Source organism: Hevea brasiliensis, chromosome 10, assembly GCF_030052815.1.
Source record: "Hevea brasiliensis isolate MT/VB/25A 57/8 chromosome 10, ASM3005281v1, whole genome shotgun sequence".
NCBI lineage: Eukaryota > Viridiplantae > Streptophyta > Magnoliopsida > Malpighiales > Euphorbiaceae > Hevea > Hevea brasiliensis.
Window position 1 is genome coordinate 95,588,363 of NC_079502.1, and position 71,920 is coordinate 95,660,282.

Genomic DNA, 71,920 nt, shown 5'->3' on the forward strand with positions numbered 1-71,920 from the left:
TTGTATGGCTGTACGGTAAAATTTTCCTTTCAATTTATTGGGGATAAAGTGATTACTTTGGAACAGTACCACTCCATTCAAACTAACTTCTTCCCTATCACCAATTTGGCCTTCACTGAACTTGCAATGCATGTATTCTATCTTCGTTCTACTTAACTTAAAACCCTTTGACTCTAGAGTACTTCTCCAAAGTTCTAGCTTCCTATTGACTCCTTTTCGTGTCTCATCTATCAGAATAATATCATCCGCAAACATCATGCACCAAGGAATACTCTCTTGTATATGTTTCGTCAGTTCATCTAAAACTAATGTAAAAAGGTAAGGGCTTATGGCTGATCCTTGGTGTAATCTAATTGAGATCGGAAAATCTCTTGTGTCCCCTCCCACTGTGCGCACAATAGTAGTTGCTCCTTCATACATATCTTTCAATACTTGTATGTACCTAATAGATACCCTCTTTTGTTCTAACACATTCCATAAGACCTCTCTTGGAACATTATCATAAGCCTTCTCCAAATCAATAAAAACCATGTGTAGATCTTTCTTCACATCTCTATATTTCTCCATCAAGCTTCTAATGAGAAAGATTGCTTCCATAGTTGAACGACCGGGCATGAAACCAAATTGATTAAGAGAAATAGAAATATCATGACGTAGTCGATGCTCCACAACTCTCTCCCACAACTTCATAGTATGGCTCATGAGTTTAATTCCCCTATAGTTTGAGCAACTCTGTATGTCTCCCTTATTTTTAAAAATAGGTACTAAAATACTCTTCCTCCATTCATCAGGCATTTTCTTTGAGTTTAAAATCTTATTAAATAATTTAGTTAACCATGCCACTCCCATATCTCCCAAATACTTTCACCCTTCAATTGGTATTTCATCGGGTCCACAGGCTTTACCCACTTTCATTCTCTTAAGTGCTTCCTTTACTTCTAAAGATCGAATTCTTCTAGTGTAATTTACATTCTTTTCTATTGTTCTATAATCTATATTCACGCTATTACCATTTTGACTATTATTAAAGAGATCATTAAAATAATTTCTCCATCTTTTTTTAATGTCCTCATCTTTCACCAACACTTTTCCTTCTTTATCCTTAATGCACCTAACTTGATTGAGATCTTGACATTTCCTTTCTCTACTCCTTGCTAATCTATAAATATCTTTCTCCCCTTCTTTAGTTCCAAGTTTCTCATATAACTTTTCAAAGGCCTGTGCTCTTGCTTGACTAATTACCTTTTTTGCCTCTTTCTTTGCTATCTTGTACTGTTCATATGCCTCATTATTATCACATTTAGGTAATTTCTTATACCATTCCTTTTTTCTCTTCGCTGCCTTTTGTACTTCCTCATTCCACCACCATTTCTCTTTTGAGGGTGGTCCATGTCCTTTAGACTCTCCAAGTACTTTTCTAGCTACTTCTCTAATCTTTGATACCATCTGTATCCACATATCATTGGCCTCCATATCTAGCTTTCATACTTCGGACTCGAGAAGCTCATTTTTGAACTTCACTTGCTTTACTCATTTGAACTCCCACCACTTTGTTCGAGCTACACTATTTCTTCTGACCTTACTTGAATTGTTCCTAAACTTGACATCCAAGACCACCAACCTATGTTGACTTGTTAAAGCCTCTCCTGGAATGACCTTGCAATCTTTGCATAGAGCTCTATTTGTCTTCCTGGTTAAGAGGAAGTCGATTTGGCTTCTATGTTGCCCACTTTTGAAAGTAACTAAATGTGACTCTCTTTTTATAAAGTAGGTATTTGCTAGTATTAGATCGTATACCATAGCAAAATCCAGGATGCTTTTTTCCTCTTCATTTCGACTGCCAAAACCAAAACCTCCATGAACATTCTGATAACCTTGCCTATCACTTCCTACATGTCCATTCAAATCTCCACCAATAAAAACATTCTCTTCATTCGGTATGCTTTGCATTAAATCATCCATATCTTCCCAAAACCTTTGTTTACTCTCACTGTCTAGTCCTATTTGTGTGGCATAAGCACTAACTATATTTATTGTTTCTCCTTCTAGTACTAGCTTTACTAGTATAATTCTATCTCCTACTTTTTTCACAGCTACTACTGCGTCTTTCAATGTTCTGTCTATGATTATACCCACCCCGTTCTTGTTTCTCTCCTTTCCGGTAAACCACAGTTTGTACCCTGAATTACCCACTTCCTTACTTTTCTCTCCTACTCATTTAGTCTCCTGAATGCAAGCAATATTCACCCTTCTCCTTTCCAAGGTATCCACAAGCTCCATTAATTTTCCTGTAAGTGATCCAACATTCCAAGTACCAACCCTGATCCTCCTTCTATCCTGCTTCTTCCTAATTGGTCTCCTTCTATGACATCTTCTATTGTTTTCTATGTCTATCTTGTGTTCTGTTCCACTATTTGTTCTACTGTCTATCCTATGGACTAACTTCTTTACCCACACCCGTCTACGATGTGGGAACTCTTGCTCACTTAACACCATCCCGGGCGCCGGCATGGTGCGTCGCTTTCGGTGAACGCCCTACACCTTTGCATATTTATCACTACACCCGGGCTTCGATGTAGCGCGTCGTTAGTAGAGGACGCCCCAACGTTTATATCATTTGAATCCATATCATAGGGTATGACGAAATTTTCACGCTGGTTGTCACCTACCGCAACCCTCCTCCTTTATCCGGGCTTGGGACCGGCTAAGCGCAAACTACTTAGGCGGAGTTTATGCATGTCAACCCTAAATCTTGAAAATCAATTCTTTCCCAAAAATTTTGCTTTGAACATAGCCATTTAACTATTTTTGTTTGGCAAATAACTTAAAAAATTAAAATGTATGTATGACCAGTGGAGGTCGGCCATCATAATGTGCTATAATAGTTGCTTCATAAGTCAAAACTGATTGATGCATATTTGCCAGGTTTTGTGTATTTGTTTTAGATGCATGAAAAAGTTGGTAATGTTTCTGAAAATTCAACAGATCTGGGGAACTTTTATGAGATCATGTGAAACAAGGGGCAAGGAACTTTTGGATGTCGGTGCAATAACACTAGCTGATCTCAATGACTGTCTGAAGGCCAAGAATGCCAATGAAGGAACCATTATTGGTGTTGGCTTGCCTTGTTATTCATTGTTGCAGAATCTTATCGACTCCATTAAAGCTGGTTCAGATGGTTTTTTGATGGTTGATGGAGTTGAAATCACCCATCTAAACAGACCAAATGACAAATTGTTTGACTGGTTCTTTCACCCTCTGATGGTTGTAAAAGAACAAATTAGGGTCATCAAATTGGGAGAAGGTGAAGAAAGGTTCTTGCAGAAAATAGTTCTTTTTGGAAACGATATGAAACGGATGGAGGCTTGGGATAATGGCAGTTTAGGACCTCAAGAGGCTCTAAGAGCGGCTCAACTCCAGGGCATCAGTAGAAGGTATGAATTTTAACTGAAGCATACATTAAGTTTGGTTGTTAATCAGTTCTGTTTGATAGCAATAATATAATTGGACTCTGCAATTTGTTGTCAACTTTCCTTCTTTCTGCAATACTGCCTTAGAAAATAGTTATATACTGCCTTAGAAAATTGTCATCTTAAAATGAGTTTGCTGACAGGATGATTGGAATGGTGAGAAGTGCATCGAAATTTCCTACCTATAGAAGGAGATTTCGCCAAGTCGTGAAGGCGTTGGTAACATATTCTACAGACAAGGAGGGTGCTGTGGGATCAAATTCTTTGAAATCCAATTCCATTAGATCAGTTGCCTGCATTGGAAATGTGGCGTGAAGTTCAGCATTTTTACTTTCTGGAAGCATGGAAGTTCATAGCTTGTTTGTGAATTGCTCTGAGGCTATCCACTCATTAATTCCCTGTACAATTATGTGAACAAAAATGCTTCATTGAAGGATTATCAATTTCCAAGTTGCATCAGTTTATAATTTAGGCACTTGAATTGTTCTGATTTAAACCCCTGACCTCTTAATGCTGCAAGGCAGGCACTCAACTGCTGTCTGCTAGTCCAGTGGCTCCAAAATGAAGTTTATATTCATGTTTTGCCCCCACTTTTCTCTTAAGGGTGGGAATGGGCTAAACAAGGAAATGTAAATGGAGTTGAGTTTCTTAGCCTTATTTAGAGTTTATTTAGAGGGTGTTGCCTTAACTTATAAACTAACTTTACCCATTGCTCTCTCTTCCCTAACCCTTACCATCTTCAACCAGGGAAACGAGTGCTACAACAGATTGCATTAGTATGATAATAAAGGTGATAAAGTCTTTTAAAGTGTTTTTAATCGCTAATTATAGAGATTATTTTATAATTGAGTGTATCTAATATAAGTTCAAATTCATATGACAACGAGTTTAACAATCGTTAGATTAAATATTTATATTGAAATATGTATTGAATCAATTAAAGTGCATATCTAAATATAAAAATTTAATTTAATTATTGATAAAATCATTGTCATACGAGTTTGAACTCTTTATAGTTACATTCTTTATAATTTATTTTCTCCACCTCATTTTAAATGCTTTTTAAAGTTTCTTGTATAAGAATTACGAAAAATAATTAAATAATTTATTTTTATAAAAAATATTAATAATTGATTAAAATACATCTATATTTTAATTAAGATAGAAAAAAGATGATAAAAAAATAAATATGTTAGAATTAAAATAATAATAAATAAGGGTAAAATTGAAAAAATTTATTAATATATTTTTAATTGTTTTAGAAAAATAAATAAAATAAAAAAAAATAAAAAAAAATTTAAAAACACCTTCAACATTGAAAGGTCAACATTCTTGGGAAAGTGGGACCCAACTCCCATAGAAATAGAAATAACGACAGAAATGGAGAGGTTGTTGGGGCGGCAGATCCGAGAAGCATATACCAATGACTGCCACCCAGCGCCAATCTTTGCTTTGTCCAAGTCCAACTCTAATGCGTACACGTATTAAATGCCCTTTCTTATCTCAACTATTCCTAAATTTTAAAACTGAATATAATTAATTTTAAGATAAAATGACTTTTAAGTCATTGATAATTACGCATAGAATTAAATAAGTCTTTACTATTTTAATTAATTTATTTAAGATGTTAATAATATTTTTAAAATTAAATAAGTCTTTATTACATTTAAACTTTTTGACAATTACTATTACATTTAAATAAACTCTTATTAATTTGATTGATTCATTTAAATCCTTTAATAATTACTCTTAAATTAAAATTTTAAAAATTTGAGTTAAAGAGATCTAATCTCTATCACGTGATTTACATGTAATAGGTGAATATTTAGTTAATATCCATTTTTATTACATGACTTAAGAGCTAAACTATCTACTGTTTTCTCTCTCTTTCTATAACTTAATTCTATTATAGGGGACAAATAATTAAAAATTATGCATTGTTATTGTCATTCAGCATGCCTAATATTGAACGAGACATAGAAAATCAATGTGAGCTCCTACGTTGCAAGACGATGATTTCAAATTATAACAAAACCAATGAAATGAAACTAATATAGATTTATATGAGAAATAAGATTCAAGTTGGTCTTTTTCTTCTATGGATAAAGTGTCAAAAATGTTTAGGATAGAGTGTCAAAAATGTTCAAGATAAAGGAAAATGAAGTTTGAAGTGGTTGCATGCTATGAAAAATCAAAGGAACAGCATTTTGTACAAATGAGCTAGACTTTGTTGGAAACTTAACAAAGCTTGAAATATGAAGACATATATAGCTTGTTTTTCAATCTTTTCGAGAGTCATTCTTTTTTGTTTTTATGTCTAATGACTCTATTTCAAAAGCTCTTATACTTAACCACTTTTAAGTGATGGAAAGCCATTAATTTTAATCTATCCAAAACTTGAGAAAGCTAGTGTTCAGCTTTAATTGGCAAATCTTCTCTCATCTTTATTAGAATTTTCAATTAAGAGTTTGAGAGATACCGAAACAAAGGGAAAATTTTATTTTGATCGGCAAGTACAAAAATTAAATCTTAAAAAAAATTGCTAAGTAACTAAGTGACACTTTTGGCAAATTTTGATAATAGAAATTAAATGTTAGGTTAACGATTTCACTTTTTAAGAGTTAAAAGTTTGTAACATTTAACCCTAAATTTTTTAATCTTAATCGAATGATAGTTTATGTGCCTAGTCATTTGCTGGTTGATATGCTTATTATACTAAATCATGTTGATTTATTATAGCTTGAGTTGATAACATCAAAACTTTTATTACATTCTATTTTTGAGCTCCAAAACAGATAATGTATTGCATATTTGGTACTGTACTGTTTGATTTGTTTATTGACCTTTGTTGCACTTAAACGCTATTCAAACATTCACATAACTATTTAAAGCATAGGTTTTAGCTTGTAATGATATCTCCATATTCAAGAAAAAAAAAATTTGAAAATATATGCTCATTTTCACAAAAGTCAAAAAATTTTAAAGTATTTTCTATTCTATTTCTCATTAATTTCATAATATAATATAATACTGATTATAATTTTATATATTTTTAAAGCAAATAATTAAAGTGGAATACGATCATTTTTCTAAAAGAAATAATGAGGGGAAAATATGAGTTAGCGTAATATATATCAATTTTATTTTTTTAAATTGTGTGAAAGAATGAAAGTGACAATTTTTATGAGATAAATGGAATATATAAAAATGTAAATAATTAAAATGTAAAAAAGAGAGATTTGATCACATTGCGAATTCTTTACTTTCATCTTTTCATAAAAAGAAAATGAAGAACTAAAACAAGATCTCCCACAAGAATTCAAAAAAATTTTTTTAACGTATGTGAAGGATTATAGATGGCAGATCATTAATATAGAAATCAAATAGTGCATTAGACATTCATTAAAAAAAATAATTAAGCAACATTTAAAAAAATAAAAAAAAAAGTTATAGGAGATTATAGGATAGATGCGCGAACATAATAACTCAAAAAGTTAAATAACGATTGGTTAAAACCTGAAAGCAGTTTCACATGCATGGGGATAAGATCAGCTTTCCAATTATCAAAACGTGTACGTTCCTTGCACGGCATGGTGCGCGCACCTGCTATTCCTGCGCCTAGCAAATTCCACCTTCACCAACCTCTCGATCTCTCTCTCTCTCTCTCTAACAGATGTTTTTCCCCTTCTGATTTTTATTACGAAAAATTCCAGTACTCAATAAATGAAGAGATATCCAAAAGAATCCAAAAGAGAGAAAAATACAGGATTTTAAAGGAAAACGACGAGCAAAAAAGATTCCTGTTTTTTCTCTATGAAGAGAAAGGAAGCAAATGCAGATAAAATCGAAACTCTGATATGGTACAGAGTGAATCAAACAGAAGAAAATTGCAGAGAAAGATGCAGAAAATCGAGAGGGAGAGAGAGAGAGAGAGAGAGAGAGAGAGAGAAAAGAGGCATCGACATTAAAGTAAAAAAAAAAAAAGAATAGAAAGACAATAACTTTCGTTATTCAACTGTTTGGTCTTCACCAAATGGATTTTACAATTTTCGAAACTTTCCTCTCCGTTGCAGAAAGAAGCATTCTCTGTGTAAACCCCTACAAAAGAACAAACCGAAGCCTCAGCTTCTAATACACACACATCCACATATATATGTGTAGAAAGAGAGAGAGAGAGAGATGTACATTAAACCACAAAAAGGGGGAGAAACAATGGAAGAAGAATAGTAAAAACCTAGAGAAAGAGCTAGCTTGCTAGAAATTTAAATTAGAAGTAGCTGTACCTAAAGTGATGATAAAATTATCAGAGATGAGAAGCCATTAACTGTTTCTCTTCTACTTTTTTGTTGGGGCTTTTTTTTTTTTTTTTTTTGTTTCCATTACTGCTTTAATAGCACCCACTCGTACCGTCCTTGCAATGGTTTGTCCTTAACGATATCATAGTTATACCTGCCATAAGAAAAGAAATTTGAGTTTTATTCCACTTTTAGATTCTCGGTTGACGTGCTTCATTTTCTCGGAAAACAAACAGGCGCAGCAGAAAAGCTAAATTTAATGCTGAAGAGAAATGTGCATGCAAGAGTGATGATGAGTATTTGGTGATTTCCAAGTTTTATTTCCTTACTTGTCTGCAAATTGTTTTTGGATATTCTTCTCGGCTTCCGTGAAGAAATCATCCAGCTCAGACTCCGTTGGCATCCTCTCAGCCGTTGATCTGCAGCGAGAATTAGCCGCCGATGATGGTCTCGCTGTCGAATCCATTTCGTCTGATGATTCTGCTCGAAGTTGGCTTGACGGCGTGGTTTCTCTCCTGTGCGTAGAGAACACAAAGAATAAAGGCCAGTAGACGTATATAAGACTGGGAAATAGAAGTTAAAAACGGAAGAATTAAATGGATCGCTTATAGTTTGAATTTCGAAATTGAAGAGACGTGCGTCATAACGTCATTGAATTAAAAATTAGAAATTAAAAATAAAGAAAAAGTAAACCTTTCTCTACAGCTATAATACCCTGACGTTTCAACTTCAAAGCTCTCAGCCTGCAAAAAGAAGAAAAAAGGGATAAAGAAAAATTTCAGGGAACCGAATAGCAGTAATTGAAATGAACGGAAGCAATTAAAGCGGAACAAACCGAAAATTCTAGTGGAATTCATAAAGGCAGAATTGAATTGAATTATATAATCCGATATTTCAAATTTCACCTCCAGATCTGCGAATTTATTAATTCTATGATCACTTGATCCATTACTCGAGCAGCAAGAAGCTGAGGCGTGATGCGAGCTAGGGCTAGAGCATCTGTCTTGAATTAAAGTCCGGTGACCTGGATTTATTTCCGGTGAAACTGAAACTGAAACTGATTTCTCAGGCGTAATTATGACCCGTCTTCTGGACGTACTCCTGAGTTCAATATGTGATGTAGACATCATCAGTTCTCGATTATTCACTTTCCTTTTCCTTGCAGTGCCAGTAGAGGCAGCAGCAGCCGCCGCTGCCAATGCCACTGCACGAGCTCTGGTTCGCACACCAACCTGAGCCATTTCCATCATCGAAATGGTCTCTGCAATTCCACTACACTCCAATTCTCACTCTCGTTGTCTTGTTTGTGCGTGATGATGATGATGAAAGGAGAGAGTGAATTTTAATGGTGAGGATTTGGTTTTGGATGGGCTTTGTAAGAGAGGAGGGAGAGGTTGATGAGGACAACAAGTGAATTGCAAAATTGGTGCTATTTGGTTGCGTGGTGGGGAATGGGAATGGTAACTGGTGGTCCAGAAGTTCCGTTAACAGCGACGGGGAATATGCTGTAACAGAAAATTTGACGGCGCCGTTATACAGATCGGAAAAGCCGTTGAGGGAATGCGCCGAATTCGAGGCAAATGAGTGAGAGCCACGTGGGCATGCGCACGTTAGGGAGGAATTAACCGTGAACGCTAAGTAATACTAATGATTGTAAGTGAAGGTGAAAATAACTAATAGGAATCCGTACGGTGGACGTAAGTAACGGTTCACTGAATTACAAAACGGGGCAGGGAGAAACGCGTGCGCTTGGTGTTAGTATTACAAATGTCCGTTTAGCGTCCACCGTAATTATTGTTGCGTAAGGGATAAGGTAATTTTACTTTATTGTCCCTTTAATTAATTTATACTATCTTAAATTCAGGATCAATAGGTCCATTTCCCTCTCTTTCCCTTGTGCATTGGGACTAGCAATCTAAAAGATTGTAATCGCGCTTCAGCATCCTCATAAGAAATGACATTTTCATTAGACTGACGGCTTGAAACTACAACTTATTCAAATGGTGATTTTGCATTTTCTCCAGCTTTTAAGCTCCAACAAAAGGAAAAAATGAGATGGGGTTGGGTGAAATTATGAGAGTTGGTTCAAGCTTTGCTGCCATTAGAATGGAAAAGAAACCAACAATCTTTAGAGTTTTGGGTTCCTGAGTTTAGGTCAGAGAGAGGGTTTATCTGGGTGGAAAATTCATCTATTGAGGTATCCAAAAAACTATTGTCGCAGCTACAACTTAAACTCAAAAGAGATTACTAGATTTTTGGGTGTGTAAGGGTTTTTTGGGTGGAGTGTTTTAATGTTTTGGAGGAACTGGGCATTTGATTCTTGTCAATAATGCAGGAAGCTTAAGCCAAACACAGCAGTATGCAGAAAAATGGGACTCGCTGCAACTTTAATCTAGAAATGGGAAAAAAAAAGGACAAGTAATTTTTTTTAATTGCAGTCTGCGGCAATAGCTAAAATTATGTGTCGCATTTAGAATATATATTTTTTTTAATTTTATCTTTATTAAATACTATAATAAATATTTATAAAAACTTTTAAATTAGATAAAGTTACTGATATATTTTTATAAAAATGTTAATATATTTTTATATAAATGAGGTTATCAAATTATTTCATTAATTATTGTATAAAATCCAAATATGACAAAATGGACGGAATGTGTAATAAATATTTAAGTATTTCTAAACTTTTAAGTGCTTTTTTAAAGTTTTTATAGAAATGATTAGATAATCTATATTTAAAACAAAAAAAAACTTATAATTAATTAAAGTATTCTTATATTTAATTAAGATAGAGAAAGATGATAAGAGATAAACGCATAAAGAATAGCAATAAATAATGATAAAATTAGAAAAAAATAATTAATACTTCTTTAAATTTTAAAAAAATAAATAAAGTGAGATAATTTTTTTTTTGAAACATCTTTTAAACATTACTTAAATAGGACAGAGATAGTATGTTGATGTATATATTATATATATATAGGGATTGGGAACATATGCTTTTTGCTTAAATTTCAATCCATTTGAACCTTACCTTAAACATAGAGTTTGCAAACTAATAAATAGACTCTGAATGGCGATTTTATGGTTTAAATTAGGTGACGGTTGGAACAAACATTAAGTCCATGCAATGATGATAATAATAGGAAAGACGAAACATAGAAGAAACAGAGTGATACATTGGCATTTAATTTAAGGGCCATATATGGAATGAGGAATAGGTAATTATATATAGACATTATACATGCTGGATACACGTACAGATAATGGTAACTTGTCAACTCATTGGTACCATCACACGTGGGGCTCCATTTATTTTGACCATCTAAATATAGAGAAATCATTCAATATTCCTTTTATATAAATTTTCTTTAATAATTATATCAAAATAATTAATTATTTGTATAAATGATGCTATTGTGAGTCTCTGAAAATCAATTAAAATAAGAGAACAGTGAGATCAGTAGCCTATCAGTCAGCAATTCTGACACTTAAGTTAGAGATGTTGATTGAAAATAAAAGAGTAAAAGTAAATAGTTCTATTTCTGTAGTGATTTTGGTTGAATAAGCATATCTGATTGATAACTATTTCTCATATTTATAGACCAAAAGGTTAAGTAGCTATTATAGTAATCTCGAATATTTACCTAATATTCGAGATTTTTTCCTAAAAATCTGGCCTTATCGTTGACTGATATTGACGAATGCTCGGTATGGTTGATGCTCAACTTGTTGGAGAGCGTCCCCACTTGATTTGTCTTCTTAGCACTATTCTGCTCAGTCTGGGTTGCCCAAGCACTCTTCTGCTCAGTCTAGGTTACCACGTCATGATATGTCTAGCTCTAGTGTATGCTCTTTCTTTTCTACTTTGACTCTTTGATCAAGTGCTGACACTTTGATTGCCACATTGGATTATTCATCCGAGCACTGATTATTTTACTCGATTTTGGGTGGATAATATCAATAAATATAAGATTGTTATAATATAATTAATTAAAATTGCTTGGAAAATGATAATTAATTAGACTTAATTTATTTCATAAAAAATAACTTATATATGAAAAATATTTATTTATTAAAGAAAAGTGGCCTATCTAATAATAATTTACATGTTTTTTTTATGGAACTCATCGTGGGCATAAACAAAGTGAGTATACATTTTTCTGATGGTGCATGTTAATTTTGTTTTTGGCACATAAAACATGTTGTATGTCCATGGATATGGTCATCATTAGATGAGTTTTTGCTATCATTAAGTGTCTATGTACCTAGTATTGCAGGAGAGTCAAGTGTACGATGCCTTTTTCTTTTTATCTCTCTGCACTTTGCAGATGTATTCCATTCTTGATAATAATTCTTGTGATAGAAGTACATAGGTCTTTCAAATCTTAATTCCAGCAAAGTTAAGTTGCTGCCCTTAATTGAAGATAAATAAGGTATAATTATGACTAAATTTACGTTGAGGCAAGTGTAAAAATGTATAATTTATAAAAATAATAATAATATTTTATGTGATTCACCTTTTTTAACATATAAATAAAAAAATGTCATTTTTCATTATCAATTGAATAATAATTACATCAATAAACTCTTAAGTTTCGCTCACACTATCCATTAATCTAATTACACTCAAGATATTCCTCTCAATCAAACTATAATACTTATAATAAATATGCTAGTCTATCATTCTCATTATCCGCTGGACATAATTAATATATTTACTATTTAATTTAACTTTACAATACAAGCGTCTTCTCCCTCCATGGACTCGATACCATTCATTCAGGTGCTCCATATCCTAGGTAGAATTGTTTTTTTTTTTATTTTTTCTTCTTAGAAGAGGAACTTTTACTAGTGAAATTAGTGTATACAACGATTTCATTATAACTGTTAATCACGATGGATGTACAATAATTGATTATTATAATAAAACTATACTTTTGTAGGTATATCTATAACACCCCTCACCCGACTACAGTGTAGCCGAACAAGGCATACTACATTCGGTGCCGAAGCACCCTATCTTATTTTACTTTATTCCTTTATTAATTTGATCTTGTTATATTTTAATATCAATTATTAAAAAAATAAAGTAAGATAACATAAGTCTTCCGATTGAATATAAGACTATTTTCTGTTACACTGTAATCGAATGAAAGTGTTACAATATCAATTTCATAGTATAATTTTTCTGGAGGGTCCATGCTTTTTATTTCCTTAGCTAAGCCAAGTACAGGAAAAAAAAATGCATGCTTGATGCTGTTTTTGGATGTTTGCAAAATGAGTTGTATATAATTAATGATGAAAGAAATTGCAATTTCCTGCTTTATTTCAAAGATATATATATATATATATATATATATATATTTCATATGCATGTAATTGATTTGTTAAAATTCAAAGCTCAAGTAGTTTTTTTTAATATCAAGTACATTTAGTACTTCAAGTACACTAGTTGTTTTTGAAATGCAAAGTAAATCCCAAAAATAAAAATAAGCAAAATTTTTCTTAATTATTATTAATTAAATTTATAAGAAATAAGTTTTTTTTTAACATCATTTTCCTCATTACAAATAGGATTTGACACAGTAAAAATCAATTTTCTTGTTTTTATTTAAACTCATCAATTAACAAACTACTTAAAAAATATATAAAATCCAACTTATAAATAAGATCTCAAATTCAAAAAATATGAAATCTATCATTATAGAGAGATATTCATTAGATTCATTGGATCTTTGGGGTATGTAATATAATATGATTATTGATAGAAAAATATTTCATTTATCATTAAAGATAATATCACTCACTTAATAACTGCTAAATTTCGAGTATTTATTTTCTCAATACCTTATCAAAAATATTAAATTTAATAAAATACCCAAAACATGAAGCATCAAATCGATGAGTGAATGTTGGGTTTTGGGTTCAAATTAAAGAGAGCCTAACATTATGAGTTATGACCCTCATTATGACTTTTTTTTAATTAATAAATATAAATTAAAAATGAAAGATATAAAGAAAGATTCCTTTGGAGTAAGATAATTAAAAGGGAATAGACAAGGGCACATGGACATCTTAGCCAAGGGTGGGCACAGAAAACTAGAATAGATTTCACTCTCTCCCTTATAAAAACTTGGGGCCGCAGTCACGTAAGTAGACTGTGTCTCCCATGTCTAATATTTCTCCTTTAATCTGAAAGTGCTTTTCCATTGCTTTAATTGAACTTGTTCATAAATAATTGCAAAAGCTGATTTGCATGATTAGGGCGACCTCATCAAAGATTCCCCACCTAATTAAATTATATATATTACTTACTTTCAGAAAAAAAAATTTTTTTTCCCCTTGTGATTTCGAGTTTTTCTCGAAATGAATGTGTTTATATATATAATTCCTTTTGCAAAATTTCAAAATTTAGCATCAAAATTTGACGATATATGTAAATTAATTTGAAAATATGTATACTTTTCTGATTTACTTTTATCTAGATTCAGTCTATCATAAATTTAAAATATATGATGAGATCTACTTATTAAATGTACGGATTTCATTTATTTGTATTTTGAATTCATAATGAATCGAGTTTAGACTTTTTTAAACTTATTTATCATAAACCTAAAATATAGCATGTATAGTAGAATTCACTTATAAAATACATGAATTTCACCTGTTTATATCTTAAATTAATGATAAATCGAGACTAAATAAGAAACGAATATATAATTTATCTAATTTTTTTTTTAAATTTTTAGACAGTGTTGGCGTGGGAATATCTGAATATACATCTCATATAATTAATACAACAATATAACTAAAATGAAGATTGATGATATTGAAATTGAAATATGTGCTGTATAAAAAATTTGACAACGACCCATTTTTCAAGAAGTGAACCCAATCAGGTCAAAAACTATTAAATGGTGGTGGATCCAAGGGGAATATTAATTAAAGGGTGGGTGGGGGAGATGCAAGGCTAGCTAGCCCATAATTTTCACACTTTACAGACCATATTTAACTCACAAACCAAAAGGGTTTAAAGAACTTTAGTTTTGTTATCTCTTTATGATACTACAAACAGTAGAAAAGATGAAAATTCAAGTTTTGATCCAAAAGAAATGGGAAAGAAAAGAAAGAAAGAAAGTAGAATGAGGAATCTCAAGGTGGCAGAGAGAGAGAGATTGGATTGGAGTAAGATGGAAGTGATATCAAGAAATGAAAAAAATGAGCGGCCTCATGAGAGAGTGAGCTTTGAAAGATTGATTGATTTCTTTATGTCGAAGACATGTTTTCTTTGATAGTGCATAAATGGTCCTCTCTCTCGATCCAAAAGCATCCCTTTATCTTTCCATAGTCAGGGGCTCAGGGCCTTTCAACTTTGGTTTCAGACATTTTCTTGACCCTACGTACCCACCCTCCTCTTCTCTCCTTTTAAAAAAAGTGTGGCTTTTGCGGCTTATTGTCTTTTTTGCTTCTTTTCAAAGTCATCATAGGAAAAATAAAAAACAAGAAAAGAGAAAAACAATATATTTATATAATAATAAGAGAAAAGAATTAAAGAAAGAAAGAAAAGGAGAAATTTTTAGATTTCATAAAAGTCTAAAGAGCTCTTGTAAGCCAATCTTAAACTTGTTCAAACTCTAGTTTTTTCACCTTTAGCAAAATGCCACTTGTCTTTCATGAAGTGGGTGTGGGTTGCCCATTTTGGTTGGTGATTGTGGGCCATGTACCCTTAATTGGGCATGGGAATTTTGGCGGGATCGATCTTGACAAACTACTGGCCAACATCTCTGTGCGTGTATACATACAAAAGTTAGCTTAGTTTGGATTATTATGTGAATGTTAGGAATGAGGGTGGTTAGATATTTGTGAAAATTATTTTATTTAAATTTAAATTTAATTAATATTATTAAAATTTAAATATATTTTAATTTAATTAAAATTTATTTTTTAATTATTTGAATACGTTATAAATTTAATTATTATTATTTAAAAAAAATTTAAATTTATTTAATTTTATATATTTTAATTAATATTTTATATAAAAAATTATTTTAATTAATAATTTATATTTTAAAAATTTAATAATTTTATAAAATATTTAAATTCTATTTTATATAAAATAAAAATTATAAATATTATTATAAAAAATATATATTTTATATTTAATTAAATATTTATATAAATGGGTTTGAATAACGGATATCCAATATATAAAATTTGAATTTGATTCGAACCCATCACAGGTATTATTTTTAAAACCCGAATTTGTCTCAAACCCGATTATATAATATCCAAGCCTGTCCTATTAAGATTTTAGTCAGATTGGATACCCATAAAAATCTAACCCGTTACCATCCTTACTGAAGATATATTACTCATTTGATAGATGAAAATTTACCTATTTACCTTTGTGTATGCAATTGCACATGAAAAAGGATTGATTATTGGGAGTGAATTAGAAGGAAATAATGATAATGTTAGGGTCACTCCAGCTAGCTAGAAAAACAAAAAAGTTTAGGCACATGTAGTTGCCAACTTTCCACATATTCATTTTCATTATTTTCATATCTATATGACACCTTACCAGACAAAATCTAGCTATTATATGCATTATGTGTTTACTTTTCATTTTTTTTTTAAAATCTATTTCTCTCTTCCAATCAAAATTCTATGGCCAGCATATTGTGCACCATTGCTATTTTTAAAGTTGCATTTGGGAAGTTGGGAGATTGGATGGATAATCATTTCAAATGAATAATTATGGGATTTACTTGTATTTGATTATGAATTTATTATAATTTATTTGACTGAGAAATTAAAATAACTATTGTATATAATATAATTTCACTAATTTAAGTTTGATATATCGTTCCTTTCTCATTTACAACAATAGATTTATGTTTGATACATTGTTGCTTTCTCATTCTCAACCATAGATTTTGCATGAACTCTTTAAATGAATTTACCTCTATTATTTGCATCAAAAACACTAGAAATAGAAGATGAATATAACAATTCAATGGAAGTATATTGAGCAGGGTAACAATAAATAAGCTACATAATGGGAGGTAGTCTTTCCTCTGAAAAGATTTGAACTCAAGATTAAACAAAATAACCATCCAATAGAAGTATCATCTCTGGCTCAAAATAATAATAATAATAATAATAATAATAATAGGTTTGAAATTTTGATTCCAACCACCATGTGTAAATGGGAAAATGAATGGAAATCATAGGTAATAATGTATAGTTGGCATATGCCAGATCAAGGGTTTAGAAGATTGTGCTGGAAACACTTTATGCCTAAAATTTCAAAACCTTATCTACATTTGTATAAAGAACTTTATACAGGAAAAATATATACAGAGAGAGAATTTGTGACAACTAAACTCTGATTCATTGGCCACCTCTGAGGCCCTATAGAACCCAAACCAAAGAAACTTAGGCTGATTAACATATATAAAGGACATATGGCCAAGAGGCAATTAGGTTTTTTATCAAATGGTCCACGATAATAATAATAATAATAATAATAATAATAATAATAATAATAATAATAATAATAATAATAATAATAATAATAATAAACAAAAAAAAACTTTATTTTTCCAAAAAAAATTCAGTAGATAATGATAAAAGATGCAAAATAGGGAAGGTTCATCATCTGAACCCATTAGGGCCATGTGCCCTTTAGTAAAAAGCCTCTTTCACAGTCACATTGTTGCACAGTTGTGGTCCAATTGAAGAGCTAGGTACTGTGGTCCCTTTATCCTTAGTAAAATTAACCCAAAGACTTACCACCTCTATTCCAAACAATAGAATGTATCATTATTTCTAATTCCCTTCCTCCCAAAACCTAACATTGTGACACTTGTCCCTTTGCAGCTCCAAAATTTGTAGATGATTAGGTCATATTTCTAAGTCTAGAGTTTCATAGGATTAGGGAATTTATGCAGCTGGAGCTGCTATAAAATATCTCCAGCACAACCCAAATCTTCCCTGCTATTGCCATTCTATTCCTATTTCATTCTCTTGGGGTATGCGCAAAGCTTGAGTACTAGAGCTACCCTTGCCTTATTGGTTTTACTATCATTGAGTCATTTTAGCTTATTACTACCTATGGTAAGAGCCACTTTCACTCTCTATTGCTTAGTATTTACCATTAGTGTCAATTCTATTGCTAATTTTGTTGCATATATATATATATATATATATATATATATATATATATATATATATACACACATTAGCAACTCAATTTATTTATTGGTTTCTTGAAAAATATTTTTCTATTTTTTAATATTTGGGACGCTCAAAAAATAGGTCAATAATATTTTGCTAGTCATTTTATACACTTTTACAAATTTATTAAAATGTGAAAATACTTATACATGTGTAGCATAAGCACTTATTATTAATTTAACATTATAAATAAACAATTTTTTCAGAAAATAATTTTCATAAAGAATATTTTTCATATACAAGTTATTTTTCAAGAAATAAACAAAGTTTAAATATAATATTTTATTTAAAATTTGAATGTCAATTTTGGGATTGTCATTTTCACTATGGTTTTATCATCTATATATAAAAGAAAAATAAAAAGAAAAAAAAAAGGGTAACAACTGACAAAGAACCCGTTAATTCTGGGTCCTGCAGAGTAAGCATTTAAACTACACTGACAATTTTGATAAAATCTGCAAACCTCACCCATGTAAGGTCACAAATCATGACATTTTTCTCTATTTGCATCTTCCATTTTAAATCTATTTATTTATTTGGGTTTTGAGATGATATATAATTTCGAGTGAAAGTTTAGTTAATATTAACTGCAGATTCTTATTGTTGGAAAGTAAAGGAGTTGTGTAGCAGAGAAAGCTAAAGCAAATGAGTAGATGGGGACCAAAGGCAGGACAAATTAATTGCTTTCAGTTTTTGTTCATTCCAGCTTATATTAAAATATATGGTTGGTGGCTTGCAGATTGCAGATACAGTACACTTTTTTAAGCAATCATTCACCAATGGGCCACCGTAACTCTTCTCTACTGTACTGCTACCTTCTTTGTAGAATTTTGACGTTCGTAAGTTCACTCGAACCTACATTAACCATTATATTATAAGGAAAATATATTAAGAGTTAATTGTTAGATAATCATAACTATATAAAAAGAAAAGAGAGATAGGGAGATAGAAGCATATGTGGAAGTTTCTTATATCAAACTGTGCAAGTAATTCTGTTTGCTGTAATCTATTCATTTGTCTTTGAGTATATAATCAACCAAAAAAGAAAAAGAAAAGTTTGTTTTCTGCTTGTATATATTTCAAGGGATGGATCAATATGAAAAGACTCCAATGCAATCGAAGACATTAACATGCCATGTTATGGTCAATGATTGTCATACAAAAGCATCCTTGTGGGGAACCATTAGTGTCTTCTATGGAAGAAATTATATGGTAGAAATATTATTTTATATAAAATTAAAGCCTAATTATATTAAAAATTCTAATTTTTTTATGATTAATTTAATTATTTAATTTTAGCATAATTATCAATTTTTTACATTTAAAAAAAATTATTTAAATATGAAATTAAATTTAGAAAAGTGTGCTTTATTAACGTGGCATGTCAGTGATATTTTTTTATTATTAAATAGTGAAATCTCCCTCTCTTTAATATAATCTTTTAATTTTGGCATAATCGGCCAATTTTTTCAAAGTTAAAAATTTTTTATCTAAATTTAAAATGAAGAAAGTGTATGTGAGATGCTAAGTGATAATTGTTATTATTAAATTGTGAAATCTCACATATCACATCACTTAAAATAAAATAAAAAAATTTCTCTCTCTCTCTAAGAGGTTTCTTTATTACCTCTTTGCTGTTCTAACAAAGAGTTTTGTTCCTGGGTTTGGCAAACGAAGAAGACCTATAATTATAGGTAATCTGGTTAAGAACTACCAGTAATGACAACAACAAATAACTCAGTTTTGAAGCACGACAGGCAATAACTTTAATTTGGAGTCTCTCCCAAAACCTCAAATCATTTACTTCTGCAAAAAATGTCGGAAAATTGTTGCATCAACGGAGAATATAGTTCCCCATGAGGGTGGAAAAGGATAACAATGCTTTAAATGGAAAAAAGAGGGTGGCAAAAAGGAAGCAGCTGAATGCTCTTCCATATTTGTTAAGGTTTTGTGTGAGAGAAAAACTTCAGTGCATGGGATGCAAAGCACACAATTGGGTTCCTTTAACTTACCAGGCATGCAATGGTTTCCCAATGAAAGGATTTGAAAAATAGCGATCTTTTATGCAGAGAAGTTGGTGTTTTTATGAATCCAATATTAGTTGAAATTAACAAAATTTTGGGAAGAATAATAATACAAGAAGATTCTGAAGATGAAATAATAGTGTAGTGGTTCTGTGCTTTTCGCAGAGACAAGAGGCTGAAAAAAGTAAGCCCCATGAGATGGGTTAGTCCCACTCTCAGAATGACCGACCCAAAAGTATTTCCACAGCCTTGGATTCTAAAATTTGTCCCTTTGTTTGGGACTCACCAGAAAACGAAAGGTCGTCGCGGCACGGACATCACCGCATTTTTTGCCGGACGAGGGGCAGGCCTTAATGTTCTACCAGATCAACAATAAGAAGGGTTAATTTTTTTTTTTTAATTCATGATTGTATTATTAAGCTTTTATTCTGTTAATCAAATGGTGTTGATCAGCAATTCAAGCACCTAGACAATGGAGGCAAATTCTACCATAGACAGCGTTGCCAACAAGGAGGGAGGCGTTGTCGACGACATTAATTCTACAATAACTTCCTTGGCATAGCAGAAGGCGTAGGTACGGGATTTAGGGAGGAAAGCATATGCGAATTAGAGGTTGAAAGGATTTTGGTGACGATGTTTGCTATAGTGGAGGCAACAAACAATATGGGATTGGGCCTGTGAGATACCAATGGTGTAATCTAAGAAAGGTAAAACTCAGAAAAAGAGGAGCCGGAGGAAGAAAAATGAGAGAAGGGAAGAACTCCGCAAAAAAAAAAAATCATTTATTTACAAAAAAAAAAAATTAAAAATCTTAATTAAATGCCAATGAATATATAGCCATGCACCTTTCGTTTTCTGGGGTTGAGCTTGTCTTGCCCATGACATATATATAGGGCTATGATATTGAGTTGGGGGTGGAAATTAGGGACAAAATGTGAAGGAAATGCAAGTTTAATGAGCATGATATTGTCCAACCACACAGGCAATGAAAGTTGTTATTTGGTCCACATTAGATAACGCATAAAATTTTCCAAAGCAAAATAATGTATAGGCCGCATGCATTGGTCAAAAGTATCATCATATTTTCATCTTACCAAGAAACAAGCGTCATCTTGCTTTTGTGGGTCAACTTAAATTATCATGCAATAATGTTCATCAAAAGCCCATGCCATGACAATTTTTTTTTTCTCTAGTAATTTTTCTCCTTTATATATATATATATATATATATTAAATATGTTAAAATTGTTATTAATGTTAACGAGATAGATTTTTTTTTTTTTATCATTATAAGCCAAAAAAATTTAAAATAAACCGATTCATTTTTTGAAAGGTAGAGTTGTATAAAAAAAGTTCAAGTTCCACGAAATAAAAAATCAATTTAAAAAAAATATATAATTTTCACTATTCACCAATTATGATAACAAAGAAATATTAATTACTTTTATCATGATTTTTTATTTTAAAATTAATAATGTTATTTTTAATTATAATAAAATTATTTTTAAAATAAAAAAGTTCTTATACTTATCAACATTCAAATAAGTTAAAAAAAAGAAAGACCTCTGCTATATAAATTTCATTTATTTTATAAAAAATAACTTGTGTATAAAAAATAAAAAAATTTTTCAAAAAAATTATAAAAATATTTATTGTTATTTAATTGTAAGGTTAAATTAATGATATATATTTATATAATGTCGTACAAATATTTTTCAAATTTTTATAAAGTCAATTTTTTTATTTTTCTCTTTAATCAAGAAAATATTTTTTATTGATTTATTTTTTTAAATGACAAACGCTATAAAATATGAAAAAAAATTTTAAAAAATATTTTTTCGTAAAATAAATAGAGTCAATTATATAAGGTCTATATTTTTTATTATAACAAATAATAAAAAAAATAAAAATATAATAAAAAAGGCAAAAATTTGAATTTTTTTTACCTAATCCTAAAATTAAAGGAAAATGTCTAGTGATTTAACTTGGAGGTAAAAAAAAAAAAATCCTTAATTAATTGATGATGATTATGCTGCATTATTCTAAATAAAATAAAAAAATAAATAGACTTGCATAACACTTTTATAAATAATTGTAATATATTAGCAAATTAATTAGTCAGCTAGAAGTTAATAAATTTATAAGCTAGCTAGCTAGGGTTTATGATTGGCAACTGGAAAGTGTAAGATACATATATCTAACTAAACTGACTGACTAACTAACTAACTAATAAATTACAATTATTTACATTCAAATGATTACTTCTTCTTCTCTAAGAACTTCAAATTCAAGTCTCTATCTAATTGCAAACAAGTGCTCATTGGGGCACTCATGTAAATAATTGTAATTTATTAGTTAGTTAGTTATCAGTTTGTTTGTTAGCCAGTCACTTTGAACATCATAAAAAACAATTATTTTAAAATTTTGAGCCAAAGTAATTTTTAAAAAAATTATTTTTTTTTTCACTTTCAGAAAATATTTTATTAATTAAAAGAAAATTAAATTATTTTTTAAAAAAATTACTTCTGTTTTTTAAAAAGAAAGACATTTTCTATTTTTTAAAATTTTAATAATTTTATTAAAATATAAAAATATTTATACATATATGAAATAAATACATATAATTAATTTAAAATTCTAATAAAATAATAAAAAATATTTTTATAAATTTTTCATAAAAATTATTTTTCATATATAAATTATTTTTCATAAAACAAAAAAAACTCAATTCAATAAATATTTTACTATAATATTTTAAATAATCATAATAAAGAAGATATAATTAGACCCAATTTATTTAACAAATTTTCATATTATACCTAATGTAAAATTTTTGATTTTTTTTTAATGTGGATTCAATATGTAAGTATATACGTAAAGTCTATTTATTAAATTAGGGATTTTACTTTATTAATCAAAAGTCATATGTTATAGTAATTATGTTAATAATATTTATATTTTTTATAAATAAATTAAATTAAATACTAATTATAAATTTAGAAGTTATGCACATTCTTCTAAAACTAATTAATATAAATAAAATAATGTGGATGACTAATAACTTACAATAAAAATTTCATAATGTGATATTAATTAACCATTTTATGAGAATATAAGAGCTTAAATTAGATAAAAATAATATATTAATATAAGAGAATTCAAATCAATATATTTTGATTGAAGCATTGAGCTTCCTATGCTTTGATTTCTTGATGGCAATATATTTTTTAAAGTAAATTCTTTTTATTATATAATTTTATATTGGGATTTGTTATATTTTTTGTATAAATATTTTATTTATATTTCATGTAAATGTATAAGTTATATGATAGGAAACGTATTAATTTTTTCTAATTACATTTGATTATTAATAAATATTAATAAATAATTTTTACAATAAAAAAAATTTTCCCTTAAAAAAATAGAAAATGTCAGTTGGGCCAAAATTGATTTGGGCCAACATAGCCAACAGAGAGAGTGGAGTAACGGATAACGAGGGAGGAGGAGGAGAAGGCTTTTGAAGATCAGCAGAGAAAAGAATGGTGGGCGCCTCCTCTCTGCAACCGAGACTGCTCTCTTCTTTTGTTGGAGATCGCTTTATTCAATCCACACAGCCTCTCTGTAAACTCTTTCACTACAATCCAGGTCTCTTTTACTTTTCTTGTGTTATACCATCAAATTTGTCTTTGTGTTTTCAAGTTCATATTCAATCATCTGGTTGTTTGGTACCAGAAATTTTGATTTCTCATTGAAATATTTAATAACCAGTTGAAATTTACGAGTTTCCAAGGATTTTAAAGCATTGGGTATTGGATTCTCTCATTTTATGTCAATCAGTGCCTTTGTGCTTTTAGCTCTTAAAAAAAAATCAGATAGGAGGAAAAAGTTGCTTGAATATAAATATGAATTGGCTTTAGTCAAAGCTGTCATTTCCCCTGTGTTCTGTCTCTTAATTACCAGGTTGTTCTGCTATGGGATGTTAGATGCCATTGCAATTTGACTAAAGTTATAAAAGAAGCTTCTTTAGGTAATAGGATGTGTGGAATTCAGCTTTTGTTAGCTTTAGGTGGAGTGAAAAATTTGTTATGGTGTTATGACACAATTGGCCTGTCCAATTAGAATGCTCAGTGTAAAACGGGCAAGCTGTGTTACTGCTAACTCATGATAATGTTGCTAGTGAAGCTGTTGTGTTGAGATCTACTAAATATTAATATCTTTAAAAATCTTTTCTATAAATTTGGGTAACGGACTTAGTTTCCTGCAATTTTCGGCTGTTAATTCTGTGATATAACAATAGCAATTCTTTTTGGGTCTTTTTAATTCCACAAACAGGAAGCAAACATGTGTCAATGCAATTATCCAGAGGACTTTCTGGCTTAACTGATTTTCTGTTCAATAAAAGGTATGTTATGCAAAAATGTATCTTCACTTGGATGCTGTTAAGATACTGTCATTCGTTTTCTCATTGTCCTCCCTATTGAAATTTTTTCATCGTACTGACATAATGGAATTCCGAGATGCTCTATGCGATGTTGTTTTCTATACATTTTGTGGCACCCACTTGTTCAAATAAACATGCATGCATATTCCTGTACACATACTCCTCTCACAGTATGGGACAATTGTAGTCTGTTGCACTGTAATTTACTGACCTTATATGTTGAAGGGCTTTTGTGGCCTTCTGTGTTAATGTTGGTTTGTTTTGGTTGAATTCTTGATCCGTTCATGGCTGTTCTTTAGACATTTTGAATGGGTTTGAGGGATTTGAATGGACGTCATCTCTGTTGCTTTTACAATATGCATAGTTAAAAGATATGTGAACATGCAGGGAAAAAAAAAAAAAGAAACATGTAAACTGCAAACACAGACATATAGGTACATTTGACAGATTCATCATTGAAATGAGCAGAAATCTTGATGAAGTGGCAAACAGCAAGCGCAGACGTCTAAGGCCTGGAAAAGTATCACCTCGTCGACCTGTCCCAAATCATATACCAAGGCCATCCTATGTTAATTCTTGGCAATCACCTGGAATTGCAAGTGGACCTGAAGTACATGATGAGAAGGGGATCGAGTGCATGAGAGCTTCTGGAAGGCTTGCGGCACAGGTTCTTGAATTTGCGGGGACTCTAGTCAAGGTAGCATGGTGATTCTTTTGGCTTTTCAATTGGGTAGAACATTATTAGACATGACATGCCTCAAAGAAGCTTTGGCAGATAAACTCTTTTCCTCTATACCATGATCTTTTTAAAAAAAAAAAGAAAAATCTTATAAGAGTTGGATTGGCAGATTAGACTCTGAATTTGTAAGTTTGTATGTTTAAATAACAAAGTTCCTCTTCTTATCATTGCATAATAATTTTATAGTTGTTAACCTGCATCTTTTATGCTAATAAAGCTTTGCAATTAGTTGTAAAATCTTTTTAGTTAATGAGTAGTCTAGTTAGAAAGAAAATAGAGATTGTGAATTGTGCTGAAGAAAAGGTTTTCTGTTTATTGAATTTTCTGATTGTTGCTTCTGTTGGCAGCCAGGCATAAAGACAGATGAAATTGATGAAGCAGTTCACCAGATGATAATAGATAATGGAGCATATCCCTCACCTCTTGGCTATGGTGGGTTTCCTAAGAGTGTTTGCACATCAGTGAATGAGTGCATTTGCCATGGAATACCAGACTCCTGTGCTCTTGAGGTCCTTTCTGTTTTAACTTCTTAATTTTTCTTCATCCTTCGTAGCTAAGTTATTCTTTCCTTTAATGTGTAAATTTTACTATGCAGGATGGTGATATTATCAATATTGATGTTACAGTGTATCTAAATGTAAGCATCTGTCTGTTTTTCCTTTTGCTACCATTATATGTGTGTGTGCTAAATACAAGTGTGCTAGTTACAATGGAAGAGTTTATTGCTTAGCTATCTGTAATTGTGTGTACTCTTAATAGTTTTCCTTTTTGTAATTGTTGCCTTAGTGTGTATACTTCAATTGACTGATTGTGATAACAGGGTTATCATGGTGATACATCAGCAACTTTCTTTTGTGGAGAAGTTGATGACAAAGCCAGAAACCTGGTTCAGGTAACTTTATGGAACTGTAAAATTTGTAGACTCCCATGAATTTTGTTTGTATTTGCAAGTCATAAGTGCCAACTTCCTCACTAGTTGAATAGTTTGGAATTCAAAATATTATATTTGGTTGGGTAGATGCACATGAAAAGTTGAAAACAATCCCAGTTCACAAGAATTGCATGTTTTCTTGTTAACTTTGCTAACACCAAAATGGAGAAAAAAAATATTGGAGGGACTAGGGAGTGTGTTGTGGGGGAGTAAGTAAATGCATTACTTATAGTTGTCATTAGTGTTATTAAGGTGAAAGGCGCCAAGGTACGCTATGACCTTGGGCGAGAGGCGAGGCTAGAGCTTTTTGAAGGGAGGCGCCATAATTACTTAAATTTTATATATATATATATAGAGAAAGACTTTTAATATAAAAATTCATACTTTTAATTAGTTTAAGTAAAAAACTTATTTTCATTTCACCTAAACAATTAAGGGAAAATTAAAATAAAATTGTCATGATATTAGCCTAAACAAAAATCATATCACAAATTCACAATACCCATCTGATAAAATGCATATCACGATACCCATATGACAAAAAATTAAACAACAAATTAACAAGAAACATATCTTACAAAAAAATTAAAATAAAAAAATAATAAAATTGCTGTTTTGGTTTAAAAATGGCGTGAGAGTGAGAGAAGTACTGTAGAATAGAAGAAGAGAGAAGGAGGAGAGAAAAGAAGAAGAAAAGTAAAAAGGAAAAAAAAAATAAAAGGGGAAAACAAGGGGTGCTGTCTGCTGTGTTGAAAGAATAATAGAATAGAAGAAGAGAAGAAGAAAGAGAGGAAAGAAGGAGAGAGAGAGAGAGAGAGAGAGAGAGAGAGAGGGGGGAAGGATAAGACATGAGAGACATACCTCAGGATTGAGAGAGCTGCTGTGAGAGAGAGAGAGAGAGAGGTGCGGCTGTGTTCTGTTTCTGGCGTGACAAAATGAGCTGCTGTGTTCTCTTAGAGTTTTTTAATTTTTGTTGTGTTAAAAAACAATTAGAAAATAAAATAAAAAAGTTAACGCAGCATGCAAAAGGCATCGCCTCATTGCCCCAACATCTGGCATCTCTGCCTTTGTGGCGGTCACCTCCCAGAAGCCAGGCGAGGCAAAGCCAGGCGAGGCACTAGAGGGTCACCTCACATCGCCTGGCGCCTCAGAGCGCCTTTAAAAACACTTGTCATAAAATTAGCCAGATTGGATAGTCAACGATATTTCGTGCATGTGAGCTGGTTTATAATGAGCTTGGGGTCTATAACCTAGATGTTCAAGCTCATCTAAGGCAAGTGACAAGCTAGCCACTTGCTTGGGGATATTATATATACGTTATGCCATCAAACGACCTACATAGCTTTAGTGTGAATCCCAAGGCTAGTTAATTAAGTTAAGAGTGGAATAGTTAACAAGGACACCCTACTTTCCCCATCTTAATCTGTTTTGACTGGATAGTCATATGCCCTGCAATTGTAACTTATCTTAGTGTTTCACAGTTCCATAGATAATCATTTCACATGCCTCTTTCTATGGACCTCACCAATTTTTTTGTCCATTCTCTGGTGTCACATAGTTTAAACTCTAGTTGATTGAAATAGTAAATTTAGTAATTATATTATATGATCTAAAGCCTTAATATGGTCATGCCTAACTGGGAACTGCTAATGCCATGATGAAATTAAATGTTATTATTTCAATCTGTATATGTTGAACTCAATTTCTGCATTCTTTCATTGTTAAATTCTTGCGAAGTGGTCTCTTGTGAAGAATACCTGTTTGACTTGCTGGTTTGTGTCATGCAAGTTCCTTTGTTTTAGTCATATGTTTATGAATAATACTTATTTGGTTTTTATATAGGTAACTAAAGAATGCCTTTATAAAGCAATATCAATATGTGCACCAGGAGTGGAGTTCAAGAAAATTGGCCAAACAATACAGTATGGCATCTTCTTTGGCAGTTCTTTTACAATCTTAGATTTTATCCATTTTCCTGCATGCAGAAATATGTCGTAGGATGATGAATTGATTTTTCAAAAGTAGATAATTTGTTTTCTAGGTTGCCATTTTGATTTTCTGCTTCTAATTTCCTTGGCTTAGCTTTCTCCTCTTGTCTCTAGTTGCATCGGATAGAGTACTCCTGTTGGTTATTTACTATTAACTTAATCAATTTTCCGACTCAAGAACTTGAATAATGTCCAATGACTACTTGAGTCTTGAGGAAAATGGAAATTCTTCCAGAATTTCATCAGTTTGTTGAAGGCAGCATTAGCATTTTTTATTTGATACATGTCATGTAATGTGAATTATACATATTCAAATTTCTTGCCTTGATTGTATACTCATTGATAACTAATATTTTTCTTTCCAAAGTGACCATGCAGATAAATATCGTTACGGTATTGTGCAACAGTTTGTTGGCCATGGTGTTGGACGTGTTTTCCATGCTGATCCAGTTATTCTACACTACAGTACTTACACCGATCTTGATGCTTTATTGGCTATATGCTGGTTTAGTTATTCCATGATTTAGTTAGATGATATCCATGTGTGTGTTTTATCCTCTTAGCAAAAATTAGGTCCGACCATTTGAAACTTTGATTATTAGGTAACATTATCAATAATTATACCTTAAGAGTTCTGATTAAATCGACTGTACAGGACTAAATTCATGATGAAGTTGTATCTGGCCAAAGATTTGGATTTTGCCTGAATTCTCAAGAGACTTCTCTTTTTAATTTTATCAAAAAATAATAAAAAGGGTACTAACTACTGTTAAGTAGCATAAAGGAGCAACATGTAAAGAACTAGTCGCTTACCCTTCCATTCTGCAATTCTTTTCAGGAAACAATTATGGTGGACGCATGATGTTGAATCAAACCTTCACTATTGGTAAGGATCCATAAAATTGACCACATGTTCTTCATTAATTGTCATGTCTCTGATATTCAGTGTCCCATTGAAATGAACTTTAGTTGTGGACCTCTCACGTTTAAATAGATAATTCTTTCATTTAGGCATTAGTGACATAAGTCATCGTTTGCCACTCATTGATTTTTTTTTTTGTTATAGAGCCAATGCTGACAATGGGTAGCATTAATCCGGTAATGTGGAATGATAACTGGACAGTTGTTACAGAAGATGGAAGCCTATCAGCACAGTTTGAGCACACCATTTTAATAACAAAAGATGGGGCTGAGATACTGACCCAATGTTGAATGTGTATTTTCAGAGTGCATCTGTCCATCTTCAGGATTTACACCATCTACATGCGATTGAATTGGCCTCTTTGGATTGTAAGTTGTATCTTAATCATGACCCATTTTTGAAACTCGAAAGGCGTCCTGCAAATTACATGAATTCATTCACTGTTAACTGTAAGCATGTTAAATTATACTGAATAATATTTCCTGATGAAATGAATATAATGAATTGTCAGACTGATTCCACCTTAAGATATTTCTCTTCTTATTGCAATTTCCTCATATCACTTGGCTTGGACAAAATAAGCTTTGAGGTTGTATGCAGATCAAACATCTTTTGACAGATGAATCCTGTGTCATAACAAATTTAGACAGCTAGTTGTCAAGTGTAGCAGCTTTATGTCTTTCTGGGGTAGTTCGAAATCGAGTGAATTGAATTCTCATATCCATAACTAAATAAGTGATATGCTGACAAGTGACATCATCACCTGATTAACAGTAAAGTTAACGGAAAGGGATTAACAGTTAATGGATTGACAATATAGAATTAATAATATGTTTGAAATAGATAAATTAAATAATTATTTTTTTTTAAATACGGGATTAAAGAAATAAATTTTCCCTTTATTTGTTCTCCTTTGGCCGTTGCTTTGCCTATCGGAAATGCGACATCGTTTGATATGAGAGTCTTTAATCTCACAACCTCACACGCATGCATACGTTACACGTCTACTACAGGAGGATAAAAGTTAAATTTACCACCAGTGACACTTTGTTTGGACAAATTATGGGAGTTGGGAGAGGAAGGAAAATAAAATAAAATATTTTTATTTTTTATTTTTTGTGTTTTGAATAAATAAAAAATAAAGAATGATAATAAAAATATAAGGATTTTATAGTTTTTTTTCTTTAATTTTTTATTTATTATTTAAAAAGTAAATTATATAAATAATATCTCAATGTAATAGGATATTTAAATTTTAATTTGTAGTAAAATTTTTGATCTTTAATTATGTAATATAAAATTTTTTGTAGCTTTTAATAGTTAATTTTTAAGTTATTTATACTAATGTGTTGTTTATAACATTTAAAAAATTTAATATTTCCATAGATTAAAAATTTTGATTAAATAAATTTTAAATTATTAAAATATTGATTTATGTAAATTAAATCATTGAAATTATAAATTGAGAGAGAATAATTAATTTTTTTATAATAAGTATTAAATTAATAAAAAAAAGAAATATTATTTAATTTAATAAATACCACATTAAAAAAATAATTCAGATATGAATTAGTGAAGACCATAAAAAATTTTATATTATTTAAATTAAAAATTAAAGAATTAAATTAAAAATTATAAAATTTTATACAATAAATTAAAATTTAGATATGTACAAAATTCGGTTCATAGAGGTTACGTATTGGCGGACACGTGGCTCTTATATAATCCTCATTGGCCTTTTTTATATTTTTATTTTATTTTTTTTACCTCCCATCGCCGCCTTTGTCTCAGTACTCAGCTGGAATGCTCTCTCTAGAGGAAGAAGAAAATCCCTGATATCGAATATTGAAATTGAAAAAAAAAAAAAAAAACCAACCAAACACTCCAAAAGTTCTCTTTCACACGCAGTCAAACTCCGGAAGTTTTCCCGAGAAAACGAAATATGGACTCAACGCCCGTGAACTGGGAAGCTTTGGACTCTCTTGTCATTGATTTCGCCAAATCAGAGAATTTAATCGAGGAGTTCTTTTCTTCCCCATCGCCATTGTCTTCTCCTTCTCCTTCCTCTTCCGTCTCCTCTTCATCTTACCAATCCAGATTGATCATTCGCCAGATAAGACGGTGCTTGGAGGCTGGTGACATTGACTCCGCCATCGATCTTCTCCGCACTCACGCTCCTTTCGTCCTCGATGACCATAGGCTTCTGTTTCGGTTGCAGAAGCAGGTTTGTTTTTTAGTTGTTTTCTTGTTGTCGAGAAAATGCTGTAATTTTTTATACGGTAGTTGGATATGACCTGAATTTGCTATAAGAATTGAAACTACTTAGTTTGATTTTATAATGATTAGATTATTAAGAATTTTGTGTGTCTTTCGATGAAGAAATTTATTGAGCTATTGAGGAGCGGGACGGATGAGGCTAGAGATTCTGCAATTGAATGCATAAGGACGACTCTTGCTCCCTGTGCTCTAGATGCCTATCCGGTATTTTTTTTTATCTTTAATTTATTTTTAGTAGGTATGTTTACAATTTGTAGCTTTCATATTAATTTGCCAACACTATGCCATTGAGGATGATAATTTTCAAGTCACAAGTCATTGTTTCAGCTGGAACTTACTTTTTAATTTGGCTTCATTTGGCTTCATTTCTTTGATTATAATATTTAAGGGCTGTAAATTAATGCAAGTTTTGGAGCTAACGTGATTCAGGAGATGAAGTTAGATCTTAGTGTAGATGTTGCACCTTGGCTTTTTAACTCAGTTTAGACAGTGGAGATAAAGGGAAAGACTAGTTTTGGTTTCCATCATTTATCACTTAGGACTTGAATTCGTGGATTAAACCTGGCACTTGGGAATGGATGGACCATTTGTGGAGGTTCACCATTTGCAATTTCTTGAAATCTGCTTAGACTTTACGCGATGAATTAGAGGTAGCAATTTTGGACAGACATGGAATTTGTTATAGAAATATGAATATGACATGCCACAAATCCCACTAACCCAAACATAACACCATATGACATGTTTTACAGATAAATAAATTAATGATTATTTTGAGTCTACTTTAGCATGTTTAGACGTAATCACATAAACCCAAAATGGACATGGACACAATCACTGAGTTGCCACTGTCGTGAATTCTCATCCAAAATTTGAATGGCTTGTATGGAGAACCTAGCATCTTCTAGATTGGTGATTAGTTGTGAATGCCTTTTTTAGATATCAAGATGTTATGCTTGGTTTTTAATCATAATGGTTGTCTCATTGTGTTGATTATTAATCTCTCAATTAGCTCATAGTGGTTGAAAATATTTTGAAGATTTGCAGAGTATGAATCTGAAGTCATGATGTGCAACATAAACCGTATTAAGCAAATGAAATCTCAGGAAGACTAAATTATGTTGCCATTTGATGTGTATCTTATCTTCTTGTGAATTTTGCTTTTTATTTTTATATGTGTGATCTAGAATTGTCATATTGGCATTACACTTGATAAGCCAATTTACTATTTTATTCTTTTTATGAGATGAATCTATTTCTGTTTGAGCGTTGGAACGGTGGTTTTTCTAAGTGGAACAGATATCCAAAAATTTCTTTCTTAACTACAATTATTTGGTTTTAATTATTTATGGGATCTGACACGTCTGTACTGTGTTTTAAGGAAGCATATGAGGAATTCAAGCATGTCCTTCTTGCCTTTATATATGACAAAGATGATCAGAGTTCTCCTGTGGCAAATGAGGTGTGCTCTATTATTATTGTTCTTCTATTTGGTGCTCAATACTGGCTTATTTACATTTTTCTTCTAGGCTGCATTTGCATCAATTTTGGCAATTAATCAGACAAAATCCTATTAATTCTGGGATTTTGATTGTTGTGCCTGGATGAACATATTTGGTTCTCAATATTGGCTCATTTACATTTTTCTTTTAGGCCATGTTTGCATCAATGTTGGCAATTAATTAGAAAATAAAGAAAAAGTTCTGGCATCCTATAAATTCTAGGATTGTGTGATATAGTTAGGAGCATAAACTGAACAAATTCAATATAAGATAGAAGTTTAATATTGATTTCACTGTAATTGATATCCAAATTACAATGATATAATCTCAAAGCTACAATGACTCTTCCCACTTTTTGGAAATAGAAAACAAAGAAAAATAACAAAGACGGGAGAAAATCCCAAACTAGCTCAGGCTAGCCCAGCTACTGCCGAAATACAAGAAAATTCCCAGTACTTGTATCAGCTGATAAACTCTTATTTATAGCTGGAGAGGTGCTGCAATATTGATTCAAGGGCCATATGGAGTGCCACCTGCAAATTCCTCTAACTGCATATCTGCCATTTGATTCCCTTCCAGCTGTCCTCTTCTAGAATCCTTCTTCTTATAATTCTTTCTATAGTAGACTCTCAAAGGATTTGGATTTCGGCCCATCATTCCTGACACATCAACACTGCTCATGTCATTGTGATTGTTGTTCCTGGATGAACACCTGTTGTGAATCAAATTTGTATCTTCTATGAATAGTTAGAAGGGCCGTAACAGTGCATCTCTTCTGTGTGTTCTTGATCTTGAACGTTGGAATTTTGTGACCTTCTACGTTTGTAGTTCTGTAGTTCTGCTATGGGTTATCTAGACTGAATTATCTATGTGGTTTCAATGATGTCAACTCCAATGTTAACATATTTGTCTTCAGTGATTTTGATGCATTTAGTGATCATGCTGGTACAGATTTATGATACTTGGGACTTGGGATGGTGAAATTTAAAATTACTGAAACTAACTATTTTTTGGGTTTATGGATTATAATAAATATCTGTGGATTTGAGCAGTTCTTGTGTTTTTCCAACTTTGGATTTTGGAAGAAATTTGTGGGAAATTGTGGTACCTCCCCTGACCATGAGGGCATATATAAATACAACGGTTTACTGTTACAGTTGGAGCTTTTGTATCTATAATTTGCAATTTTTTTACTCCTTTTTCTTTTCCAAACAAACACAAAGGAAATGTTTTTAACATGAAAACCTTTTCCAACTTGGACTTTTATTTTCGAATTAGTGGAATGCAGATTAAGAATGTTATATTTTCATTTATCATTTTTCCTTGAACAATATTGATATAAATGTAAAGCTTTCTGCAAAGTGTAAATGTATTGGATATATAATCTTGCACGCTGTGTATGTTTCAGTGGTCTGAGAGGAGGAGGTTTGACATTGCTGGGTTGATGTCTTTTGTCCTAAGAGCTCATTTACATGCATTTGATCCAGTCTTTTCAATGACATTGAGATATTTGATAAGGTTGGTCTTCAACTTTAGTTTTAACTTTTCTTGAATTTCTTTATGTTGTTTCTATGGTCATTAATGTATATGTCATGCCAACTGTGATTTTCTTCAATGTTCCTTATGTTGTGCAGCATACATAAAGGTTTTTGTTATCGTCAAGGAGTCTCATCACCTATTTCAGATCTTACTGAAAGGTTACTCCTTGAGGAACATGATCTTCCTGCTGTACCACAAGAAAGTTTGTACGAGGCACCTCCATTTGATGAGGTGAGTTTCTAAACTTTAGGATTTAAAGATGATAATGTAAAATTACTGTTGAGTTGACATCTCAGTGGCTGACACGTGAAATTGTGTGAGGCACCTTGTGTCATGCTTGTGTGTTAGGCCATCAATGTTCAATGTTCTAGAAGCTCATTGCCTACAGTCAATATATTTTCCCTAGCATTTTTCTTTGTTTATTTTATATCTTTCATGTTGATTCAGGTGGATATACAAGCTCTTGCACACGCAGTGGCACTTACTAGACAAGGGGCAGTTGATAGCTTGAGATTTGCTAAGGGAGATCTGTTTCTGGCATTCCAGGCATGCTTTTTTCTCCATATACATATTCACTGCCTCAAAGCCTTAAGAATCTGCGCTTGGAGCAATTAGGCAATTTGTTGATTACATTATAAGGACAATTTTGAATTTTTCTTGGCTGTTTGCACTTAATATATCCCATTGGAAATGATGATGGTTATGAATATGTAATGTTTGATATGATTTGAATTTATCTATGGTGTGAATATTTTGTGAGTTAATTAAATTGTTGTAGAATTTGATAGGCCAGGGCTGGGTTTTACTATTCTTATCCCTGCCTACTAGGAATCAGGGTGGGATAAAAATCGACTGGGGCAAGGATGGATTCCCTGTTTTAATTTTTTTAATCTTACATTAACTAAAAATATATATTTTTAGATATCATTATAAAATAATGTGTTTATTATTAAATTTTATATATTATTATGTAATTTAGGTTATAGTTAAGAAAAATTAATAAAATTGAATAATAAATGGTGCATTTTTAAAGAAAAAAATAATACTTTTAATCTTTTTATAACTTAATATTATAATATAAATGTATAATTTTATATTAAAATGGAAATCGAGGCAAGTATCAGGTTGGGGCTAGGCAGGGAGGCTTAGTCCCCACCCCCACCTGTTACCATTGACGAGCGGGGGCAGGTTGGGTGGATCGGGTATTGCCATCCCTAGAATTTGATCCTGCAAAGTCTGATTAGTGATTTTCTGATCTCACTTTTTGCATTTTTTGTTTCCTACCGAAAAGAGGGGGAAAACACACACACACACACACCCACACACCCACACACACCCACACACACACACACACACACACAGAGAGAGAGAGAGAGAGAAAGAGAGAGAGAGAGAGAGAGAGAGAGAGAGAGTCCTTTAAGAATAAATCAAAAAAGGAACACTGCTTTATTTTCTAATGTGCAATATTAAATGTTCAGAAGTCCAGTTGATTACCAACATATTATATATATACCAGCATCCATTCACACAGTTATTTGGGTGTGAGGGGATACTAGATTATTTTATTGTATTTGAGTGACTTGATTAGAGCTTACTGTTTATTTTTCATGTGCTTATCTGTTGCAGAATGAATTGTGTCGGATGAAATTGGATGTCTCGATGCTCGATAAGCTTGTTCATGAGTATTGCGTCTATAGGGGTGTTGTGGATTCTGGTTTTGCTTCACCTTCAGGTGATTCCCAAACTGTCATCTTACGCTTTGTTTTCATTTTAGATTCTTGGTCTCTCTCTCTCTCTCTCTCTCTCTCTCTCTCTCTCTCTCTCTCTCTCTCACATTAAATGTTTATGCTTCCGTCAGTGTCAGGAATGCAAAACCCTTCTGAAGCTTTAAAAGTTAATCAACCAGAAGCTGGCTATTGTTCATCAAGAACCTGTTCTCTTGAAGTGGATCATGCTACCAGTAAACATTCAGATCTTGAAACTTCTATGTGTAAGGCTTATATGGATGGTTCTACTGAAAATAATGTGGATATGAATAGCACACAAGGAACTGACGCTGAGTTCAGATATGCTTTTGAATCAACCAGCAATTGCGAAGATTGTAGCACCAGTGGATCACATCAAACTGGAGTTTCAAAAGTTCTACGGAGAAACAGAAACTATGTAACTGGAGAAAGGAGCAAACGCAAGCGATGGAGGGGTAGGCAAGATGACCAAGATTATACTTCTGGAGATTCCTTCCATGAATGCAGCAAGCTAGATTTTAATGCTACTGCTACCTGCACAAATATGTCAAGAGAACAACAGGTATCTTCTAGGTAACTTCTTGTGTTTTTCTGTTATAGGTTCATTTTGTAATAGATTTTTCTGCAGGGCTTTGAGAAAAGTTTCCCATTAGACCGAAACAATAGGGAGGATAAATACGAGATTGTGCTGGGGATGAAGGAACTAACAAGTAGAGGAATGGCTGCAGAGGTTGTGGAAGAAGTTCATGCTTTGGATCCACACTTTTTTGTGCAAAATCATATCTTGCTCTTCCAATTGAAGCAGGTGAAAATGGATCTTATATTCACTGTTTTGTTGAAATTGTCAATTATATATCAAAGGATAATGGCTTTATTTGTTTTATTTTCACAGGATGCTCCTTCTGACTGTTTTTATCGGTTGCAGGTTGAATTTCTTAAGCTGGTCAGTTCTGGAGACCATTCAAGTGCTCTAAGGGTTGCATGCTCACATTTAGGGCCCTTAGCTGCAAATGATCCAACTCTTGTGAAGCCCTTAAAGGAGACTTTGTTGGCATTGCTCCATCCTAATGAAGATGCATTAGGAAAAGGCTTGCCTTTAAATTCTCTTGCAACTTCTCTCCAGGTATTTTATGACTTGGTGATTGTGTAATAGTCATTGTCCATGTTATGTCTTCATAAATTTGTTTAGTTATTTCTATACGAAGCTTTTATAACTGTGTTTGTATGCTTGCACAATAAAACTGATTATGATTGTTGTTGAATGTTCCTCTGTTTTGAAGCTTTATAATCATGGTGAATTACAGTTTTAAGCTTTGGAATTAACATGCCTAGCATATTAAACTGAATGAGAACACATGATTATTTATAAATTCTTCTCCCATATACCAACAGAGGCATTTGAAATGGATACACTGTCAGATTTGCCAATTTACAAATTAAACTATGAGTATTGACTCAAGATATGGTACCTAAGGTGTTTCTTCCATGCATGCTTGACTAGCATTGTCATGGCTTATCAAATGACTCATTTTTAGCCTTTTGCTTTCTTGCTTGTGTAGATAGGAATCTGTTTTATGTTTGCAATAACATATGTATCCATTGTCCTTTTCTAGCATCTATAAGAAATTATACTTTAACTATTATTACATTTTCAATTGTTAGCGGTCAAACATTTTGAGAAGTATAGGCATGGACAAGGGCAATAAGAGAACACATTAGCCTTTTGTTTCCAGTGAAGAATGTGCAATAAAGTTTGCATGCTTGTCCATGTGTTGGATGATTTGCCATTTTAATCTGATAATCTTCTAGATGAATCAAACAGTTTTAACTACTGCAATGTTGAAGTTTACACCCTAGAGGGCCGAGTGATTTGTTATGTTCAAAAAATGTGTTGATGCATAGATTTTCCACTGGAGACTACAAGCTGACTGTTTAATTATGTTCACCTGAATTATCTTTCATGTGATGCAAGCAAGTTGGCTATAAAGATGACTGTGTAGAGTTGGAAGTGATTTTAAATTGCTACTAGATACTTCATCATAGTTTTATGCTGTGAAAACCATATTATATTTGATTGGTGGCTACATATAGATGCATTAACATATCAATTTTAATCTTGGATAGGCTGCAGTTGGTAGGAGGCTCGGTATTGAAGAACCACAGCTTATGAAGATAATGAGAGCAATGCTTCACACACACAATGAGTGGTTTAAACTTCAAATGTGTAAAGATCACTTTGAAAGTCTTTTGAGGATTGATTCCTTGAAAGAAGTTAATACCCCCATGCTTTCTGCATGTTCCATGTCAAAGTCAAATGCTGACAGTTGCACCCAGGGATCCTCCCAAGTTACAGTTTCTTCAAGCACCAGGTTGTCTGGAGATGGTGGCAGTCCAACTCAAGTGTCATCTAGGGATGGTGTCTGTGATGAAAATGAAATACTTAAAGTTATGGTAAGTTTCACATGTCTTACTGTGCTGCAGTGTTGATCACTCCTCTCTCTCTCTCTCTTTGGAGTAATCAAGTGAAAATTATTCCAAAAGAAAAAAAAAATGCACTAGAGCTGGTCCCTACTATAGCCTGGCAATGCTAGGAAACTGAGCAAATTATACAGAAAGCAGAAACTATAGAAGAAACGGTTAATACACCTCATCTAGTACACAAGGTTTTGTGAGAATATTAAGAACTTTATTTCTATATTCTGACCAGTCCAAAATCTTGTACCTATCATCTCAAATATACTCCTGAAAATTCTACCCAAGTAGTCTCTTTGCTTTCATGAATAACCTGTTTCCTAGCTCTTTGTATATAATTCAATGCTAAACTTCATAATGACAATAGGCCAATGCAGGCATATGTCCAGCTGTTTCATTATGGTCTGTCCTGTGCATCATATCTCTGTCCATCTTACCCTTTCTCTTCATAATAAATAGACTTGGTTTTTCCTCTCTACAAAGATACGACTCATCTAATTCAATCTGTGTTACTATTAGGAAAGCTTTTTTTTTTTTTTTTTAGGGATTTCAATCATGCTCAACGCAAAATAGTGAACATAAAATAATTTTAGGCATTGTTTGGATAGGTGTACATATAAAATGATTGAGGGTTTGGATTTATGTTTCTAAGTGAAAAATTATAAAATTTTAACATAATATCAATTCAAATGCATCATTTTTTAAAATTCACATTTATCCAAGTGGAGCCTTAGGGGATCTGAACATTTTTTTTTCCTCTAGAAGTTAAGCTTCTTGTAAATCCACCTGTGATACTGATAAGAAAGTAATTTTTTTAATCACGGTATTGCAAAATGGTTAACGGGATGATTTTAGGGGAACATCTTGACTCTACTTTTCTAATATGGTTGCACTGAAAAGATGATCATTCTAATTGTCTGTTTTCTCCTTTTTAAATAAAAGTCGTCTTCGTTTTAGTCTTGTGTATTATCACTTATTTTCAGTCTGTGCCCAGGGTGTGTTGCATATATGTTTAATTTATGGCCGCCTTATTTTGGATTGGTGCAGGAATTTCTTGGGTTGCCGAGGATCGATGCCATCCATCTTCTGGCACAGTACAATGGAAATGCCGAGACTGTCATCCAGGAAATATTTGCATAGCTTAGGATCTAAACCTATACCAAAGACACATTTATTTGTTCATTACAAGAAGTAAACCTTAATTCAAATTAGTTGGATAAGCTATATGGTTCCTTTTTTAACCATTTAGCTTTTTTTGAGATCAATTTATTTGTTCATTATATAAAAGAAAATTATTTTATTCAAAAGTTGTACCGTATCTGTAAATAACTTGCAGAGCGACAGTCTTGATATCAAATGCCAAAGAACGGGGCCTCCTTTTTATCGGTTTCTTTATATTTTACATGTGTTCTTGTCACTAATAAAGCAAATTTTTTATTTGTGTGTGTAGTTTTAGTTTTTATTATATTTTATAAAATTAATTTTTTTTTTATCTTTCTGTCGATGAACACATAATTCAACTTGTTTTATTTTGAATATTTCTATTCTAATTTTAATTATTCATACTATTTAATTTCTTTAATTAAGATTTTATAATAAAAACTTAAAATAAAAGGATTAAAAAGTTTAATTTTTACTTAATACATGATTGTTTTAATTGAATTTTATTTTAAAAAAATAAAAATTAAATATTTAATTTTACTAAAGTATAGAAACTAATAATAATTTACTCATATTTTTATACTGTTAAACAAAATTACTCATTTTTTTTTATCGGGTGTCACTGCATTTTTACAGTTCCGAGTCTTGAAGTCTATGCGCGTGCGTAATGGGCAGAATACTGTAGGGCTGAGGTAAATGCGTTGGTTAACAGTGATGGCGATTGGACAAGGTCATACCCTAAAGGTATTTTTTTTTTTTCAATCTTCTTGAATAATTCTCTCTTTCAGATGCTTGTAAATGATATTAAAATAGATAAATACGTAAGTAAGAGAATCTCTCTCTCTCTTATCAGTTGGTTTCTTTCCTTCTATTGTGACTATTCATTGGCCGGTCAGAGATAACTTTTTTTCTAGTCGAGAGGGTGGATATTCCCTCTCCTCTCCCCGAATTTGAGTTTGTATAATTTTGGAGTGTCTGTTCGTTATAGGTTTGCAGGTTTGCAAATTAACAGTGTGTTAGCATTGAGTTTGAAAGGTGAGGATTATTTTTCTGAATAAAAATATTAATTTAGATATTATTAAAAAAAATATTTTAAAAAAAATTATTTTAATATTTTTAAAATTAAAATTAATTAAATTAAATTTTTAATTATTTTTAATATTTTCTGATTAATACATTTAAAAAAAGAAATTTTCAAATACAATTTCAACGCTAATACCAAACAAGCCTTGAGTGTGTTTTTTGGCAAGGGATTTGTGCATATTTGATCTTGGTGAAGTTGTAGTAGTTGCTCTTTGGTTTTTCCCATTTCGCTTGCAGTCTCAAAAGAAGCGGAACTGTATTCCGTCCTCTGCCATGCCTGTTCCTAGTTCGTTCAGCATCTTCTTTGCCCTTCGTTCCTTCGGCTAAAATGATTGCTAACAAGAGCTGGATTTTCTGTTTAGGGGCTTGATTCTATTTGGCAGGATGGTTTGCCTGCCATCTTGTTCGATGAAGCTCCCCTGTGCTTTGTGCTCTCTAAGTGGTCTGATTTTCCTGCCGCTGGTCGCCATTTGATTTCCTTTGTAGATGGTGAGAATTCATTATGGCACGGGTTGGGGATGTGGATCCTAACCCGTTTTCTAAGTTCCTGGTCTTTGTATTGTGTTTAAGGCCTTTGGCCTTTTGCTTTCTAAGCCTTGACTAGGTAGTGCAATTGAATTTGATTAGAGGGATTTTTGGCCTAGAATCAATTATATGATTTTATCATCAGTGATATTTCCTTTCAGAAAAAAAAAAAAGGAATTATAATTCCGATTACTTTTCAATATTTCCGATTATCAATTATACAATCCTGTATTCAGGGCATTAATCAAGTGAAATATCTTGTTGAGAAGCTTGTCAAAAGTTGAAACCCAAATTATAAATTCTCTTACAGAATTGAAATACATGAATAGGACTATCTTGATCGGATCAACAAGTTAACTTGGATTTCCTTTCGAACTGGACTCGAACAATAATGGGAAGGATATAAATTTTGATGTACCAATTTAGGCATTTAAAAGGGAATGAGTTGACCAATTTTTAGATTTTTTAGCTCTCGTTTGTAGTCTTGTAAGCAATCTTAACTTGGCACACTTGTATGTGTTTATGAAGTGATTAAAATGTACCAATTAAGCACAAAATCAATTAATCTAGTGCAATACTAAATAGAGGAATATGTTCTATTTTGGTGATTTAAAATTAGGTAATTTTATGTAGTTTGAGAATAACTCGAGAATATGCAAACCAAATAACATTTTTAATGATCAAACATACATATAAAGATCAAGAATCTTCACTAATTTCAAGCTCAATACAGCACCAATCATTGGAATAACTCGTTAGGAAGGATTGAATTTTCATAAAATTATGCTTATTTTTATTTTTTTAAATAATTTTTTTTTAAATTAAAAAAATGAATTCTTTCATTAAGACCTAACTAAAAAGAAATCAATTTAATTGAATTTTTGTAAAATTTTACATTTTAAATAAGATATTAGTGATTTATAATGATTCAACTTGTAAATCATATGTTCATTCCTTAAAGCTTTGAGAATTCTTATCTTCCATGATCTTTATGCATATAAGAGTCAAAGCCTTTTGACAACTTTAAATCAACCAAGTTTTCTACCAAATTCTTTTGGTGTTTAAGAACCAACAATAAAGATTCTCCAACCCTTTTGCCACAAGCTTCAATTTTAGCTCTTGTCAATCATTACAAGAATTTATAGTTTTTCTTTTCCTTTTTATTTTGAGTGTCTCTCAACTCAATTACTATCAATTCTATGGTTTTTTACAAGATAGAAAACTTTTAGGTGGTCTTTTAAATTCTCTAGAAATTCTTGGGTTTCATAGCTCGAAAAATAGTTAAATTTTCAATATATATATATATATATATATATATATATATATATATATATATATATATATATATAAGAGAACAAACTAAAAGGATAAAACTGAAAATATTTTTCAAACTGAATTCTAATTTGAGAAGGACTTGTGAAAAACTGACTTTTACACTTCAAATGTAACACCCCAAATTTTTAAATTTATTATTTTGTGAGTAATATTAATATTTTAATTTTATTTAAATTTTAGGAAATTATTTGAAATTTTTCGGATTTTCAAAATCGGGTTTGATTTTCCGAAAATATAAAACTTTGATGATTTTTAAAAATTAATTTAAAGACCACGTGGCAAAACTAAAAATATATTTGGAGTCTATGAATTTTTCTGAGTTTTCTAGAATTTTTTTGAAATTTTTGGGCCTCGTTTTCGGTCCCAAGGCAGAGTAAAAATTCAAAATTTTGTATCCTGAATCGAACTAGACCGGATCAGACAGGCCGAATTGGGCCGGCTCCTTCTTCTTCTTCTTCTTCTCCTCTTCCCGCGCGCGTTCTCCTTCCTCTCTCTCTCCCGTTTTCTCTCTCCTCCCTCACCCTCACCCGCGCGCGACCTCGACTCTTGGCGCCTCCCAGCCAGCCAGCTCGCGCCTCTGGAACGCCGGGAAACGTCGCTCAAAGCGACGCGACGAGCAACGAGCCCCTTCGTCTTCCCGGCCGAAATCCGGCCGATCCGGCCACCAATTGAGCCTGGTCTTGTGTCTAAACCCATCTACACCTCGATAGCTTTCCATAGATAACAAGAACACCAAAATCCATCGAGCGGTTTGTCCAATTTTATCCGGGAAGTTTTAGCCCATTTTGATTTTTGGGCTAGATTTCTCGCAAACCGTGAACCCCACGAGAAAACCGAGAGTACCAGAGCGCTCCACTCGTCGAGAGCTTCGCAGCAATATAAATTTCGAAATTTTCTGACACCATTTTTTGGTGGGTCTCACGGAATTTCGTAGTATTTTTCCGAGCATTAAATGAACTTAGAAAATTTCATAAAAATTTTATACTAACCCCCGTATTGTGAGCTTCGCGTAGGTATCTTCAATTCACGGAAATTCGACAGTCGTCCGGGTCTGTGAATTTCCAGCCAGACAGACCGGCTACCCAAAAAGTCTCTGAATTGGATCAAGATTTTGGCTACCCCACCATTGTCAGATGTCCCGAGCGTGTCCCCCGAAGTCGGAATCGGCAAAGGTAAACTCGAACCTTGCTTTTTCGTAATTTTCTAGTACTTAAATGGGATTAAAAATCCATAAAATATTCGTGATAGCTCAGAAAATTATGATTCTTTTTGCAATAGCCTAGTAATATTGTTAAGGACGGCGGGGCAAAGATTTATAATTTTTAGAGCTTATTTGGGCAGTTTTTGCAAAAATGATCAATTATAAGGACTAAACTATAAATTTACGTATTGTGATTGATGACTGTTTGGATGGGCCCAGGAGGGGCTGTGTGATGTGATTGAGTTGTGAGTGTATGATTTGTGAATATAGAAGTGTGTTTTGAGTCCTTTTACAGGTTGGGTAGGTTCTAGGTATAGGGGAGATTCTGCCGGATTTTCGGCACGACTTAGGACGTATTTAGTCTTTTTCTTAATTGTATTGAGTTAAATTTATTAAATGATTGTAATAAAATTGTCAGGTGAGCCGGGACAACCTTTTTCCTCCGCCCAGCCGCTACAGTGATTGCTATCAAGTTTGTGAGTAAAATATTAATTTTAATTGTAATTTCGATATTATTATATGTTCAAGCATGCCCATGCATCACTTATATGTATATATGTAGTTAAACTCTAGGCAAGTTTTATGTTGCATTCACAACTAAAAAGTGTCATGTATGTTGTTGTAGTAATTTGGAGCAGTGTGCGTACGTTGGCGTGCGTGTGATGTGGTGTTGGCTATGGATAGGACGGGTAAACACGGCTTGAGATCTTCACTAGGACCCGGTCCTTCGGGGTAGACACGGCTTGAGTTCTTCGCTGGGACCCCGATTTGGTTATTAAGTGGAAGTCCGAGCTGAGTTCTTCGCTGGCACAGGTTGGATTAAGAGAGCTGTATAGGGGATCGGCTCCTATATATGTATTGTTTGACATTATCGAGTGTGTGAGTGCTCCAAATTACCTATTTGCTGTTATGATGTGAAAATATTGTTGATGTTGCATTTCACTCTACAGGATGCATTAGTTTTAGATAGTTATAGAGATTATGGTTAAAATTGATATTTTACTCTCTGAGTCGAACGCTCACTCCTATTCAATATTTTTCCAGGCCACAGGAGGATATTTTTTGAGGTTAACCTGCTTTTCTCCCTCGCAGGTCGTTTATTAATGTTTGTATAAATCTATTAACTCTTAGAATTTTCACATGTGTTAGAAATATTTATTTGATTTGGGTCTGTAATATAAATTGTTATTTTGGACCTGTAAACCTATTATTTTATGCATGTTTGATGGATTGGATGAGGGAGCTGAGCTCCCATTTAGTTTTATGACTTTGAGTATGTGGAGGGTGAGCTGAGCTCCCCAATTGATTATATATTGTGTTTACAGGTCGGGTGAGTCAAAAACTCCCCATTGAAAGGTTCATTTTATGGCCGGACTCTGTCCGGTTGAATTCTTGAAATTGGGCCCAAATGGGCCTTAGAGTTGGGTTAAGCAATAATTAGGCTTACTACGGGCCTCGGAGGCTTTAGGCTGGCCCAGGTCCTAGTGCCGGTCCGGCCCATAGGTCGGGTAGTGACATAAAAAATGTTGGAATCCTTTTTTAAAAAATTTCAAATCCAAAAAATGGACAAATTTAGATATAAGGAGCAAATGATTATTTGTAATGAAAATTTTATTTTCTTGTATTTTTAGTATCAAGTGTTGAACTTTCATTAGATTCTAAGCAATGACATATTATTTTCATTTCTCATAATATTTAGAAAATTTTTCATAAATAAATATATAGTTGCCAAACATATAGATCTAATTACAAAAATTTTTCTAAATCTTTTAAAGGCAAAAATATTAATGAGCAGAGTAAAAGTTCTTTATTTAAAAAAAAAATAAAAAATAATATATATATATATATATATATATATATATATATATATATATATAAAGATCATTTAAAAAGATTAAGGTAATAGTAATTTTTTTAAAAAATTTTAGATATTACATATAGAATTTATTTATAAATGTGAGGCATGTAAGAAAATTAAATTTTTGAAGGGAAAATGTAAGAAATATTTATAAACTAAAATAAAATTAGAATAGCAGCTCCCTATAGACATGGCACGGTTTGCTTTGATGCTGAAATTAAATCGGTTGTTTTGAATTGAAGGGTTGGGATTCAAGATCGGACTAAACGATACTCATCAATTTTAATTTTGATTGTGATTTAATTTATTTAATTCTTTTTAATTTGATTAAATCTGACAATTAAAATTTTTTAGAAATGAAATTTTTAATTTTGATCTGAAATTAAACCAAGTCAATCAAATTGATTTTATCTAGTTTCAATTCAATTCAAGATAATTCTAATTGAATCAAACTTAACTCATTTTGATTTGGTTTCAATGATTCTACTATGATCTTGTTCCCATCTACACTCTAGCTCCCTTGTGTTTGCCATTAAATTTAATAATAATAATAATAATAATGACATTAAATTTTTTTTTTTTTTATAAAAAATAAGTTTTAACTCAGAGTAGTCTTTAAAATTATGAAATCTCAAATTATTAAAATTGTAAGTGCTTCTAAATACATCTTCAAACATTAAAATCATTTTGACTTAAATTTTACTTGTTTTTTTTAAGGTATTTTACCACTTCAGCATAACAAAAATAACTTGAAAATTATCTCAAACAGATCTTTCATAGTTTAATTAGATAAATCCCATCAAATTTTGTTATCAAAATCAACCTCACCTAATTAAGGCTAATAAATTAAAGGGCATGACTCAACGTTTGGCTTTCGAGTCACTCTTGTTTTCTCCCGTTCTATCTAATCTGATAATGTGAAGGAAATCAGTGAAGTGAGAGATTGAAGAGCGTTTGAACAATGGGGGCGTAGTACACAAATGCTACACCAAATTATTGTTGCGATTTCAGTTGAATACAATAATTCAAACATGAAAAGCCACGAAAATGGATACATCTATTAAAAGGAAAAAAGAAAAAAAAAAAGAAATCACTTTGAAGCCTTAGCTTGTGGTGATCTTGATTCGCGAACCTTCTTTTCATCTGAAAGTAGTTTCGCAAACCTGCATTCATTGATAAGCAATAGCATAAATTAAGAAGGGTGTAATAATTATAAACTCAATCTCATATAAAAAAGAGTTTAATAGTTGTTAAATTAAATTTTTATATCAAAAATGTGTGGCTAAACTCTTTTTTATCACCCAAATAAGGATTAATTAGGGGAAGTATATTGAAAATCTAAATAACCTTTGGAGAGCTTGCTCATAGGTGCCAGCATTTTCAACTGGTTCATAGAGTCCAGTGTCCAAATTTACGCGTGACATTTGACTCTTCAACAAGTTTTCTCCAACTTTGACCAGATCATCCAAGTTTTTCGTCGTAGATAAATCAGCAGAAGACAGGTTCCCTTGTAGTTTATCATCCTGATTTTTCAGTCAAGATAAGATACGTATCCAATGCATGTGTTTAAAGCAGCATGAAGTGGATATAGGAACTTACATCAATTCGTAGGTATTTGTCTTCAGAATGAAGGGCTTCAAACACTACACAATTGTGATAATCAACCATATGTGCACTAGCTTTACTATAGCAATCGATTAATGGTGTACTCCCGTTGTAATATAACCAACTTATAACCCCCCACTTGGAAGCCATTTTAGAATTGTATTTTTCTCCATCTGTCTTGGAGCCTGTCCCCAGAGAAATCACAAGATAACGAGCATAATCGGTGGGCTTGATTGGGAAGAAATCTGGGTTCTTCTTCATTGTTTGCTTCGTTACTTCACTAATAGCAATCAAAGTCTGTATGAAATATAATAAATCAGGTCAAATTCATCTATATTACAGTATAAATTGATTACTCTATTAATGTTTCTGCAGAGTTTCTTACTGGGTTACTAGCAGCCACGCCACCATCAATGAGGTTAAATTCTTGCACATTCCCATCTGAATCTTGGTTCTCGAAAGAATAAGCAGGGAGAAAAGTTGGAGCTGCTGAGGTGGCTATGCATATATCTGAGAGTGGAGCATCAAGCACTGGGTGGGATGTCACCTGCATTTAAAGAAATTGAAACTTCTTCTAAGATTGGTGACAGTGGGTAGTACATCATTCTTTGTGATAAAACAAGAAACAAACAACTGAAAATCCCTGAAACCTGATATGTAGAGAAGATGGTAGGCTGAAGTTTCTTGATATCAAAAGTTGGGATAACCACATTCGTCAAGGTTTGATGCAACTTTGTGTCCTTCAATATGCTTCTTACTAGCTTGTGTAGATACTTGCCATTATACTTGGAGCCAGTTAGAACTTTCCACAAATTTACTATCCAAGCTAGTATCCCCCTGAATTCCAGAATATTAGTGCTAAAAATCAATATAACCCAGGATGATTAATACTAAATTTCCTTGATAATGAAATAACATCTATCTTATGTGTAATCTTTAGATCGTAATTACTCTGTTTGTGGGAAAATTTTAGGACAGTTTTCAAGGTAAAAGGACACTATATCTTTGGCAGCAAATAGAGGACGTTCCTTTTCATCTGGTGCAGCTAACATGGCAGCTATGAGACCACCAGTACTAGTTCCTGCAATCACATCAAAATAATCTGCAAGTCTTGCATCCTCACCATCAAGCTCCTACACATGTACAATCACTTGAGCATAAACAAGCCATACATATAATTACATGAAAAGGAAAATGGTTGTGATTATATAGTTACCTGAAGTTTAGATTCAAGGAAAGCAAGAATGACTCCAGGGATGATTCCTCTAACACCTCCTCCATCAATACTAAGGACAGTAATAAGATTACCATATGTTGGGGGTTGAACTTTGCAACTTTCCCTTCTCTGCATTCTTGAGCTAATGAATTAAGTTAGCTAAAATCAGAAATGAACAATGAAGATGGTAATAATCTTCGCTGGCTCATCTGTTTATTTATTTGGTCTCTCCAATTAAATGCTTATATAAAATCTGCAAGGCGTCAGAACTGACCTGGTCAAATTCAGATTGGATTTCCATAATCTTTTGTAGTACCTAACGTGCTGGAGGGACTTGCTAAGGCCATATGAGATGTGGTTTCAAGTCATTCCACATTATTTTTTATATATATATAATCAAAATTTTATTAATAAAAATTTAAGAAAAACTTAACACCAGAACATTTAATTAATTCAACCAGAAAGTAAAAAAAATTTAAAAAATGTTATTTCATATCTTAATATATTATGATAATTTTTTAAGTAAGGATCGAAAGAATAAGAATTCGATTCTAATTAAATTTAATAATAAGTGATATATTTTTAATAATTAAACTAAACCAGGTGAAATAGATTATGATTATTCTTTAATATTTCTGTTTTAATGAATAAAAAAATTGAAGGTTTGCAATATCTCTTCTTCTTCCAAATTATCTTGAATAATAGAAAAGAAAGAGAATAGAACCCTAAATGCAGTTTGGTTTGTTTATGTGACTAGAGCCCTGAGGAATAATTATTAAGTGTTAGAATGGTCTTCTCTAGCTAGCTTGTAGGTTTACAGTCCTTGTCATTTTTAAGTCGTCATTAAGCTATTGAAGATTTGAAGGGGTCTACTAATTTCCATTGAGGAGAACACTTTAGTGTTAATTTCTAAGTGGATCATGTCACTTTTCTTCTCATTGTCGACTGGTACAAGTTTCACAAATATCTACTCTTTATTATTATTATTTTTTAATTTGTTGCTTTATCTAAGTATGAGTTTTTTAATAATTATATTTTTATATTTTAAAATTTAAAATAATTTCATTCTTAAATTTTAATTTTTAATAAAAAATTCTCTTTTATTTAAATTAAAAAAAATAAAATTAACTAAAATAAAATGAACAAAATAATAAAAGCAAACGCGAAATATTATATAGAGAAAGTAAAATTTTAAAAAATTATATAATTATTATAATTAATAAAAATTTATAAATTATACTTTTATCAAATAATAATCTGTATTTATTTTAAATAATCAAAAACTTTTAATAAAAATGGTACAAATCACACTTGGATTAACAAATTCACCCCATACGCTCAAATGAGAAAAATATTTTACAAAGACATCAAAATAAAAATTAGAAATCAAAAGTTTGGAGGCTTTTATTTTTTTTTTCTCATCATTTTCCATTATCCTTTTTATTTTTTTCTCATCTTTTTATTTTTAATATTTTTAATTTTTAGAGTATTCTAAATAATACACTTTATAATATTTAATTATTATTATTATTATTATTATTTTGTTTACTTCTGGAATATTTTTTTAGCATAATATTTATTAGCTTACTCCATTTTAGAAAATAATTATTATATGAAAGACCACTCATTCCTTGCACCAAATAAAAAAAAAAATCACTCCAATATATTTGACTAATAAACTTTTCTAAAATTATTAATTTGCACCCTCCAATTTCCTTTTAAATATCATTTATCTCTTAATATTTTAATTAATTAATTCCTAACACAATTATGAAATCTTTAGTCCCCCACTACAAGTTATTTCTCCAACATATTCATATTACAAATATCTCAAATCTTCACATTTTAGCTTTGCTGGCCTTGACCCTTCCAACAAGTGCGTCTCTTCTCAAGAAAATTTGGTCAACTAACATAATATATAAATTATTTTCTAATATTGGGAAGCCTTGTAAGAAAACTTTGCCCACTTCAGTTGATCTCCTCAAGTCAAGAAAATGAAATGTTTTGAATTTGATTATATTTTCTTTTCATTCAATCATTTTCAGTCTTTGATATTATAACATTTGTGCTCTTAACTTGCATGTTTAGCATTTTATTAAATTATGGTGAGTTTTTTGATGTGGTTAAAAAATGAAATTTAAATATTAATGCAATTCCTTTATAGGGACAACTTATTTTCATTAATTTTGTCAGTTCTCACTGCTTATTAAAAAAAATAGTGAAGCCTGAAAGTTTAATAATTCAAAGAAAATTCTATATAGGGAAACAAATAAATGGAAGGGAGGACCAATATGGAATTTTTTTAGAGAACTAAATGGTAAATATTTGAGACTTTTGGGTCATAAAAGTGAGAGAAATTAAGGGGGAGGGATGAGGGGAATTGTTGTGTCTTTGACGTTTACTGGGAGAAATTTTAGAGTATTCACGTAATTTCATATAGAATCCGCTAAGTATACATAAAAATCTATTATTTATTTATCATTTCATGTAAATTATCTTATATAGAATAATTTTTATTAATATGGAGAATGTTATTCTATATATGATGAATACATAGAATGACAAGCTAATTAATATTAAACATCTAAATAAATATAGGTATTTTTAAATAAACTTTTTATCTATATGTTTCATATTTATTGATTTGATATTTCATATAAGATATGTTGTCCCAAAATAGTCCAAGAGGGGGGTGAATTGGACTTTAACAATTTTTCGGCCCTTGCTTGTAGTCTAATGAAAAATTGTGGCTTTGTTCAACTAGGTGCTTCTTTATATAAAATGAAAGTAATATATGCTTCAACAATGTGTTCCTAAGTTGCAATTCAAGCCTCAATCAATGTATATGACAATAACTAACAAAGCATGCATCATACAATGAATAACTAATTTCTCAAATCACTCAATATGTCCACAAATTTATCAACTCAATCTATTCAAGCAACATTCAATATCATGTATAGCAAGAAAAATTTAAATTGCATAAAAATAAGGAGGTCAAGGTTAGAGAGATCAAACACAACGATTTTTATAGTGGTTCGGCTTAACTAGCCTACATCCACTCTCTCAAAGAACCCTCTTTGAGTCTTCTCTCCACTATTTGCTCTTTTGAAGGCAAGAGACCAAAAGCCCTTTACAACTTATCAACACCAAGCTTTTACCAAGGTAGCTTGAAACCTTCACAAGTGCTATCACAAGCACTTTCTCTCTCAAGCTTCAATAGGTGCTTGTACAACCTCTCTTAAATACAATTCAATATTGTAACACTCACTCTTACTCAATACAAATCAAACTATAAAGAAGAGATGAGTTGATTTGCCAATGGAAGCTCAAAATCTTTAAAGCTCTTGAATGAAAGCAATAAATGAAAAATCAATGTTGGAGTTCAAATGTAGGCTTTCATCAAGTGTAAATGAAGTGAAGAATGTGTATTTATAGTTCCAAATCATTTTAGACCGTTTGAAACCCTTTTGGAACGTTATACACACTGCCCAAGACAAAATAGCCGTTATTTTGTCCTTTTGTGCGAAGTTGAGCAGCTCTAATAATTAGCAAACTAATGAAATTTTAGGAGCAGTCAGTAAACTGGTTAGTAAACTAACATTTTTAGCAAACTCATTAGCAAACTAAAAAATTTAGCAAACCAGTTAGCAAACCAGTTAGCAAACTACGTCAACAGCTGCATATCTCAACTTGCAATGTCAAATGATTTAGACCTTAAAAATATTTCAATGGTAGTACCCAAGGTCATGATGAGAAAAAGTAATCAGAAAATAAAATTTTATTTTTGAGCTCCATATGACTAAATTCTCATCCATTCTTTTCACAAAAGACCTAAGACTCAATCTCTAATACTATGCCTTTCATACCTTTTCTTTGAGTCTTGGCTTCCATAATTTTGTTCTTTTCTCATTTTGGATTTGTCTTGAAATGCCTTTGAGTATCCTTTTCTCCTTAGATGTAACTTCAAAAGTTCTTTAGCAACGAGACAAAGAATCTACACATCACTTTAAAGTTGGGTTAGATAGATTCTCTTTGAGTTTTGTTATCATCAAAATCAATGCTCATTTTGAGCTACACGGGGTCAACAATCTCCCCCTTTTTGATGATGACAAAACTCAACTGAATCAACAATCAAAGATAAAAGTGTGTGAAAGTTTATGTGAGTATGTAAATTCAAGTATAGTATACCGAAAATGCTCCCCCTAAATATATGCACATAATTTCCAAGAAATCTATTATAAGCTCCCCTTGAATTTATGCTATAAAGCATATTCACAATTCACAAGTATAAACACCAGTATAAACACATTTCCATCAACACAAGTATCAACACATATCATCACACTTCACAAGTATATCAACATATTTCCATATTTCCATGTTCATCAACACAAGTATGAACACATGAACACATATTCACATATCACATATCCATATCCATTCTCCCCCTTTTTGTCATCAATCAAAAAGGAAACAGGAGAAAATAATCCAAAAAGAATCATGTTAGCCCAAGGTAAAAGCAGTAAGGTAGACAGTAGCAAACTAAAAACCAATAGTAGCAAACAGACTAGGAAACTAAATATGCAGATAGTAAACTAAAAATCCAGATGAGATGCTATTTAAGTCTGTTACTCCTGCGAGTGGATTTTGAAGGCACCATTTTCTTCCTAGGGAGTTTAATAACAGGGGGCTGAGGTGCTTGTTCAGCCACTTGATCATCTTTCTCGGGCTCATCTTCTTCAGAAGGTGGTTCAAGAGCAGCAGCGAGGGTCTAGTATGGATTTGACACGGTGGACTTGTACCTTTTCTTACCTTTCTTTGCTGCAGGGGCAGCAGCTGCAGATAGCTGAGTTTGAGCACTAGCTTGGTGATCTTTTAAAGAGGTTTCCTGGTGCTGCGTAGGAGCAGCAGCAGTCTCAACCGGTGGTGCAGGTGGAGATTCAACTACTTGTTCAGATTCTAGAACCTTTTCACCTTCCTTTGGTAACTCATTTTCAGCTTCTACAACCGTTTTACCATCAAGTTCAGTAGGTACATCAGCTGTAGGACCAATCTCAGGTTCAAGGACCTGGTCACTAGCATGCTCAACATGGGCATCCACTGCAGGTTCAGGTTCAGATTCAGCTACTTGGCCACTTTCATATGCCATAGCAGCAGGAGACTCTTCAACTTTGTTGCTTTCTCCCTTATCCGCCGAAACTTGAGTAGCAGCCTCAACTTTAGTTGGAACTCCAATTTCCTTGGCCTGCTGAAGATCCATAATCAGCTTCTTTAACTCCTCATTTTGAGTGAGCAGGTGACTCACTTTATAGTCAACCACATCCACAAATTTTCTGAGAATGTCAAGGGACTGATTTGTTGAACTAAAATGTTCATTAACAGTAGCTTTTATCCCTTGAATTTCACTCAAAACTGCACTAGCTGATTCAGAATCAACCTTAGCAGAGGAGGAACCACCCTTTTCAAATCGTGTCTTTCTCCCATCAGTGTCTGAATGTATTTCTCTAAGCACTATCAAGTCAGCCCGAGAGTTTTCCTTAGAAACATTCACATGTAGCTCTTTAAACACAGCAGATAGAAGGTGTGCATATGGCAGTTTTCCAATTCCATAAGCTTTGCACATGTTTTTGAAAATTAAATAAGCTAGATTCAACCTAACTTTATTCACAATGTGCCACATAATACACATGTCCAAGTGACTCAAGTACCCATAACTGCCAGATTTAGGACAGAAAATATAGTTTACCATACTGTGAATGATTTTGATATGTTGAAGTGCCTTTGTGCTAGTGGACTTCTCATTTTTGGCAGTGTTAGCGGGGAACACCTCATTTTCAAACTCAACCAGATTGAATCCTGCCACCCTAGCAACATCCTTATGTGTGGAAATTCTATTTCCATCATTGGGCAATTTCAAAGCCGTGGCTATCAGTTCAACAGAAACACTATATGTGTTGGTATTCAAAATCACTTCAAATCGATCCTCATCATCAACAGTTCTCATGGTTCTATAAAACTCTTGAACAAGCCTAGGGTAGTACTCATTTGCACATTCACACACGTCCAACCATCCTTGAAACTCAAAAAGCTCTTTAAATTGAAAGTTTACCTGATTAAAGTTCTCCCATTTGATGAATTTGCAATCCAACAGTGCTTTATCCACTGAATCCGAAAATTTTTCGGTACGCATTTTTCGTTTGGTATCCATCCCTTGCTTCTGTCTTGCCTTTTTCTTTTCTGGCGTCGATTTAGAGGATTCGACACCCTTGGACGAGTTTGAAGACTCACTAGCTGATTTCGATTTCGGCAAGTTTTGTTTTCCTTTCATTTTCTTTCGCAATGCCGCAACAGGAACATTGTCAGAGGCTGACGAGGAAGAAGAAGCAGCTGCAGCGACAGGGGATTATCGTTTGGTGCGAGCCATTAAGACAAAAATGAAATCGGGTAATGGTGTTTCGGTGAGTAAAGAGAGGAAGAGGAAAGGAAACTTGAGATTTTTGGTGAGTTAGGGTATGTTTCGCCGGAAAGAGGTATTGGGTATGTTTTGGGAGGTGTCGGAAATTGAAACAGAGGAGAGAGAGAGAAAGCGTGGAGTTTTCGTGTGGCAGAGGGTTTAAGTCCTCTTGAGTCCCGCGCTTTTCAGTGTCACTGTACTTTCAACTGAACCAGTTTTCTTACTTTTTATTTTATTCTATATTTCAAACAAATTTATCTGTCCCTATATGCACACATAAACATTTCTACATGTCTGACACAGCACTGAGAATGTGATATCAAATGTGAAAAGATAAATGCACTGCTAGACACGCAGAAAATTTCAAGGACAATCACTTTTTGGTTTGAAATTTGAACAGTACAAGATATAGCAAACTAATTTTAGTCACGCAATATTAGCATACAACTTAGTAAACTAATTTCACGAGTACACAAACAAGTTAGCTAATATTCTTTAAAGATTTCTTAGCAAACCTATATCACAGCAGATCACTCACATATTTAACAAAATGTAAAACATGAAATTATTATGAATTAAATTTCAAACAACTAGTTCACACATACCAATTTCCCTTGTAATTCTACAAAAGGTTTCTTCATTAAGAGGTTTTGTAAAAATGTCGGCAAGTTGATTTTCAGAAGCAACAAACTCTATTTTGATATTTCCATTTTGAACATGATCTCTAATAAAATGATGTCTGATCTCAATGTGTTTAGTTCTTAAATGTTGGACTGGATTTTTGACCAAGTTTATGGCACTAGTGTTGTCACACCTAATTGGGACAAGATTATATTTTAGACCAAAATCTTCCAATTGTTGTTTCATCCATAAGATTTGAGCAACACAACTACCAGCAGCTATATATTCTGCCTCAACTGTAGATAAAGCTACTGAAGTTTGTTTCTTACTGTGCCAAGAAACTAGTGCAAGACCAAGAAATTGACAAGTACCTGAAGTACTTTTTCTATCCAGTCTACTTCCAACAAAATCAGAGTCACTATAGCCAACAAGATTAAATGATTCACACTTTGGATACCATAAACCAATTGATTGTGAGCCAATGAGATATCTAAAAATCCTTTTAACTGCACTTAGATGAGATTCTTTTGGACATGATTGAAATCTTGCACACAAGCAAACACTAAAGTATATGTCTGGCCTAGATGCAGTAAGATACAAAAGAGAGCCAATCATACCTCTATAAAGCTTGGTATCTACTTCTTTACCTTTTTCATCACTGTCCATTTTAATTGGTGAACTCATAGGGGTGCCCATGCTCTTCAAATCTTTCATCTTAAATTTCTTTAGCATATCCTTGATATACTTTGATTGATTTATAAAGATGTCATCATTCATTTGCTTAATTTGAAGTCCAAGGAAAAATGTGAGCTCACCCATCATGCTCATTTCAAATTCATTCTGCATAATCTTAGAAAATTTCTTGCAAAGAGATTCGTTAGTAGCACTAAAAATTATATCATCAACATAAATTTGCACAATGAGCATATCATCATGATGCTTCTTAACAAAAAGTGTTGTATCCACTTTGCCTCTTTGAAAATCATTTTGTAAAAGGAATTTACTAAGCCTTTCATACCATGCTCTAGGAGCTTGCTTTAAACTATATAAAGCTTTAGTAAGTTTATAAACATGATTTGGATGCTCATGATTTTCAAAGCCTGGAGGTTGTGCAACATACACTTCCTCATCAATATAACCATTTAAAAATGCACTCTTGACATCCATTTGATAAAGCATAAAATCCTTGTAACATGCAAAGGCACACAACATCCTAATAGCCTCAATTCTAGCAACCGGAGCAAAGGTTTCATCAAAATCAATCCCTTCCTCTTGGTTGTAGCCTTGAGCCACTAGTCTAGCTTTGTTTCTAACAAAATTGCCTTTTTCATCCATTTTGTTTCTAAAAACCCATTTAGTACCAATAATTGAATGATCTTTTGGTTTAGGCACTAAATTCCAAACTTTATTTCTCTCAAATTGATTTAGTTCTTCTTGCATGGCAAGAATCCAACTTTCATCATTTTGAGTATCTTCAAAACATTTAGGTTCAATTTGTGAAACAAAAGCAACATTACCAAAATATCTTCTCAATTGTGCTCTAGTCATCATCCTTTGAGATGGATCATCAATAATGTCTTCTTGGGGATGATTTCTATGGAATCTCCATTCTTTAGGTAAATCTTCATGTTGGGGCTCATTTACTTGTAATTCTTCCAAATTTGGCATTTCTTCATTAATTTGATCTTCATTGGCATCATGGACATCTATTGTAATTTCTCCTTGAGTTTCCTCATCTTTGTCATCAACTTGTTCCATTTCTTGACTTGATATTAAATTTTCTTTTCCAAAAATCTGCTCATTATTATCATCACAAGCATTTTTCCTTCTAATAGAAGGGTTAGTCTCATCAAACAAAACATGAATAGTTTCCTCAATAACCAAAGTTCTTCTATTGAACACTCTATAGGCTTTACTCTTTGTTGAATACCCAAGAAAGATTCCTTCATCGGATTTAGCATCAAATTTCTTTAAGTTATCCTTCTTGTTATTTAAAATATAGCACTTACAACCAAATGCTTTGAAATATGAGATATTTGGTTTCCTTCCTTTCCATAGCTCATAGGGGGCCTTTTTCAAAATTGGTCTAATGAAAACTCTATTCAACACATAGCAAGATGTATTAACAGCTTCAGCCCAAAAGTATTTTGGCAAATTATTTTCACTCAACATAGTTCTAGTCATTTCTTGCAAAGTCCTATTTTTCCTTTCCACTACCCCATTTTGTTGTGGTGTTCTAGGAGCTGAAAAATTATGATTAATTCCATGTTTATCACAATATTTCTCAAACAAATGATTTTCAAATTCAGTTCCATGGTCACTTCTTATAGATGAGATGCAAAAGCCTTTTTCATTTTGAATCATTTTATTAAAAGAGGCGAATTTTTCGAAAGTTTCATCTTTGTGAGCAAGGAAAAATGTCCATGTATATCTTGAATAGTCATCAACAATAACTAAAGCATATGACTTTCCACCAAGACTAGTAGGAGTTACGGGTCCAAATAAATCAAGATGAAGCAATTCTAATGGCCTAGTGGTAGACACAATATTTTTAGATTTAAAAGATGCTCTAGTATGCTTTCCTAGTGCACATGCTCTACATTGAAATTCATTTTCATAATTAATCTTAGGAAGACCATTAACAAGTTCTTTCTTGGACAATTTTGAGAGTGTATGCATGCTTGCATGACCTAGTCTTCTATGCCACAAATAACTAGAGTTATCAAGAGATACTAGACATGTACCATGATTAGTTTCAAAATTATTCATGTCAAGCAAGTAAACATTATTGGATCTATTTGCAATGAACAATGTATCATTATCTAAGTTATTGATTGTACATAGAGAAGAAGTAAACTTTACCTCAAAACCTTTATCACAGAGTTGGCTTACACTTAGCAAGTTGTATTTCAAACCTTCAACAAGTGAAACATCTTCAATACAAGGTTTGGTTCCAATTGAGCCATTTCCAATTATTTTTCCTTTCCCTTTATCTCCAAATTTTACATATCCTCCATCTTTCATTGTGATTTTTGAAAACTTGTCCTTTTCACCAGTCATGTGCTTTGAACAACCACTATCTATGTACCATTTTTCACTTTCCTTCATCCCTTTGAAACAAACCTGAAATTTAATCATTGAACTTTAGGTACCCAAGCAACTTTGGGTCCTTGGGGGTGATGCATACATTTTGCATAATCATTTAGGTTTAATTTCATAGCCATTTTATTTGATTATTAGTCATTTTTAGCTAATCTCATTAGTTAATTAGTTAGTTTTTCATAGTTGTCAATTTTACACTAATTTGTAATTTTTACTTTGTTTTGTAGGAAAAATGGTGTTTTTGAAGGACTAAAGAGAATTTTGCCATTGAGGAGTGTCTTCTACAGCAAAAAGATGTCAAAAACAAGTTTTCAAGCTGAAATATGCATTGACCAAATTGTGCATAACTTGCTGCATAAGCTATGCAGATCTGCATAAGGAGAAAAATCACTGTTTCAGAACCAACCGAAATGTGCATAAGGAGACTGCATAGCCTATGCACATTCTCGCCTCCCTTATGCACATTCACGAAATTGTGCATAACCTATGCACCAAGTCATGCGCCGCATAAGTGACCCGTAACCAGCTGAAATCGCATAAGGGATCGCATAACTTGCGATCCACTTATGCAATCCTCAAGAGTTCATTAATGAGCTGGCAGGAGATTCTCTCAAATAATTCCTCCTAGAACATACTATTTTAGGACTCCATGTCAGAAAAATGCTATAAATAGTCATATTTTCTCATTTTAGAGGTGAGAAAAGGAGCAAAGAAGAAAGAGAGGAGGCTAAGCAGAATTTGAGGAGTCATTTTCACCTTCCACACCATTTTCAACTAAGATTTGCAGATTTCTTTCTTTCTTTACACTTTTCTACATTTCTAGTGTTTAATTCCTTACTTCTTAGCTTAGATTAAAACTTTATTTCCATTTAAACTCATCATATCTTGTAAGCATTATGGATAGTGAGTAGTTTACTTTTGATTCTGGAGTAAGGGTTGTAATATTTGAGATATTTTGTGGATTTTGATTGGGTAATCCATATTTTGTGGTCTTAATGAGTTTTATTCATTTCTTGTATGCTAAATGACATGCTTAGTGTAGGATCCCATTAAGTTATGTTCTCAATCCATGGTTGAAGCACCGAAAGGAGAAGGCCTTGTGATAGATAATCAAGAAATTGGACTTAATTAACTTAGACCTAGAAATAGGCTAAGGATTAAGAGGATTCACAGATTAATTAAAGAACTTAATGGGTCTTAATTAATTCTAACTCCACGAAAGTAGGATTAGTTTGATTAAGGCACTCTTTGTCTCACTCGAAAGGGAATTCAAAGGATTTAAGAATTAATCTCCTTAAAACCCATTAGTTTCATAAGATTGGATAACCAATTTAAAATCCCAAAATAGCTCGAATATGAAATCCCGAACTCCGGAATCGCCTTTTTATCATTGTTAATTTCTAATCGAATTTAATTACTTGCCATTTTGAATATTGCCATATTTGAACTTGCTTACTTCAATTTGATGCAATTTTAGTTTAATTAATACATTGTTGAATAGAATATTAATTTTGCACATTTAAATTGCATATCCCATTACCCATTAATTTACTACTTTAAATACTTCGATTTAGTCAACTTTTATATCAAAAATTCAATCATTAACACGACTCCTCGTGGGATCGATATTTTTCTATACTACTTGTACGACCCGTGCACTTGCGGTTGGGACGCATCAAGTTTTTGGCGCCGTTGCCGGGGAGTTGTTTGTTTAAGATTGAATTCTTGATCATTTTAGTTGTTTTTAGTTTTATCTTTGTTATCTTTTCATTTTGTGTTTGTTTGTTCTTTTTCAGGTACTTTAATCTTTTATGAGAAGAGCTAGAAGCTCAAGTGACACAACCTTACTGTTCAATCCTGAAATTGAGAAATTTTGTAAGGCCAACAAGAAAGAAACCAGAAGAAGGAAGGAAGCTTCGAGAGAAACTGAATTAGAAGCAGACATGGCTGATGAAAGAATTAGAATTGGTGTTGGTAATGCTGGAAATGGTCAAAATAATGAAAATGCAGCCCATGGTGAAGAGGTAGTTAATGCAAACGTGCCTAGGGGAAGTATGATGGACCATGCTTTTCCACGTTTTGATGATTTGAGAGAGAGCATAGCAAGACCAAGGATTGATGCAAATAGCTACAAGATGGATTTTGGAGTTCTTCAAATGATTCAAAATTCTCAATTTGGAGGACATCCTTCTGAAAATCCACACACACACTTGAAGAAGTTTGCTATGATTTGTGATATGCAAAAACAACCTGGAGTATCTGATGATGCAGCAAGATTGAAGCTATTCCCATTCTCTTTGAAAGATAGAGCATTGGATTGGCTTGATTCTTTACCTCACAACTCCATTACAAATTGGGAGCAACTCACTGATGCATTTCTTGCACAATATTTTCCACCTGGAAAAACTCAAGAGTTGAGGAATCAAATGACAGCTTTCAGACCAAGAGAAGATGAGACTCTTTATGAGTCATGGATGAGATGGAAAGAATTGGAAAGATTATGCCCACATCATGCCATTCCAAAATGGATGATAAATCAGAATTTTTACACTAATGTCACTCCTGCAATCAGAGGAATTATTGATGCTCAAACAGGAGGAGAATTTATTATTAAGCATGAAGATGAAGCTTATGAGCTATTGGAGAAAATTGCAAAGAATACTCATCTTTGGAGTAGTCCAAGAGGACCAGCTCCAACTCAGAAAAGGCAAGCTGCTGGAATGTATGATCTTGATCCATTCAACATGATTAATGCAAAGTTTGATGCACTTACAAATGTCCTTGCTAAGAAGATGGAAGATTTGAGTATGTTGGTTAGTTCATCATCATCAGCTGGAAGTTCACAACAAGTGGCTTATGCAGAGGAAACTACCAGCTGTGGAATAGATTATGGAGAACAAGCAGCATATGTTGGTAATTATGGAAACAAGCAAATGGGGAATCCTTATTCTCAAACTTACAATCCAAATTGGAGGAATCATCCCAACTTTTCATGGGGAAATCAGCAAAATCAAGTTCAAAATCAGAATTTTCAACCACAACAATGAGTCAAGTTCCATATCAAGAAAATAGGCAACCATTGCCTAATTTTTCAGAGAAAAATATGAACCCTCCACCAAAACAAAGAAGAACGAAATTCCACCACTGAAGCTTTATTGCAACAGATTCTTGCCAACCAAAATAAGCATGATGAGGAGATGAGAGAGGTGAAAGCAAGGCTGGAACAGATGCAAACACACAACAGAATGCTGGAAAACCAGATTGCACAACAAGCATCCTCCTCAAGTGCTAAGTCTTTTGGAAAGCTTCCAAGTCAACCAGAAAATCCAAGAGAGCAGTGTCAAGCTATTACTTTAAGAAGTGGAAAAGTTATAAATGATGAGAAGAGTGAAAACAGTGAGAAGAGAGAAAATGAAAAAGGAACTGATGGGAGTGAAAAACAAGAGAGTGCAGAAAAATGTAAGGAGAAATTTGAAGAAAAGGAAGAGAAGTATATACCTCCTGAGCCCTACAAGCCACAACTTCCCTTTTCACAAAGATTTCACAAAGCCAAGCTTGATAGGCAATTTGGGAAGTTCTTAGAGGTTTTGAAGAAACTTTACATAAATGTGCCTTTTGTTGATGCTCTTTCACAAATGCCCTCTTATGCAAAATTCTTGAAAGAAATTCTCTCAAACAAGAGAAAACTTGAAGATGATGAAACTGTAGCTTTGACAGAAGAATGTAGTGCTATCCTCCAAAGGAAACTTCCTCCAAAGCTTAAGGATCCAGGGAGTTTTTCAATTCCATGCCACATTGGAGAGTCTTGTTCTACAAAAGCTCTATGTGATTTAGGGGCCAGTGTTAGCCTTATGCCCCTTTCTATCTATGAGAAGCTCAACATGGGAGATCTAAAGCCAACCCACATTTCTCTTCAGTTAGCTGACAGAACAATCAAGTATCCTGAAGGGATTTTGGAGAATGTGCCCCTGAAGGTTGGAAAGTTCTATATACCTGTTGACTTTGTCATCTTGGACATGGAGGAAGATTCTAATATTCCAATTATCTTGGGGAGACCCTTTCTAGCTACAGCAGGAGCGTTGATTGATGTGAAAGGAGAAAAGCTTACTCTTAGAGTTGGTGAAGAGCAGTTAATTTTCAATATTAATAACACTATGAAAAAGCATCATTCTGAAGCTGATACTTGCTTGAGAGTTGATATCATTGATGAGCTAGTTGAAGAACACTTCAGAAAGAAATATCCAGAAGATCCACTTGAAAATTGTTTGGTTCGTGGAGGAGGCATAGATTATAACAACCCTGATGTAGCTGCATATGCTCAACACTTAGAGGGAAGTCCACCATTCATTTCTGCTCCAGTTTTTCAACTCACACAAAAGGAAAAAGCAGAATTTAAGCAACCATCATTCAAGGAAGAAGATGCACCTAAGGTAGAACTTAAGCAACTTCCTTCTCAGCTCAGGTATGAATTTCTTGGCACTAATAACACTTATCCAAAGAATTGTAAATGCAAATTTGAGTACTTTAGAGGCTGATAAGTTGTTAAGAGTGTTGAGACAATTTAGGAAAGTTTTGGGATACACCATAGATGACATTAAGGGAATAAGCCCACACTTTTGCATGCATAGAATCAATTTGGAAGAAAATTGTAAACCATCTATTGAACATCAAAGGAGGTTGAACCCAAATATGAAAGAAGTTGTTAAAAAGGAAATTTTGAAGTTGTTTGATGCAGGGATCATATATCCCATCTCAGACAGTACTTGGGTGAGCCCAGTACATGTTGTTCCAAAAAAGGGTGGAATGACAGTTGTCAAAAATGAAAATAATGAATTAATTCCCACGACAGTGACTAGTTGGCGAATGTGCATAGATTACAGAAAATTAAATGTTGCCACTAGAAAAGATCACTTTCCACTTCCCTTCATTGATCAAATGTTGGAAAGACTAGCTAGGCATTCTTACTTTTGCTATTTAGATGGATATTCAGGTTTTTTTCAAATCCCTATCCATCCAAATGATCAAGATAAAACCACTTTTACTTGTCCATATGGAACCTTTGCTTATAGAAGGATGCCATTTGGGTTGTGTAATGCACCAGCCACTTTTCAGAGGTGCATGATGGCAATCTTCTCAGATTTCATTGAAGACATAATGGAGGTTTTATGGACGATTTTTCTGCTTATGGATCTTCATTTGATATATGCTTGGCTAACCTTTCTAAAATTTTGCATGATGTGCGAATCTGAAGTTGTGTTAAACTGGGAAAAGTGTCATTTCATGGTTCAGGAAGGGATAGTGCTTGGACATTTGGTGTCTAATAGAGGAATAGAGGTTGATAAAGCCAAAGTTGAAGTGATAGAGAAGATGGCTCCTCCTACCAATGTCAAGGGAATTCGAAGTTTCCTAGGGCACGCCGGGTTCTACAGACGCTTTATCAAGGATTTTTCTAAAATAGCTAAACCTTTGTCTAATTTGTTAAGTAATGACACACCATTTGAATTTGACCAAGAGTGTTTGGATGCCTTTTGCAGGTTGAAGCAAGCTCTTATCACTGCACCAATCATGCAACCACCTGATTGGAACCTACCTTTTGAAATTATGTGTGATGCTAGCAACTATGCAATTGGGGCTGTTCTTGGTCAAAGAAAGGACAAAAAGGCTTATGCTATTTATTATGCTAGTAGAACACTGGATGAGGCTCAAACAAATTATGCAACAACTGAAAAGGAATTTTTGGCAATTGTCTTTGCATTGGAAAAGTTCAGACCTTACATTATTGACTCAAAGGTGGTTATATTTTCAGATCATGCAGCCATCAGGTATTTGCTCCGTAAAAAGGAGGCCAAACCGAGGCTCATTAGGTGGATTCTGATGTTACAAGAATTTGATTTGGAGATTAGAGATAAGAAAGGAGCCAAAATGTAGTTGCTGATAATCTTAGTAGGTTGAAATTGGATGGTGAAGAATTGGATGAAATCCCTATTGATGAGTTTTTCTTGGATGAACAACTTTTCTCTCTTGTTGCTAAACTACCTTGGTATGCAGACTTTGTGAATTATCTATCTTGTGGAATTTTACCTCTAGGTATGACATGGCAACAAAAGAAAAAGTTCTTGCATGAGGTGAAATTTTATAGATGGGATGACCCTTTACTCTTTAGGAGATGTTGTGATGGTCTAATTAGAAGATGTATTCCTGAAGAGGAAGTCCAGAGTATTTTGCATCATTGCCATGCTTCTGATTATGGAGGTCATTTTGGAATCTCTAAGACAGCTAGTAAAATTTTGCAAGCTGGTTTCTTTTGGCCAAATCTTTTAAGGATGTGAGGAAATTTGTGTTGAATTGTGATAAATGTCAAAGGAGTGGAAATTTGTCAAAAGAGATCAAATGCCCTAAATAATATTCTTGAAGTGGAATTATTTGATGTTTGGGGAATAGATTTTATGGGGCCATTCCTCCTTCATATGGTAATAGATACATCTTAGTTGGGGTTGACTATGTGTCAAAGTGGGTGGAAGCTATTGCAACTCCAACTAATGATGCTAGAGTGGTAGTAAAATTTTTGAAGAAATTTGTCTTGAGCATTTGGAGCTCCTAGGGCTATAATTAGTGATGGGGTTCCCATTTTTGTAATAAGCAATTTGAGAGCTTAATGAGGAAGTATGGTGTAGTGCACAAGATAGCTACCCCATACCATCCTCAAACTTCAGACAAGTTGAAATTTCTAACAGAGAGCTCAAGCATATTTTGGAGAAAACAAAGGAACAATTCTAGGAAAGATTGGTCTATCAAACTAGATGATGCTTTATGGGCATATAGGATCGCCTACAAAACCCCTATAGAACTACTCCCTTTAGGTTGGTGTATGGTAAGTCTTGTCATTTACCCGTGGAGCTAGAACATAGAGCATATTGGGCCATTCAGACCTTAAATTTTGATCTTAAGCAAGCTGGTGAGAAAAGGTTGTTACAACTTAATGAGCTTGAGGAATTGAGGATGGATGCTTATGAAAGTGCCTGTATTTACAAAGAAAGAACTAAAGTTTGGCATGATAAGCTTCGAGGAAAAGGAATTCAAAGAAGGTGATTCAGTTTTATTGTTCAACTCAAGATTGAAATTGTTCCTGAAAACTCAAGTCAAGGTGGACTAGTCCATATAGAGTTTCTAAGGTTTTCCTTATGGAGCAATTGAAATTTGGAGTGAAAAATCTGGAATTTTAAGGTCAATGGGCATAGATTGAAGCATTACATAACCGAGACCCAATACTAGGAGCAAGCTACAAGCTCTCCAATCCCTCACCTCTTTTCAGTAAAATTCATGAAGAGTCCAGCTAAGGACTATAAATTAGCCCTCTTGGGAGGCATCCCAAGTCCTTTTATTTTGCTTTTGTTGATTTACTTTCATTTTCATTAATTTTGTTTTTATCTTAAATCTCCCCAAATTTAAAATTTTGACATTGTTAAATCTTGTCCCTTGTAGATATAATTCAATGAAGAACGGCTGGTGAACTGTTGGGGAAGTAATTCTTAACTTGAAAAATTTTGTCCTTCAAAAGAACTGATAAGCTTTTGCTGCATAATCTGTGCAGGAGCTGCAATCTAGTTCATGCAGAGGAAAAATAAAATCTGCAGCAAAAAAGGGTGTCTGCAGCAAATGACTTGTATTTTTGATGAGGTTGGATGTATATCAAAGGAGAAAGGTTGGTGAACTGCTGAAATTGCTATCTGGTTTATGCAGAGCAGAATAATAGAATCTGCAGCAGATTACTTGTGTTTTTGGTGAGCTTGGGTGGGTAATTTTCTAATATTTGTGCTTATAATGATATTATGGTGGTTAGTTGGTCATTTTTGCAGTTTCGAGCTCCTTTGGGGTTGTAGGATTCAAGGTAGAAATGTTGCATTTTCTTGGCAAATCTTGGAGATTTCATTTATCATTTGTGGTTAGATGCAACTTCATGCAAATTTTATGGAGTTTTATGTGCTAAATGTTGATTTGCAGAATTTGTCTTAAAATGGCATAGTTCTCAAAGGTCTTTTATGTAGGATCCATTTTTACATGCTTGTGTGATGCCTTTTTGATATACTTTGTATATATTGATGTGTTTTTGGTGAAACTTCTCATGGTTTATGCTTCATGGAATTATATTTCCTCATTCTAGGGTATTTTTCACACTTGCAATCCATGTTCTATTGCATTCTTGATCTTGTTAACTTGTGCATAAGCAACTGCATAGCTTATGCAATCCTGCATAACCAAAATTCTTGCCATTTTTCACCTTTATTGCAAGTGCATAAGGAGAGTGCATAGCTTATGCAACTCTGCATAACCTCATTTTGTCAAATTTCATATCTGTCAAAACTTGCATAAGGTGAGTGCATGACTTATGCACATTTGCATAACTTCAAATCCTTCATTTTCTCTCTCTGCCGAAGTTTGCATAAGGTGAGTGCATAGCTTATGCAATCCTGCATAACCAAAAATCCAAAACTCCAATTCTGCCGAAGGGTGCATAAGCAGAGTGCATAACCTATGCACTTCTGCATGACCAGAAACCCAGAAAAAAACAACCTTGCCGAGGGGTGCATAAGGAAGGTGCATAAGTTATGCACCTCTGCATAACCAAGAACTCCAAAAATACAACCTTGCCGAGGGGTGCATAAGCAGAGTGCATAACCTATGCACTTCTGCATAACCAGAAATCAGAAAATCCCAAAAGTTGCCGAGACCTGCATAAGCAATGTGCATAGCCTATGCACTTCTGCATAACCAAAGATTCTGAATTTCAAAACCCACCGCAGAGTGCATAAGCAGAGTGCATAGCTTATGCACATCTGCATGACCACCAACCAAAATTCCAAAAATTGCCGAACAGTGCATGAGCAGAGTGCATAATCTATGCACTTCTGCATGACCCAATTTTCTGAAAAACCACTTCTGCCGAGAGATGCATAAGGGGAGTGCATAACTTATGCACTCCCGCATGACTTCGCTCCTCAACATTTCAAGGGTCACCGAAACATGCATAAGGACAGTGCATAACCTATGCACTTGTGCATAAGCATTTCTCTGAAATTTAAATCATTTTGAAACATGTACAAAAGAGTGCACAGGTTATGCATAAATCATTTTCCCCTTATGCAGTCTCCTACAAACCCGATTCAAATTCATTTTCGGCAAACAAAATTTCCACCACCTCCACTTCCCGACTCTTCACCCCACGACCGCCCTTCAACCTCCATTCCTTCCGGCATTCTCGCCGTCTCTCTCCCATCTTCTCCACCAGCGCTCTCATCACGAAAACCCTAAATCCCCCTACATTTTCATTTCCCCCTATCTCTTCTCCATCGGCAATGGATTCCCCTCCACATTCCCGCCCCGCCTCTCCTCTCGAAGTCTCTCCATTGTCATCGATACATCCCACGCCCAATCCTCCACCACAAACGACACCCCCACCACCTCCACCAACCACATACAAACGCAAAATCCGATCCAAATCCGTGCGACCCATGTCCTCTGCTCCTCCTCTGTCCAAACGCAAAGACCCACCCACCCCATTTTCGGAACCACCTCCTAAAAAGCCAAAAGCTCCAGCCTCTACACCTTCTTCCAGCAAAAAGACAATTTCAGCAACCCCATTTGTATCAAAGCTACCCTGGCCTCTCCCTGATACAATTCAAAAAGCCGCTTTCAAGAGACTCAAAGATAGAAGGGTACAACCTACTAGGTATATATCTGCTGATGCTCTACAATCTCTTGGTTTATTTGACAATGTAGTTACATTTCTTGACGGTATGGGTTGGACAGAATTTGTGCATAAGCAAGAGGTAGTTTATCCAATTCTAGTTTTGGAGTTTATTTCTTCATTCTCTGCTACCCTCAACTTGCATGATGTAGACCATAAACCAATCATGACATTTAGATGCTTGGGGCAAAATAGAGAACTGTCATTAGACCAATTTCATGGCATTTTTGGTTTTGCAATTGATGGGTTCTTTAGAGTACCACATACTGGAGTAGAGGTAGCCAACAAGGGCATTTGGAATCCTGCCCAATTTTGGAGAATCATAACAAACCAACCTCAAACTTTCTCTGCTGGTAGATCCAAAACATCCCAAATCCTTGACCCTGCACTTAGGTTTATTCATAGGCTGATGGCTAGCACCATATTGGGCAGAGGGACTAGTTACAGTGTCGTGGGCAAATCAACTATTTATGTTATGGTGTGCATTTCACAAAGTTAAGGTATCTCCTGTTACTTCTTTTGTGAACATGTGTCGCATTGCCACCAAATCCATAGGTGATATTGTTTTGGGTGGGCTTATCACTGTCATAGCCAAGCATTTTGGTTTTAATCCTGCAGAGCACTCAATCCCAGCACTTGAAGACACTTCCTATTTTGATACTGCACACTTAACCAAAACAGGGTTCCATTTATCATATTTTGATATCACACCTGCAGTGAACTGAGCCTATTGCACAACCAGAAACCCAACCTTTCACACCAGTCCCACAGCACCCTACTACACCTACCCCACCCCCTCAGCCTACTCAGGACATTCCAGCTACCTCTGCTCAGCCCATTCCTCCTACAGCTGAACCTACCTCATCCACAGCACCTCCTGCATTCAACACTAAAGCCTTATTCACCTACCTTGACAGGCTTAGTGATGATATCTACTTTGTGGATAGGAAGCTTGACAGTGGTCTTGATACACTAAAGGATCGTCATGATCAGCTATTTGACCTTGTCATGGAAACCAGGGACAAACAGAAAGAACTGAAGGAGATGGTGAAGCAACTCATGATCTTTTTGGGCATGCCACCCCCACCTCCATCACCTCCTCCAGCACCATCTTTTCGACAGCCGGCAGCAGCCACCAGCCCCTTAGCAACATCCTTGGACAAAGGAAAAACAATAGACATAGATTAGTGTTTATTTTACTTTTGTTCAATCTTGTAGGACCTTTTCTTTGTAAATATGTTCAAACATTTATAGTTTGTTTTGGATTATCTTTGTTTGTTCTGAATTAGTTTCTTTTAAATTCTGTTTCTTTTGAAGTTTTATTGGATAGCTATTACATTAGTCTTCTTTGATTTTTATTACACTTATTGCCTTTTTGTACACATTTGCCCATACTCTGTCTATATTTCAATACTTCTACTGCTGGTTGTACATTTCCCCTTGCCAATTCCCCTGCAGCAGCTTTTGTATACACTGCACAGCTATGAATTTCCTCATGCACAACTTTTGCATAGCCTGTGCAACTCTTTCTGCTCCTTCTGCAGAACTGCACAGGTTGTATTTCCCTTATGCAACTGTCCTGCATAGCCTATGCAACATATATTGCATCTTATGCAGCACCGCATGGCTTATGCATCTTACCTATGCACATGCTCTGGACAGCACTTAACTCTGCATAACCTGTGCAGCTTCATATGCATCCCTTTATCTTGAATTCTCATACCAGGTACCTCTTTCTTTTTGCTCTTCATTTTTACAATTCCTGGTCAATATTATTTGCTTTGAGTTTTGGTTATCTACTGTTTGAGACATTGAGGACAATGTCTAATTTTGAGTTTGGGGGTGCACATTTTGATTTTTAGCTTTATTTTTCACATTTGAGTATAAGAGCATCCCATCCCATTTCATTTACATATATTGTAAATATTTTACATATACATCCATACATACATATTCATTACACATTTACACACACATTATACACCACTTAGAAATTGTACAAATTGCATACAAATAGACTCCTTCCATTTAGTTCATGCATTACTCATTTTAGGAATCATGCATCATGCATTAAATTCTTTTGCCAAATCCCTTGAGTATTGAAAAGTTGCCTATGAGAGTGATTTGACTTACCTTTAGTTGGGTTTGTGGATTGAAAGTTCCTAAAAGGTGCAAGGTTTTGAAGTGTCTATCCCTTGCCTATATCTTCTTAGCCAAAAAGCCACCCAACTAGTCATTTAGAGATTGGAGTGTTTAGAGGGAGTTATTGGATATAAGGTAGTCAAATGATGTCTCACCAATCCTAGAACAAATTTTCTAAACCTTTCAAGGAGAAATACCAGCTTGTTCTTGAAAAGAGAGATGATTAGGCATTCTTTGATTTAAACCTTCTCATTTTAAACCTTTGGCCCTTTTTCCCAATTAAAATTTACCATTGCAAACCCCTTTGAGCCTTTTTGTCCCTAATTTTTCTTGAAACCCTTATTACTACCTAGCCAATGAACCAAACACTCCAACCCTTTTCATGAGAATAATTATTCATAATATTAGGTACATAAAAAAATTAAAAAAAAAAGAAAAGAAAAAAATACAATAAAAGGGAGAAGAAATGCTTGTCACCTTGTAAAAGTGCTAGTATATGTGCTTTTCACCATTGTCATTCAAAATGAAAGAAATCCACCCAAAGTATTAAAAGAAATGAGTTTGGGGGTGGCAATTTTAGGGACAATCATCAAAAGAAAATGCAAAATACAAGTTAAAGTATCAAAATGTCCCTCCATTTTTATGTGTTTTGTAAACTATGCTAGCACTTGACAATCCTCATTGTGTATTTCTCTCTCCCACATATATATAAAATATATATATATATATATATATATATATATATATATATATATATATATATATATATATATATATAATAAAGTGTACATTATGTTTCAAAATTGCAACATATTCTCATGCTTTGAATACTTTTTACCCATTTTTCTTCTTAGCCTCTTTTTGAATCCCATGACCCCATTACATCCATAAAAAGACCTTTGATCTCTTGAAAGTACTTGCTACATTAGTGGAGATAGGGGTAGGGAATTTGCCTATGGGATTGGAGAACTATTCATTCATTCATTCAATTCCATCATTCTATATAGAGACACTTTGACTATTGATTATTCTAGAATTCCTTTTGAGCATGACTCTCTCTTTTAATTGGTTGGTTTGGGGATTTGAATGATAATTGACTTGATGGCTAAGCGGTGAAAGCTTGGATAAGCATTAAATTCTTTGCATTTTGAAGGATGGGTATATGGATTGTTGGTATGGCTAAAGGTGTGTTAAGTTACCTTAATGAGTGATTTTCATAACTCTTTGGATAAGGCACCCCTAAAAACTTTGCACCACATTTTAAAGTTTGCTTGAGGACA

The 71,920-nt window shown here is 33.1% G+C and overlaps 6 protein-coding genes, 1 long non-coding RNA gene and 1 other non-coding gene across 13 annotated transcripts in view; 4 read left to right on the plus strand and 4 right to left on the minus strand.

The window, feature by feature from the left end:
• Positions 1-3,920, plus strand: part of LOC110668619 (uncharacterized membrane protein At3g27390) — a 7,023-nt gene extending 3,103 nt beyond the window's left edge. For all 6 annotated transcript variants that reach the window (XM_021829947.2, XM_021829945.2, XM_021829949.2 and 3 more), the window contains 2 exons: positions 2,986-3,434; positions 3,614-3,920. In XM_021829947.2, the coding sequence (XP_021685639.2) occupies positions 2,986-3,434; positions 3,614-3,785 (621 nt within the window). In that variant the 3' untranslated portion in view covers positions 3,786-3,920. The remainder of the gene's footprint in view (positions 1-2,985; positions 3,435-3,613) is intronic.
• Positions 3,921-6,952: 3,032 nt separating this feature from the next.
• On the minus strand, positions 6,953-9,208 carry LOC110668618 (cyclin-dependent kinase inhibitor 7). Its single transcript, XM_021829943.2, has 5 exons — positions 8,671-9,208; positions 8,459-8,508; positions 8,095-8,280; positions 7,754-7,919; positions 6,953-7,568 (listed from the first exon to the last, which is right to left on the minus strand). Exons 1-4 carry the CDS (start codon positions 9,013-9,015, stop codon positions 7,850-7,852), a joined length of 651 nt encoding a protein of 216 aa, XP_021685635.2. The 5' UTR covers positions 9,016-9,208; the 3' UTR covers positions 6,953-7,568; positions 7,754-7,849.
• Positions 9,209-17,620: 8,412 nt separating this feature from the next.
• LOC110668560 (uncharacterized) lies at positions 17,621-19,139 on the plus strand. The gene is made up of 2 exons (XR_002497558.2): positions 17,621-17,890; positions 18,604-19,139. It is a non-coding gene; the product is annotated as an uncharacterized LOC110668560 (long non-coding RNA).
• Positions 19,140-23,516: 4,377 nt separating this feature from the next.
• On the plus strand, positions 23,517-29,581 carry LOC110668594 (methionine aminopeptidase 1D, chloroplastic/mitochondrial). Its single transcript, XM_021829922.2, has 10 exons — positions 23,517-23,678; positions 24,366-24,435; positions 24,943-25,171; positions 25,561-25,722; positions 25,809-25,850; positions 26,034-26,105; positions 27,987-28,066; positions 28,500-28,597; positions 28,971-29,018; positions 29,199-29,581. The coding sequence occupies exons 1-10, from the start codon at positions 23,573-23,575 to the stop codon at positions 29,342-29,344; spliced, it is 1,053 nt and encodes a 350-aa protein (XP_021685614.2). The 5' UTR covers positions 23,517-23,572; the 3' UTR covers positions 29,345-29,581.
• Positions 29,582-30,816: 1,235 nt separating this feature from the next.
• On the plus strand, positions 30,817-39,986 carry LOC110668602 (uncharacterized). Its single transcript, XM_021829930.2, has 12 exons — positions 30,817-31,278; positions 31,434-31,535; positions 32,713-32,793; positions 34,242-34,351; positions 34,468-34,603; positions 34,820-34,918; positions 35,999-36,104; positions 36,231-36,679; positions 36,746-36,922; positions 37,043-37,240; positions 38,242-38,568; positions 39,637-39,986. Exons 1-12 carry the CDS (start codon positions 30,997-30,999, stop codon positions 39,727-39,729), a joined length of 2,160 nt encoding a protein of 719 aa, XP_021685622.2. The 5' UTR covers positions 30,817-30,996; the 3' UTR covers positions 39,730-39,986.
• Positions 39,987-46,722: 6,736 nt separating this feature from the next.
• LOC110668595 (patatin-like protein 3) lies at positions 46,723-48,845 on the minus strand. Its single transcript, XM_021829923.2, has 7 exons — positions 48,574-48,845; positions 48,309-48,490; positions 48,008-48,194; positions 47,743-47,904; positions 47,352-47,654; positions 47,100-47,275; positions 46,723-46,915 (listed from the first exon to the last, which is right to left on the minus strand). The coding sequence occupies exons 1-7, from the start codon at positions 48,706-48,708 to the stop codon at positions 46,843-46,845; spliced, it is 1,218 nt and encodes a 405-aa protein (XP_021685615.2). The 5' UTR covers positions 48,709-48,845; the 3' UTR covers positions 46,723-46,842.
• Positions 48,846-53,347: 4,502 nt separating this feature from the next.
• On the minus strand, positions 53,348-54,580 carry LOC110661862 (uncharacterized). Its single transcript, XM_058128650.1, has one exon. The coding sequence runs from the start codon at positions 54,578-54,580 to the stop codon at positions 53,348-53,350; it is 1,233 nt and encodes a 410-aa protein (XP_057984633.1).
• A 6,583-nt stretch (positions 54,581-61,163) lies between these two features.
• On the minus strand, positions 61,164-61,271 carry LOC131170109 (small nucleolar RNA R71). The gene has a single exon (XR_009141052.1). It is a non-coding gene; the product is annotated as a small nucleolar RNA R71 (small nucleolar RNA).
• Positions 61,272-71,920: the final 10,649 nt, after the last annotated feature.

Coding starts and splice junctions, on each gene's coding strand:
- LOC110668618 (XM_021829943.2), bottom strand. CDS start 9,015: ATGATGGAAATGGCTCAGGTTGGTGTGCGAACCAGAGCTCGTGCAGTG. Junction 8,509..8,670: donor ATAAATTCGCAGATCTGGAG/GTGAAATTTGAA, acceptor TTCTTTTTGCAG/GCTGAGAGCTTTGAAGTTGA. Junction 7,920..8,094: donor CAAAAACAATTTGCAGACAA/GTAAGGAAATAA, acceptor TTCTTATGGCAG/GTATAACTATGATATCGTTA.
- LOC110668594 (XM_021829922.2), top strand. CDS start 23,573: ATGGTGGGCGCCTCCTCTCTGCAACCGAGACTGCTCTCTTCTTTTGTT. Junction 24,436..24,942: donor GATTTTCTGTTCAATAAAAG/GTATGTTATGCA, acceptor TGAAATGAGCAG/AAATCTTGATGAAGTGGCAA. Junction 25,723..25,808: donor CAGACTCCTGTGCTCTTGAG/GTCCTTTCTGTT, acceptor TTTACTATGCAG/GATGGTGATATTATCAATAT.
- LOC110668602 (XM_021829930.2), top strand. CDS start 30,997: ATGGACTCAACGCCCGTGAACTGGGAAGCTTTGGACTCTCTTGTCATT. Junction 31,536..32,712: donor GTGCTCTAGATGCCTATCCG/GTATTTTTTTTT, acceptor CTGTGTTTTAAG/GAAGCATATGAGGAATTCAA. Junction 34,919..35,998: donor ATCTGTTTCTGGCATTCCAG/GCATGCTTTTTT, acceptor TATCTGTTGCAG/AATGAATTGTGTCGGATGAA.
- LOC110668595 (XM_021829923.2), bottom strand. CDS start 48,708: ATGCAGAGAAGGGAAAGTTGCAAAGTTCAACCCCCAACATATGGTAAT. Junction 48,491..48,573: donor TCCTTGAATCTAAACTTCAG/GTAACTATATAA, acceptor GTACATGTGTAG/GAGCTTGATGGTGAGGATGC. Junction 47,905..48,007: donor CCATCTTCTCTACATATCAG/GTTTCAGGGATT, acceptor CTTTAAATGCAG/GTGACATCCCACCCAGTGCT.
- LOC110661862 (XM_058128650.1), bottom strand. CDS start 54,580: ATGAGAACTGTTGATGATGAGGATCGATTTGAAGTGATTTTGAATACC.